The sequence below is a fragment of the Vanellus vanellus genome (assembly GCF_965231255.1).
Source record: "Vanellus vanellus genome assembly, chromosome: 2".
NCBI lineage: Eukaryota > Metazoa > Chordata > Aves > Charadriiformes > Charadriidae > Vanellus > Vanellus vanellus.
Window position 1 is genome coordinate 107,381,536 of NC_138906.1, and position 72,089 is coordinate 107,453,624.

A 72,089-nucleotide genomic window follows, 5' to 3' on the forward strand; every position below is an offset into this window, starting at 1 on the left:
GCGGTGGTGAGGATTGATTATCTAATTCTTTTAGAGTGCTTCAAACACGGCAAGCACTGTGTAAGTGCTAAAAATTAATGACCTTGTCTGTCAGTAAAAGTAATGCTTGCAGTCTTTGAAAGTATACTTGAAAAAAAAAAGGTTGTTACAATTATCAAATCTTTTTGTTTACTTTGGAACTTAATCATTTGCAGAAGCCACTTATGCCTAACCTGCTGTTGTTCCTTACATTATTAATTTATTATAGAAGTTCGTAGGGTCAGCATTTGTAAACGTGATTTCTAAGCCCAGCACTCATAAGCAATAGTTGTATTGAAGGCAGCGTGCGCTGGCCTAGCATTCAAAAGTGCTCAGGTACGTATCAATTATCAGTCAGTCAGTCGTGTGAGTGGAAACAGCAGGCTGAAATCTGATGTGATTTTGATCAGCTAGCTAAAACAGCATTTATCTACTCATGGCAGAAATGCACCAAATTCTGCTGGTTTATCCCAGATAAGGATTAGATTTTATAACACTGAATACACACTGCTTCGCAAGTGGAAAATGTTGCTATTTGTCACTAAATTTCATCTCATGTTTATAATACCAGTTACAGAGTGAATAAGCAGCTGTTGATTTCTTTCAAGAAAGATGAGATTAGGAACCACTTTTTAAAGTCCTTTGCCTCTTAAAAATAGAAAACTAATTGAAAAACCCTAGAAAGACAGGGAAATGAGATGCATCAGTTCTGTAGTATCCTGTGTTGATACTGATGGTTTTAATAGTGATATTATTATTTTGCTATTAATTCAGTACGCTTAGTGTTCCAGGTACTGTAATAAAAAAATATGCACCTTCAGGCATAATATGTAGTGGAGAAAATGAATCAACAATGGGATACCAAGTGAATATAATCCACTGTTCTAGCTCTAAGAAGGCCTGGCAGCATTTGTGCTTGACGAACTCCACATTAATGCAAATTTATAACAACCGAGTTTGCAATTAAGCTTCACTGCTTGTGTGAAGCTCATTATTAATACTGACCACTGAGATGAATATCTGATTGCAGATTAATGTTAATATGGGCCTGATCCGCAATCAGTGGAAAGACTCCTTGTGACATTGTGAAGATGTAAGTGAAATTTGGGGTGCAACATTCAAGAACATGTTTAGTGTGTTCCTGAGCAGATCACCTTATTTTCAGTTCTTGGAGGTCTCAAAAATGTTGTGCATTTCCAAAGTGGCACACAAAGGTCTCATTTTTTTTCACAGAAAACACACTGATTATTCAAATCGGGTAATACAGCACTTCATTGCAGGCCCTGATTATCTTTCATCTTATTAAAAAGCTGTTGAAAAATAATTTATGATTTAGTTGCTAACAGCTGATAAAATATTCATTTGAGATAATGGCACAATCAGATTATATTTTATTGCTCTCTGTTTATTGGTCTTGATAAAAGGACAGTGGATTAATTATGCCTCTTTTACCATCTCAGTAACATGAAGAAATATCACTACTGGGAAAGGAATTGCTTCATTCAGAGAAGAGTCTTTTTGTTTTAATTACATAATTTCAGGTAATAAAAGAAATAGCCATGACTATTCTGTGTCTCATATAACTCATTTTGAAACTGTATCCAAACTGGCTTTGGGAAAACGACTCAGTGAACGAGTATTTAAAGGTGAAAGTAAAGTGTTACTGTGCTAGTCCTTCCTCAGGAATCAGAAAAGCAACAGAAACTTACTGGTTTTTGTCAAGTCGCAACAGTTTGGAGTTCAATCAGCTTTCAGATGTAAATAAGATGACTCTACTGAAGTGCTTCACTTGACTCTGCAAAACTTCTTTTTCTCTTTTTTTCTTCCTGCTCCTTCTTTGCTCTTAACAAAATAAAATACAAAGATCGAGTGAATGTTAGTGCTGATGCAAAACATCAGACTGACAGCCTAAGAAAATGAGGGCCTTAATTACCTCGAGAAGATGGACATCACGGACAGCACCAGTGCAAATTCCCTTTCACAGCATCATTTTACTTTATTCCCTGATCCGGATTGAGCACTTCTAGGGATTAGAAAACAGTTTAATCTCAGCAGCTCTGAGGTCTGCAGCCTCACTGCTGAAACTGCTGAGAAGGGGCCCAAGTAGTGGCAGTTGTGAGGGCTTTATTTTTTAAAATTATAGACGTATCTGTCCACCAGGGACTAGTCTGGGAACATCATCCACCGCACTGTCACAGTGGCTGTGGCAGTGGCAGCTCTCAGTTACACACAGCTGTGTTATGTTGTGCTGATGACCTCCAAGTGAAGGGCACTGTACTCACTCACCTGACACTGGAGCCACATCGTCTCCCCGCTCTGATTTTCTCCTCTGTTGTTGAATTCCGTATTCTTGAATCTTAATCCGAATGACAGCTACGGTCACTTACTTTAAGAAGTAGCTCAGATTTCAGAGCATCAGAAAGAGTTTAGGGTATGCCACAGTGTTAGTATGCTCCTCCTTATATTGATGTTCACTGGTGTAACTACTTTTGCAACTGTTTGGGCAGAGCTCCAGCCACAGTATCTTTAATATTTTTATATATATTGTCTGTGTATTGGGAAACATAGAAACACGTTAGATGCAATAAACCCAAAACACCTTCCAAACCATTGAGCTGGAAGTAAACATGCTGGCTTTTGAGCTAAATTGCATAAAAAAGAGTTATAAAGCACTGCTTAGCGCTTTACAAGGTTGGTCGCTTAAAAGGTATGTTCCTCCTGCTCAAACTGCTGTTTGCGGCAGAGCAAGTGATAGCTCCCACCATGCGCAGAGAAGAGGTGGAATGGGGGCACTGGCACTGTGAAGGGGCTGGAGGCAGAGGCAGTGCTTGCACTTGTGAATGAGCCATATGGATTTTTTTCTCATAGGATGCAGTATTTGCAGGCTGTGAGACTGCTTTCATTTCCAGATCTCTTATGAAATGCAGATGGGAAAAAGTGCCCTGAAGCAAGGGACTGTGACTGAGTGGAAGTAGCCTGGATACTGAAGACTGGTATAACACAAGTGCTTTGCTGTTTTTTCACTACCAAAGAAAAAGGTGGTATATATAACATGACTTTTCTTTTTTGTTTGATTGGTTGATTTTTATTTTTTTTTTTTTTAACTCTGGACTGCATCAGGATCTGTGAACTTCCCTGAGAAAATATTTCAGTCCTCATGCTTGAATTTTTCTTCCCGCTTCTTTCTGTTACCGGTCATTAAAATTTGTGTGTGGGTAGTAGTCTAGAGGTCACTTTTGTGCTGGAGGGCCTGAACCAGCTTTCATACTGTTTACTGGATGCTATTTGATACTTTACGCTGAGGAGAAGTGATAGAAAGCAAGAAGAGGAAGGACAACATAACAAGACTTTGGTACACTGTCTGTGTTACCCTTCTTAAAATAAGAAATATCAAATTATAAAGGCCAAATTGTACAACATAGGCTTCGTACCTGAGAACAGATAGGGAAAACATGAACTGAATTACATGCAAACTTGTTGATAAGCAATTGAGATTGTCTGGAAGAGCAGACTAACTTTGTTGAAATTGCGTGCGTGCTGTGTTAGGGGAAGAAGCTCTTGATTCTATAGGAAAGGTTTACAGGATAATCTGTCTAAGTAACAAAATATGAAAAGATACTATGGAGAAGGGAAATGTAAAAATCTTCTTTTTAATGTTGGAAACTAATTATTACAACTAATAGTTCTGGACCCCTCAACATAAGAAGGACATGGACCTGTTGGAGCGGGTCCAGAGGAGGGCCACGGAGATGATCTGAAGCTTGGAGTGTCTCTCCTGTGAGGGCAGGCTGAGGGAGTTGGGGTTGTTCAGCCTGGAGAAGAGAAGGCTCCAGGGAGACATTATAGCAGCTTTCCAGTATCTGAAGGGGGCCTACAAGAAAGCTGGAGAGGGACTTTTTACAAGGGCATGTAGGGATAGACGAGGGGTAATAGCTTCAAACTGGAAGAAGGTAGATTTAGAATAGATATTAGGAAGAAATTTTTCACACTGAGAGTGGTGAGGCACTGGAACAAATTGCCCAGGGAAGTTGTGGAGGCCCCATCCCGGGAAGTGTTCAAGGCCAGGCTGGATGGGGCTTTGAGCAACCTGGTCTAGGGGGAGGTGTTCCTGCCCATGGCAGGGGCGTTGGGTGATCTTTAAGGTCCCTTCCAACCTAAACCATTCTATGATTCTATAGTTAAATTAATTAATCAGTCAAAACAGATATATTTTGTTAGTTTTTAGAATATTTTGAAAATGCTGGGTCACCTAAAACAGGTTTTAAAAATGAAAAATTTCTACATTCACAGCCGTTTTAACCTTCATTGTTTCAACTGGAAAATGACAACGACTTACAGTTGGGTCATGCTATTTTATTTCTCTGTTTTGTTTTAAATCTCTTATTACTCTCCCAATCTCTTATTGATGCATCAGTGAAAGAGGCGCTGGAAAGACAGTTTCTTTGTTCAGGAGTATATTGGCCTGGCAGCACGGTTTTGAGAAAACACCAGGAGGAGTCACGTGGAGAACATCATACACTTTATGCATCAGTGTCAAACAAAAATGAATAGCACCATACACCCACCCACCCCAAAATGCTGGTGCTAGAGAAAGTCTGACAGATCATGACAAAAGGTTCTTGCTACTAGGTTTTGTTTTTAATTTTTTGTTGTTGTCACTGGTTTTGTTTTTTGTTTGATTTGGGTTTGGGGTTTTTTTGTAACCAAGAAAGCTTAGTTGCTTCGCCTTTGCCATTAAGGGTTTATTGTAGCACTTTGGGAATTACTTGTAATCATTTTTTCTATAGCATATTTAATTTCACTATCATTGTGCTTCATTTGTAAATGTAAATGCAAGTCAGCATGGGAAATCCAAGAAGAAAAACATTGACTTTAATGACAAATTTTAGAAAGGGATAATTGAGTGGAGTTGTCAGAGGAGATATCTGAGCTGTACCTGGGCGAGAAAATTGGTTATGTCTCTCAGAAGATTATACACAGGACTTTTTCTTATTGTCATATCAGTAAGTGTACACGTATGGGGGCTGATGGTGTCATACATTGGAATATATTTGTTGGGGACAGTGGTTAATTTACTCAGCAGACAGAAAGAAGAACTAAAGGTAATGAGAGAAATCAAGTTGTCAATGGTGTTCTTGAATCCTAAAAAATATTATGTAGGGTAAATACACAGAATGTGAAGCTTATGACTGCAAAATAATCCAGTTTTTAAAGGTTCATGTGAATTTACAGGATTAGTGAGTCTTGTTCTCTGATCTGTGTAAGGAAAGACCTGTATATAATTTACTAGCATGTCAACAACTATCTTCTGCAGATTAGATGGAATACCTAGTATCTCTGAATTTGAAGAAGTCTTCATTGAAAAAAAACTGTTGTATCTCTGTAAAACTTTTGAACACCTATGAATTAAATTTTCACTGGATATTTTCTGCTCAACAATAGTCTTAAAGTTCAAACTACATTTGTGTCAGAGAGTCACCTGCAGTGCCTTGAACCGTTAATCTCTCAATTCTAAGTAGGGGTAGTTGTTGGGGTTTTTGTGTGGTTTTGTTGTTAAGTTATGCTGTTCTCCCTCCTGTCAGAAAAGTCCCTGTGCCTGTGAAAATGTAGGCTTTTTGACCAGTGCCAACCAGCTAATTTTTGTCTCGATGGAATTTCCACGTGTGCCGTAGTAGGTTTGTGAGTCTCACAGGACATTAAAATAATGGTTAGGTGTCAACTAAATTGGCCTTTCCCCAGTATTACACTTCAAATAAAAAGTGAGAGAATAGAGTTTGAGTGGTGGTTTATGGAAACATCCTCTGCCTTAGGAAATACTTCCACAGAAAACACGGAACTTACTAATCTTTTAGTAGTGAAACACGGTGTTTCCCTTTCAGGAACTGCAAAGTTAATGCAGTGTCTGAGGAAGAAATACTACATCTCAGTGGTGAAATTCCTATGCTCTCCACATAATAAGAATAAGGAGAATACATTCATAGTTATTGAACATTCATTGTTATTGGCGGGGGAGAAAAAAAATGAGGAAAGCCTATATTTTGTTCAGAAAGCAGAAAGTGTCAGATGGAAGAAAGCAGTGTAGACTTGCAGAGCTGATTTTTCTTTTGTTGTTAGCACGGCGTGTAGTAGGATGTGGGTTCTCAAAAGATTGCCTATATTAATATAGGCAGCTATTAATGTTAATATAGCAATAGGATAAATATTGCTTTGAGTGGTAAACTGCCGCATGATTAGAAAGAAACAGTTTATAATCATGCTTAGCTGGCTGAACATATTTTCCGCTTGATGGTCTTCAAGAAGGCAACTGGTTGAGGTTAAAGAGATTTCAGAGTGTGAATGGGTAATTAAGACGATTTGCCATCTGCCAAGCAGGAAAAAAGAACAATCAAAATAGAATCATATACTCCAATGGGGTAGTATAGTAATAGCTGGCAGCAATTATACCTGTTGTCCCAGTGATTATTATTTCATTAGACTGAAATGATTCCTTTGCTTGCGTAGAGAGGAGTGTGGCTTTTGAGTACAGCAATCTTATGGTACATATGGGCAGCTTCCATCCATTTATCACACGCAAGAAAAAGGATGTTACATAGAAATAAAAATGCGATTTTATTAGTTTCTGTTGGAGAAGCTGGTCTATAACTCTACCTTTAGTTGGCCATTTTATTTATGTAAACATATTCCAAAGCAGTTTTGAAAGCAGTCATAACTGGTAACATATTTAAAATTGAGGTGAGCTTGATTAATATTCAACCCTGATAGATTTGTAGTTTGACCCAGAACCATGTACAATATCCAAAATGTGAAATCATTGAGCACTTAAGTAACTGAGACTTTTACACCAAATATAAGCCAGGCTCTACTGTGCAGCATTAGCAGAGGCAGTTTTTTCTGTCACAATGTAAGTTTTAGATTTATTGAAGGCAGAAGCTCAAAAAGAGACTGCACAGTTCAAACTCATACACGTTGAAACAAAGGGAAAGGCTTTGAGAAATTTACTAAATTCGGCGCTTCTGAGAGATGGGTGGCTTTACAGATCAAACACAATCTGTAATCCCGTTGCACCAGAAAATCACAGCAGCCATTGCTGAAGATAAACAACCACCAATAAATCATCATCTTTCCAGATGAGAGACGTGGGACAAGCTGCAGGTACACCTGAATGTGGGTAGAAGGATAATAACTGCTGCTTATTGCTCTTGCACAGTCCCCCAGGTTGGAAACTATTTCAGTCTCGGATGCAGTAGGAGGGAAGGAAGTGGACACTAACTCTGTGCATTAGTTTTGGTGCTGTGTTTAAATTTCCTCATGGTACACTATGAAAGTCATTATCTATCTTGACACACTGTAATATCATAGATTACATGGAAGGCAATGTAATGCAACATGATACATCATTAATCTGTTATACCAGGTTAAAAATTTAAAATAGAAACAAACTTCTACCTTCACTGAATAAATGATCTTTGGAAAAAAATTTAGCAGATTATTCACAATTTTACCACCTGGATGTCTCTAATACAAAAATTAATGACTGTGGCTATTGACCATCTGTTTTACAAGTACTCTGGCAGGTGCGAATACCTGCTACGCAACACTAAAGGTGGATTGTGGAAAATAACCCTTTTTCAGGCCAATTATTTTCCTATACATCTTAAGAAAAAAGTTTTTTACGAAAACTTAGAACCCTGTTTTTTTTATAGGCACACAGGTAATGAAACAGTACTGCCTAAATACTTATCAAAGCATCTACCATATAAATATTAAATATCGATGAAAATTCTGAAGGAATCATTAAAGTTAAACCTACATTTCATTCTTTGTTGTTATGGCTTTCAGATTCCATTCCAAATCTTGGTTGACAGAACCTACCTTTACTGGTCCTCAATAAGGATAATTTAATGTTGTCATGTAAAATGTCATGGACCGTCTTCTACACCGCAGAAAACCAAAAATTTTTCTGCTTTCAAATAGCAAATCATCTCTTTGCTAGTTTGGAAGTGGAGGGTACATTTAGGCTCCCCCTTTGCCAGGTGTAGAATGTATATGTGTGTGTATATTTTCAGGGGAGAGGAGGGAGGATGTCTATTTACTTTTTAACCTGGAAAAAGTCTATTGAAAATTATGTGTTGCAACTTGCTTCAGTGTGTTATTGAAGACTATCAAATATTTTTATTTCCAAAGGTGTTTTTAAGATTTATATGCTTCTAGTTTCTTAAAGAGGATAGAAAGTTAAAAGGAGGAGAAAGGAATAAAAAAAATTGGGAGCCAAAAGGGAACAACCTGTTTCAACCTGCTGTTTGAACCCACTGATCTTCCTTCTGTTTTATTAGGAAATTCTTTTCTTTCTTACATGATTTTTGAACCAGGTACCATTCAGAGGATGTATCCAATAAAAACTTCTAAGCACTGACTGCTCACTTTTGTGGGTTGTATAAGGTGATCTCAAATTTCCAAAATAACTGTGTTACTATATTAGACTCAGAAACCACTCTCTCACACACATATATCAAGATTAAGTTATTTCAAACTTAGCAGTGTAAAAATATTTGCCCACAAACTTAGTTTACTCATTTTTCCCTTTCACACTTCTTGCATTGTATTTCAATATACTTCGTCTTTTCTGTTCCCTCTGCTGACACTAAGTAATGTATATATTTCTTTGCACAGAATGGATTTAGTGTTGTCAGTCATTCAAGTAATTTGATCATTTATAGCCAAACAGCTTTGCCTGTTTATAAAACTTTTCAAAAAGAAAAAGTAAAGATTCTACATTAGATTAGATACAGTATCTTTTTTTTAAAAAAGTTTTATAGTCAGTGTAGCACTGATCGTGCTAGTCTGTTTTTCCCTGCTTAATTTAACCTGAGTTTGTCCTTTTTTTTTTTTACATTTATTGCTGTTGCATCGTACAGATTAATGACTATTGCTAATTAGTGCAGATTTAATCTCTTTTTTGTTGGTTTATATCTTTTGTTTTTAATGATTATGAATAATTCTTGCAGCCTGTTTTAATAGTTCTGCAATGCAAAAATGTAGTCCTGCTCTACCCTAAAAAGGTTCAGATATCTTTCCCTCAATCATCAAGGAGGCGGGGGGAAATCTGTGGAAACGGTCGTAACTGAAGACAATCCCTTTCTCACTGTTAGTAGTAGTAGGTAAATAGTCTATTCATTTACGTTAACCGCCAAGCGAATGAGAAAAAACTGAAAATCTGTGAGGTTCGTCTTGCAGAGCATCTGCTGAGATGGGCTGGGTTTAGCTGGTTAAAGGATGGGAAGCATACGCCTGCACCGAGGTGTGGGGCACCGCTGCAGCTCCACTTCACGAAGCAACCTCATACAATGATCTTCCAGTCACTACAACTTTGCTGTCCTCTGCTGCCAGCAGTCGTAGGAAGTACTTCATAGCAGTTATGATTGCCTCTGTTTTTTCTCATTTTTTAAATCCTCACATCTATATTGTCAATGCCAGCTTTTGGCAATTGTGATTCTTGGGCACTTGACATCTCATTTTTATCCCATTTCTTTAGCTTGAGCCCTTTTGATGGGATATCTTTTCTACTTAAGAAGATAGAATATCATGAAGAAAACAGTTTGCCAAACAAGATCATAAGAAATATCTGTCACTGTAGCAAATCACTATCAATATTTTTCAGTAATTCACAATGACCAGTGTTTTCTCCTTTTACAACACCCAGATCATCCATACGTGTTTTATACTATATTTGCATATTCAAAATCATGTGTCAAAATCCTTTGCCAAATTATTTCTCCAAGCGATTTCTGTCCTTTCACTTGTTTATAATCAAATCATTATTAAGTGGTCACTGCCTTAACATTCAGCTCTTGACAGGGCATAAATCACATTGTGCACTTCTGCTCTCTAGGAATTGGGCATCATTCATAGAACCAGCAAAATAATACTTGTACATCTAAATATAAACCTTATTTCCAGAAATGTGGGGTTGTGTGCAGGAAATTAGTGTAAGAAAAGTCAATGTGAGCTCTTATGGAAGAGGAAGGTTATTTTATTATACAAAATCTCTAGGAAAGTTGATCATATCCACTAGTACTCCCACACCCACAAACACTGGGACATGTAAATCCGGCTGCAGTAGACAGGATGACTTGTGCGCAACACATGACAAGAGACGTCGGCTGTCAAGCCCTCACTACGCCTCCTGGTTTTCTCTCGATTGGTGAAGGAAAACAGATCTTTGTGCAGATATTACGTACCCTCTAAGACAAAGCTTTCACTACAGTACAGATCTTTGTGCAGATATTACGTACCCTCTAAGACAAAGCTTTCACTACAGTGTGGTCCTTTTGTCTCCGAATTTTGCTTCTCTTGTCTTCCACAGGCTTTTATATCTCTGCTGCCTACTGTAGCTAGGGTAGCTAAGGACAATTTGCACACAGGGAACCTGCTCTCAGAGCTTGTCTGAGGGCTGTCAGCACACACCAAACAAATGTATATATACATGTAAAAACTTTGTAAAAGCATTTGTTAAAGCTCCAGCCTACTGTTGCAGTTCTTCATTTCGCTTGTTCTGATTCCTGCTCCTGTCTCAGTTCTTTAACTCTCTTCCAGTCTGGTATGATAACGGGACTAGATTTACCTCGCACAGATTTGCTAGCATGGGTTTGAATTCAGATAGTGCTCTTGTCTGCCCGCCTTAGAGTAGGTCTGCAAACTCTGTACCATCTAGAGCCTGGCCTGAATTCTGGCTGTGTTATTAGCCTTTCTCATCATTCCCTTGCTTTCTCTGGTTTCTACGTTCAGCTCACATTTACTTAATTCTAGGTTTCAGGCTGAGTCCTACCAAGTCCTGAGGGTTGCTTCCACTTCAATTATAAGAAGTTATCATGTTCTTGTCCTTCTTGCTTGAACTGTTTGATTCTGAAAAGGAAATTAACCAAATATTCCCGAGAGAAGTGAAACGGAGGGAGTGAATACCCATTAGAAAAAGTGAAAACTTAACTAGAATTTGAAGTTCCACTAAAAACATTATTCGTTATATAGAGTTATGATCTTGGTTTCATTTCATGTTTCTTGTTATTATTAGTGGTTTTGATTCTTCTTCTTGCAGGAGGTGGGATTCCTACTAGAAAGCTGCTTATTATGCTTATTTGTCATCACATTACCCCAAAAGCTCACACTTTTTTGAATTTAACCTTTTAAAACCTCTATGAAGTAGCATGAATGTTATTATCTTCACTTAACAGATAAGAAATTGAGACACATAAATCAATTTAGGAATTTGTGAAGATATTAGGAACAGAATTGATATCATTTTAGACACAAGAAGACTCTGTCACCAGAATTTTATTCCCCTTTGCAAAGTAGATTATTGGAGTAATTTGGGTCTGCAGTCTTTCCTGTTTCTAAATACTGATGATGAGCTTGCTTTCAGTATACCCTTATTCGTCAGTCTCCCCACTTATCAATTTTGCCTAAAACATCGTCAGAGTGGGTCAGATGAACTCTTACTAGGGAAGAGTGACTCCCATAATATAGCCTATTTATAGTTCTGTTTCTATGACTAATCCTTTGTTTCTTGTGGCAGCAATAAAAAGCTGATCAATAGAGACAAGTGAGAAACCTATTTGTGATAAACTAACTGCATGGTTAGTGGGATGGGTACACCAGAAAAAGAAGAAAGAAACAGAAGGAAAATAAAGGGTTATATGTAAATAAAGAAACAAAACACTGGCAACTAAGAGTTACTGAAGAAGTAGACAAAGCTTAAATTTTCTGCCTTTAGGAAGAAATATTATAGCTCCATGGGATGACTATGCATGTAAATTGTAGGCTCCTCAAGTATTACAGTAATACAAAATTGTAAACCAAAGAAAATATTTTGTATGTAGCCTCAGTTTTTATGCAGCTCAGAAATCCTCCTGAATCTAATTTGACTTTTTTTCTCTTCTCATTTTGAAAGCATCCTTTTTCTAATGTAGACTGTTCTTTGACACATGGAAAAGCTCTAGTCTAAGTGTCTAGGCATAATTCAGTTTTGCCTTGGCTTATGCTTATCTTAACAATATCACAGTTGACAGTTTTCCTTTCTGTGATTTATATACCACCATGGTGTGGGGTTGGTGACAGAGACAGGCTAAATGAGTTTCACATAGGTTCCATATCTGGAAGCCTATTCTATTTTCTGCTTTTTTCCTTGTTGCCAAGGCCCAGACTTCTTTATTTCTTTTTGTAGATAACGGAATGAACATCTCCAGCATCAGCTCTATATTTCCTTCTCTTCCAGCCTATCAGCCTCCCACCTTTCATCAGATTCTTAGCGTTAGAAGAAAAGAAAAATGAATGCTTGTTTTACCATATTCAATTCACTTACTCTATTTCCATTTTGTATGTGCATGTGTAATTTCCTCACAGGAAAAATACTTAAATGAAATTGCCTTTTAAAACAAATAATAATATTTTTTACATTATGTGAGATTAGAAAGCCTGTACATGCCGTGTTTGAATAGATTACCAGGGTGAAGAAGAATAAGTACGGTGGTAGGTGGGTGCTGGAACATTTGAGTCCTAACCTTGCAGGAGCACTTGCTACAGATGTGTGAGGAAGCCTGCTCTGCCTTCAGGTTTGCAGAAGGACTTGTAGCCAGGTTCCCTGTTTTTCTCATGAAATTGTTGTGATACTCTGGGATCTTCACTAATGCACCTCGTGTCCTTTCATTTTTCTATAAGCTTAAAGTCATCTTTAATTTTCACAAAGTTCTTATTTACTCTTCCTCTTCCCTGTGTGCTGCTTTCTTTCCCTCTGAGTGTCATTTTGTAACATTCCCTTTATTTAGGGTGGTAGGCAGAGCTCTTGTTGGATGTATATCTGCTTTTGAAAAACTTCCTTGGGTGGAATTAACACAAAGCTGAAACTAAATATGTACTCACCATGGATCCCTGACAGGAAAGCAAAACTGTTGGTGTTTTAGCCCACTCTTGTACCCTGGTTTGAAACCTAAATAAAGGTCATTTCAGCTAGGGTTGAAATTGTCCAGTACTTATGGTGCTCCAAGGAGCACCCCACAATCTCACCCTCACTTTACATCTGTACCATACCTGGATTCCAGGATAAGGGGGAGGAAAGGTAACATCCTTGTGCTTAGACTAGCCTGTACAAAAATCATCTTCAAGCAGTGTGACACAGCCATTGTTTAAACAAATGAGGTTATGCCATTTTACACCAGGTTAAAATATGGTAGGTTGTGTCAGATCATCCCACTGAGTCTGAGCTCTGACTGCATTGTACTGTGCACAGTACGTTCACTTTTCTTGTATTTTATATTGCAAGGGACTACCACTTTGTGGGTATAGTCGGTGTAAATCTATTCATTCTAGTACTTAATCTGGTCAGAGCCAATATATTTTGTAGACAGTCTGTGTTAAAGCTTAATTCTTGTAATTATTTAGAGTAGTATAACTCATTGCAGGCAGTGTGTGCAAGTCATGTAGTTAATCTGGTTACAGCTCTCAGTGCAAGTCTATACAAATCACACATCACAAAATTTTAATTACATTGTCAGTCTGCATTTCATAGAGCGTGTGAAAATCTCAAGGTTATTTAACTCTTAGTAGAGATGGTAAAAACCTGTGCCGTTTATGCCTGGACACAAGAAATCCAGTCTCACCTAACAGGTTAGGAAATGCGCTGTTTGTTTGTTTGTTTGTTTGTTTGTTTTTTTACGTGGGCAAATGAAGGAGGATGTTATCACCAGAAAGCGATGTTACCAAACTGTGAATACAAATTTCATAGTTGCAAGGACCAAAGTTCCACGTATCTAAAAACAATTTTGGAAATATATGCTGGCAAAGTGGTTGTTGCTGACTGAAGCTTTTTTGATGCTCTACAGTAGAGGCCAAAATCTCGAGGCTGAATTTGAATGTCATGATCCACATGGTAGTGCTGAGAAGTACACACAGGACTCAGTGTCTGGAAGGTTTATAGAGGATGTTGGAATTTTGTTTTCTGTGCAGGAATGACAAATATGCATGGATAACACACAGCAACACGTAAAAGGTTTTATACTCTTAGGGTTGCTTGCAAAATCAGAGCGCAATTCTGATTGCTTACAGGACAATGCACCAGTAGTGGCAGTCAGCTAGGTTTTACGCAATACCAAAGTGAAACAAAAGTGTTTCTAGCATATTGTTCTTTTAAAGTTTTTGGTTCAGGGAAGTAAACTTGCATATAATCGTGCCAGGGATGGTGTCTACAAGACGGGAACAAAATAGGTTTTGAGTAACCTTGATAGAACAAGGTCCCTAAACTATGCTATCTAGTGCCTATTTGGAACAGTACTGTATATATCAAATAGGTAATATTATTCAGCTTAGTGAAACAAAAATAGATTCTGATTTCTGTTGAAATTTTATTGCTCTGAATGTTGATTTTGCCTTTTAATGTCTGACTGACACTTCAGGGAGATGTGCGGGGGGATCTGCTGTATATAAATTTGTACACTGAGAAGTAAACCAGCAGCTTTTCATATCTTACATTTGTCTGTAGAAAACTATGGTTTGATATGAGGGTATTCCATAAATTAACATTTCTATCCAAGTGTGATTTTGCTTGTCTGGGACATGCAATAGTGAAGTTCACTGCTCAGAAGCCAGCTCTGGATACACAAGGATCCACAAAACATATTGATGGTAGCTGAGGCCTGTAAGCAAAACGATTAAATCAACAAAGCTCTGCCTACCAGCAGGAATGAAATTACCTGCCAGTCCTTTCTAATTCCACAAGAAGCTCAATCACAATGGCTCTTTCACATGCCACTCTTGAGCTTCAGCTTGGAAATGGAAGGGCCAAGGCTCCTCCAGAGTGGCTGCTTAGCTTCTCCACAAGCATGTGAAACTCCTTTATTGGTCTCTCTGTCAAACTCATGTTTTGGCAACTTATGGGAGTGAATCATATTTGCTGTAAAATAGGCATGCTTGCCACCCCCCACCCCCAAAGGGGGTTATAGCTCTCCTTGTGTGTCTCAGGCTCCAATTTCATGGAAAAAAAGATGATGGTGCAGTTGGCTTATCCCTAACAGCTTCAAGTGGTACATGCCATATGTTTGGAGAAGTAAAGAAGGGATTGTAGCTGCTGAGGCAAGTGGAGACCCAAGGAATGGAAGACAGTAAAGTATCCTGGCATTATGAGACTGTAGGTCTCTGTTTTATGATTACACATGCAACATCATGAAAGGACCCTTCTTCTTCAAACTGAATGGTGGCTGTATGAGTGCAGCTGCTGTCATTCTGTTTGGCAGGGTTTTATCAAGTGGTTCGCTGGTTAGTCTTTCAGGCACCAATGTAACAACGTTCCCTTGTAAAAAAAAAAAAAAAAAGTCATTTCTCAAAAGAAAAATAGTGCTATTTTTCAGCCTTGCTGGGACTTCACATTTTTCTACACTGTTTTGTTTTGTTTTGTTTTCTATTTTAAGTAGTCCTGGATTCAGATGCTAGAGAGTGATTAATGAAGAAAAATTAAATTTAGGATATGCAAAACATCACAGAAAACATGAGCCTTTAATGCTCCTCTGCTATATCAGAGAGATGCATAATAGTTTTAGATTTATTTTTTTTAAATCATATAACATCTGTTACCATTCCCCATAAAGCTGACTGAAAGAACTGAGAGATTTATGCTACTTGTACCTGAGATTCATATTTCTATGAGTAAGGACACCTGTTCTGGGATAATTGCTTAGCATTCTATTCATGTTCTGATCCTTTGTTTGTGTGACTTTTGGAATGGTCATATTCTTTTCTGAAGGATGTTTTGTGGAAGCACACAATTCCCTTATATAGTGGAGCACCCCCTGAACAAACACTCATTCAATGAATGGTGTTTTTTTTTGTGAAATATTGCAATTTATATTACTATATGGCTCAAAACATAGACCATAATAATACTGTTTTGACACTGTATGAACACAGCGAAAACATGTTTTTCTCCCATAAAGCTTACAAATATAACATGAAAGGTAGCAGACAGGATATCAACAAGAGGAGTGAAAGGACATAGTAAGAGCATATGGATCTCAGCACATCAAAAGCTATGTTAGCTTTTTCTCAGGTGTCATAGTAAAGCAGTTTACTAAGAGGAAATACAAAAAAATGATGGTGAGTTACTCTGGAGGTTTATAGGGAGTTTCTCTTAAACCACAGGAACATTATGACAAAGCATACAGGGATTTGGAATAAGTGATCAGTAAGGCTAATGTCACAGGCTGATTTAAAAAAAAAAAAAAAAAAAAAGAAAAGGACTCAGCCCAGAAAATGAGGCGTGGACATGAAGTATGGACACCCTGTGTCTGAGAGAGTCTTTGTCCCCAAAGTGCTATCACTGGCGAAGACAGCCATCAGGTAGAGCTGCAGCACCCACACTTACCGCAGAAGGGTTGGGAGGCAAGTGAGAGCACATGGGTAACCCGCACGGCAGAGCGGGAGGGAGGCATGTGCATAACCCTGAGAGCGCGTGTGTGTGCGCCCATGTCTGAGTGCATGGCCAGACCTTTTTGGGATTAGTCATGAAAGGGTGCTAATAAACATTGACAAAGTTTAAACGTTGTAAGACGCTTTGTAAATGGTTTATCTGCGGTTTATCCCTTATATCACTGATACTGTTCCTGTATCTATAGCTCACTGATTGCTGGTTAATTACATATCAATAATAAATCAATAAATCACTTCAATCCTGATTTATTTTAAATCATATGCATAGAGCAGTTTTTCCCTGCACTAGGTGTTAACTAGAAATAGTTCCCTGAGGGAACAGCAAAGATTGAAAACTGAACACAAGAGGGTCTTGGTTAGCTCAGGAGGAAAATTTTGGGTGGTGGTTGGGAAAAGCATGCCTGGCAAAACTTAAAAGAAAAGGAAAATTTGGAGTACTAAGAAGAGTTAAAGATTTGAGGAGGGGATGGTAAAAGAGACAAAGACATAGTAGCACTTTGAGGACAGAAAGGGACATGAGACTGAAAAGCAAAGGAGAATAATACTGAAGCAGATGAGAGATGGTACAAAGGAATTCAGAGGATGCAATGAGACTTCAAGGGCAGATGGATGGTTTATAAAATAACAGTAGATCAATAGATTGTGTCTGTGAAATAATAAAGGGGGGAAATGTGGGATGAGAGGGGAGGGAGAAGCAAGTCACAAAGAAATCAAGGATTTGAGTTTTTCTATGTCTGCCACTGACTAGTGGGATCCTATTCAGAGAAAGATACAGTAACAGGATATTGAGGGGGGGGGGGGGGGGGGAAACAACCCAAAACCAGAAAAAACAACCCAAAAAAACAGTTTCTGAGGGGAGTTGATGCAAAGAAAACTTTGTAACTCAGAAGCCAAGATTTAGTTATATTAGAGAAGAGTACTTATTTGGAAGACAGGCCAAAAAGAGGAGAAAATTTATTTGAAATCCAGAATACTAGGGGAATTTTTGAAGGCACAACGTTACTTTATTAAAAAAAAAAAGAGTTTATGTATATAAATATACTTATTAAAAAAATATTATGTGAAATATGACTTAGACTGCTGTCCAAAGTACTTGACATTTCTTTTTTTCCTGAATATGTAACCATACACTTTCCAGGTTCTTTTGTGGTTCAAAAAAGAAATCCGTTCTGTTTTACGAGCATGCTTCTCAGCTCTTTGTCTCACATTTTTGTTTGTTATTTTATATACTCGATCTCTAAGAAATGGTATCCTGTTTTTCTTTTCTGATAAATTTTAGTTGAATGGCTTATTTATGTCTTTTTTTATATGAGGAATGATATCAAGTTAGAAATAAATACATTCTATAATATGCTTATTGTCAGCTGGGATTTATGGTAAAAATGAAAGAAGGAAGTCTGGGAAGCCACTGTTTTTTCTGAGTCCCACCTCTGACAATTCAGTTCTTCAACAAGAATAGAGATTTAAAGAGTTTATGAAGATCACAGTTGTGGTTAATGTAGTTCATATCATTTTTGAACAGTGACACTGTGGAAAGCTAAACTAATGACTTTAGAGTGGCCTGAAGAGTCATGTGTCAAGGACACGCTGTCGTCCGGGTGCCCCGAGAACTGCTTACTACCTTGTTTGCCATATCAGGTCTCGCTTGCCAAATTTTCCATACCCAAATCCTTAGAATTCTTGAAATCTATGCACTTGATATTAATTTATCTACAGGTGTTTTTCATGATCTGTAGTAATTTTCCATTATATACATGACCTTTCATTGAAAACCATGCCCATATTACAAAATTTTACTATATATATCAGTAGTAATAAAAAGGGAAATGTGGGTGGAAGAAGGCAAGGAGAAAGTAAACATAACAGAAGTAAAAAAGATCTGTTCATCAATTTGCATCGTTTTGGTGTGAAAAATGAGAACATTTGTTTCATTCAAATGGTTGTTGCTTTAAGTCCTGGGGTTCAAATGCCAGCATAAAGCTATAGACTGGGGAAAATTCATATAAACTGAAACTGCAGACAGTATCTGTAGGAGACACTGAAAGCGTGGGAAAGAGTGGGAAATATTTTGCCCAGTGTTATCAGCAATCAAGAAACACTAAAAAAGCGAGTGGTTCATTTAGCTACTTTAAGAGCAACCAGTATGAAAAACTACAGCTGATGAGTACTTTGATTTAATGAGGAGCACTGTAGTGGTAGCAGTGACTGAGTATTCTTGAAAGACTGAGAAGAACCAATCCCTGCTTGAAGGGAAGACATAAATATTTTGGTGTAAGGAAAATGCTTTGATAGATATTTCATGTATTATAATTCAAAAATATTTTCACTCTTGTGGATATAAAATGGGAATCTATCAAATGTTAACACTTCTATTGCCTAGTGTCAGGACAAACGAGTCTCTGTTATCATGTTACCTCTCTGAATGGAGTCCTAGAAAAACAGTCATGTATGTACTTCATACATTCATACAAAATGTCTCTTTGTACACAGAATTTGTGTTTATTGATAGAAATGTGTGAAACTGGAAAAAAATGACTTAAAGGTTGCTCCAAACACACCTCCTGCTTTGCATTACAGTTACGAGCATAAGTTAAGAAATGTAAATGCTTTACAGGGTGGATATCTAAGTATATAGAATGCTTTAACTTTTTATGTTTTAGTGTTAAAATACCTAGAAGATAATTCTAAAACAAAAATATAACAATACAAACACAAAACTAGAGACCACATGAGGTCCCAAGCTGTTGAACTAGTTCTGCAATTGCATAGCCAACTGCTTTGAAAACAAAACAAAACCAAAATTGGGTTTATTGCCACATATTATCCTTTTCAACTTTTCCAAGAGTGAAGTCCGTGCTTTACGGTTTTCTGAAGAACTCTATCTTGTCTGGTCTTGGAAACTCTCCTCTTAAGGCAGTAAATGGAACATTACTTTGATGGCAGGGGTTCAGTATTAAAAAGGATTAATTAAGTTTTTGACAATAAGGATTTAGTGATTTTAGTAGCACCAGAAAGAAAGATTGAAAGTGCACTTTTATCAATCAGTACATACAGCGTGTTAAAATCTGATGGACCAACTCGCGTGAGGGAGTGTTATGCTGAGAGAAACAAAGTCCCTTTCACTCTTTGCACTCAGTCAACTAGTAAGCTATATGAACCATTAGATCTACTGGCTAGTAAAGTCAATAGTCTTACTAGGAGTAGGAGTTTTTGAGGCTATGTATTAGAGACAAATAAAACTCATCTTCAAAGCGTTTGGTCATGTTTTTGTCACGATGATAAAAAGATACACCTGAGCTTACCTTTGCCTCCTAAATTCTTTGAAAGCCCTCTTGCACCCTTCTGTCCTGACATCCTTCCTCAAATTATACACCTTCTTGAAGTAACTCAACACAACAGCTGTGCTTTAAAATAAAAAGTACAACATAACGTGAAGTTGGCAGTTGACATCATCTGCTCAAGACTACCGTACAACTTCATAAATCTTCTCAGATTCACACATTGTAAATGTTGAGCTGTGGGACTGGTAAATTTTATGACTGCACATTTCCAGCTCATGAATTCATAACTAGACATTTGCAACTTGCAAATCTTGTTTAAGAACTGTGACCTTAATGTGTAAAGACTTCATACGCTATTGTGCCAGCAGAAAAACTTAGCTGATTACCGCAGAGTCTAGCCTATTACATTTGGCTCTAAAAATCTTAGAGCGAAGGAGGGCGTTTTACTGTTGAAGTTTCAGTGCAGTTAAATTATTTGTATGGGGTTTGTGTGTAATAAAAATTCAGATGATAGTAGTTTTAAGGTAGTGGTGTCTATTGAATGTAGGCTTAGGTATAAGCATCAGTAGGCTTAGCCTTAGGTATAAGTAAACATCATAAACAGTAGTGATTATGTTAATATTTATCATGATTACCTGGTAAGTATTGCTAAACCATAAGATACAAATTCCTATGTTCAGTTATTTAAAAATTAGGCCTAAGGATATGATAATAATGTTAAGATATTTGCATAAGGTTTATGAAGAACTCTCTGTTTAATCAAAACTTGAATCAGGGATAAGTGTTTTTCTGTTGCTGGTATGTTGATATGTTACAGTTTTACATATTCATGCAGAACATTTCCTATTCTAATTGAGGTGAGACTAGGCGTGCCACCGCCTATGAAACACCATACTGTTTCACCGTATCTAGAAACAGGCTGCTTTGGAAGGCTTTATGAGATACTATCAAAAGTAAAAAACTGAGATAAGCATCAGCTGTAAAGAACTATCTATTAACCATCTTAACCAAAACAAGCAAAAAAAAACCCAACTGAATAAAACAGCCCCCTCCAAGAAGTTCATAAACGTAGATCAATTTCGTGCACAGACCTTTGCATTTATAAGAATCAAGTCATGAGTTCAAGATTTTGTTCATATCTCTGCCAAAGCTTTTACTTTGTCCTTGCAAAAGTTTCCCTTTCCTGCCCAATGTTGCATCGAGCCCAGGCTCTTTCCGAGTTTAGCTGAGGGCGGACTGGAAGCAGTTCGGCCCCTGGATCTGGGCCAAAGGTGAATGCCTGCCCATTTGTTTTCCACTGAATGTGAGTTTTCCTCTCCTTTGACATAAGGAAATGAGTCTGCGCTGACAGCTTATGGAAAGCAGCTTTAGGAGATAGTAATGCCCATTCAACCTATAATATTCTTAGTAAATAAATAAATAAACCAACAAAGGGAAGGACAGAATGAAGACATCTTCTTGCTTTTGTGTTTTCCACAGTACTATTATATATTTGAAGCCGACTGTTAATCACTGTGTCAAAGGCCCGTTTGGTAATTTGTCAGAGAGACTCTTAACTATGGGTTTTCAGGTAAAGTAAAAGATAAGCAAAGGAAGTTTGATAAGCCAAACCTGAATCAAACTCAAGACCTTTCTGGCGTTTAAATAGCCTAGATCATAACGGAATTAGTTATAACCTGAAACTTCACTAGTGTCTTGCACAAAGACAACTTTTTCTGAGGTTAAGTCTTTCTCAAAACAATGCAAAAATTGCCTTTCAGGAAACAAGCTCAAAATGAAAACGTATGATCACTTTTATCAGTAGAGGTAATTGCTTCTAATTCTTGCTTCTAACGCTTCAGATTGACGGGATTTCAGATACATAATATCAATAAGGAAAATAGTATAAGTTGCAAGATGTATATTTGTTAGGCAACAAAATAAAATTTTGATATGGTTATGATTTATGAAAGAAAAAATTGCAAATGCTTAAGAAGTGTGTTAAAATGTTTTTACTTGTATTTATACAATACACTCAATTACGGTTTGAAGATAACTGCTACTGTTGTTGGGCAACACTTGAAATTCATGGATATCTCTTTCGTTTCCTAGACAAAAGGTATAAAAATATCAGCTGCACGCCAAGGTGAATTTCAATGCATTTTTAGATAGGTTGTTTACTGTTATAGATTTTCTCTGGCCAATATAATGCTTAGCATAAATTGAAGCAATTGTGCTGTATTGTACTCATCATCAGAGTTCCCTCAGTCTCTCAGTAGAAATTGGTTTTAGACATGAAAATAATCTTTGAATGAAGTGAATTCTGCTGAGACAATTAAAAAAAGAAAGAGTTTGGGTCAAGAGTTCTGATTGTCTTTTCGTATTAATACAGTATTGCTTACTTTTGAATGAGTTAGTTTGAAAAAAATAATCATTCCATATTTATAGATATAGTTTCTAAAACTTTGTTGCCATCTAACTCACTTAAAAGAATGTCTGAGAAATAAGCGTCTTGAAAGAAAACATTTTCTCTAGGCTACCCTAAAACATACTGAATAATTCATGGGAGCCATTGAAATAAACACAATAAAGAATGAAGCAGTTAAACAAATACACTTCTCAGAGCTCTGAGTTTATATATTTAACTGTTTGTTCTATGTGCAAGATTTGGTCAACAGTGAGAAAGGGAAGTAATGCTAGGGAAAAAAAATACTTAAAGGATTTTTTTTTTTTTAATGTTAGTTTAAAATATAATAAACGATTGAGGACAGACCTTTGGAAAGCTCAGTGAAAATTCTAGAAGACTATCTTGCTGACTGGAAGCTTTTTAAGCAAATCATGACATGGTTTTGATGGCCTTCCTCCTGGTGCTAGTTCTTAGGGACCTTTGTTGTATGCGGTTGGGTGTTCCCAAGTTCTGCAGGACTGGTTAGCCAGGACAGAGCGTGGCTGGGAAACGCAAAGAACAAATGGTATTCTGCGTCTGAGTATCACTCCCTTAACGGTCTATGGACAAAAAGGTGGAGTTGTGGCCTTTACCCAGCTGTCTTTTAGGAGCCCGATTGAAGCAAATAGAGTCCTATAAAAGTCTGCTTGAAAAGAAGGCAAAACGTTCTCTTTAACACATTTATGTGAAGAACATACATACATAATCCAGAACGAATGTCCATCCAACCATATGTCAGTTATCACAAAAGTTCTGACCATAAGGTTTGTTAAGCAATTTCCAAGATGAAATAACTTGCAGGCAACTTTGAAACAAATTTGAATAAAAGATGAACTCCTTTTGAGGAGTAAATAAATTTTGGATTAGATTCCGGGCAGTAGTTGTTGTGTATCGTATTAGCTATGTACAATATGTTTCTTACCTTGTTTGAGAAAAGATATGATCCTCAACAGCTGTTAAAGTCTTCAAGATTCCCGGTAACAACTCTATGTTTGCCGCAATAGGTAAAAAAAAAAACAACAAAAAAGTCAAACCAAAACCCAACACCTTCTCTCCCACCACCAGCCAGTATCTAGGTCTATGAATTTCAGTGTGCATACAAAAATGTGCAAGATTCCCCAATTTTTTTTTTCCTTATTTTCCCCAGTTTCATATTTTAGGAAAGGAAACACTAATAGTCAAACAAAAATCAACAACAAACAACTCCCACAATGTTGGGGTTTTTGTATCCAAAATAGATAAAGTTAAGCTGTTAGATTTTTTCAGAGTAGAAGAGAATGCAAAATTCTCCTTGAAATTGTAATAATATTACAATTTTAACCAGTTCCACAGTTAATTTTAGTGCTAGCATAGTTATCTCTGTGAAATTTTCAGTTCCACTATTCATTGATTTGTGGGTTTTCTTTTATTATTTACTAGCGCAGTGATTTACTAGTGTAGCGGTATTAGGTAATTACATGGATAAATATGTTTAATATCAAAATGCTTTCCATCTTGATTTGTGTTACATGGAGTGTTTAACGAAGTCATGTTTTTGAGATGAGACATGTTAATACTGGGAAAAAGCAAGCCTAAACACTGAAGTAAACCTAAGGTTTAAACCAAATCATCTTCCAAGTAAAAACATTAAAAAATATTTAGGATGGTGTCACATATAGGGATGCTATCCAGTTTTGCAGGTTTTTTTTCTCTAAACACTGCAAATCATCTGTAGTTATTTTGCAATAGGCATACCTTAATTTGAATTAATGAAAGTATGTCCTGCTGACATACATTGTAAAAGGAATAATAATAATAGTCCAACTCATTCGTTTTTTTCTTTCAACGTGCAGAACTCACGATCGGAGCAACAACAAATTAGGCAAAATGCTCAGTGTGTTGATGAGTTAAACATGCACACTATACCATCATTTTCAAATTGCTCTGTTCAGCTACAGACAGAACATATGCTAGTTTTAAAAATAGCATAGTTTTCCTGTGCAAGATCTGCCGCTAAAGTATACGCCTATTTTATTCCTCTGAACCCTATAAATACATAAGCCAGAATTTTCTGTTGTGAGCGTAACCACTCAGTGGAACTGGAGATCATAGATTCCTCGCGCCTCTCTTAGCCTGCTATAAAATAAAATAAAATATTCAGAGGTGAAAGTACCTGAGTGGGAATGGATGCACCAGAGCACAGTCCTCACCTCACCACACACAGAGGCAGACATTATAGGAAATGAGTCGGTTTGGCAGTATGCAAACCATTCAGATTTGGACATTTAACTGTGAGTATGGAGCTTCTGATCCAGCTGCTGTGAAGAGAAGGCTTGGAGCCAGATGTAGATGCAGTGTTGAACTCACCTGCTCTTGATATCCCTGGAAAAGTTTCCTTTCTTACATTTGCAAACATTTAGGTTTTTTACAAGTGATAAACATGGACAAAGAATTAGTCTAACATAAATGTTGCCAAAATCAGTCTTTAATATAAGAGGCTTAATGTGAGATAATGGTCCTTGAAATAAAAGACAGAGCACAGGGAAATAATTTCTTAAGTGTCACTATGATTTTCTGTGATGATCAAAATCTTCCACTGGCTGAAAACTTTTATTAGGAGTACTAAAGAGAGGCGATCCATAAGAATATTTTAATGTACTGCTTCTGTATAATTTCTTCTTTCATTTCCATGGGGAAGAATTTCTACTTCATTATAAGAGTTCATAGCCTTAGTTTTATCATTTGTTGGCTGCATCATAAGCTAACTGGGAATATTGTTGGCAAATTGCAGAGTTTAGGAGTGGTGAACGGCTTCCAGAGTACATTTAGCATAGCTTTGAGTGTTACTTCTTGAACGTCATGATTACAATGTACACAAAATATCCCCACTCAGTCCAGTTTTGCTGCTTTCCTTCTTCCTGAAATTTCTCTGTTGCCTTTGAGAAACACGCAGATGTTGGACTGCAAGCAACCATTTTATAGCATTTGATTTTTATGCTTTATATCTACAAATCCGCTTCAGAGAAGGCTTTACGAAGCTTCACACAGAGGTCCCCACCTTTGTGCAGTATAATTATTTTTTCCTCTCCATTAACGTAACATGTGATCCTTATTTCCTCTAAATAAAAGCACCAGAAACAAACAATACCATAGGTACCTCAGTAAGCTTCATTTCTGTTTAGACCTCTATGTTTTATAATTTCTTTCTGGTTAAAGTCCTTCTGTTATATTATTAGTACAAATCAAGTCTTTATTAGAGTTTTTATCTAGAGATAAATAACATTGAAAAATGTTAGTTCAGAAAGACATTAAAGAGGATGAAGACTATGTATTTAAAATTATTGTCTCTGAATTGCCTTTTAGATCCCAATACAGCCCTTGAAATGACAATAGGTGGCATTCATTTGTTTTGCTCAGCATGTAATTGATGCTTTTTGTATAAAGGTGCCGTATCTGGCTTAGATCTTTGCTGCTGAATGAATACCTTTCATGGCAACCTGTGTTATAAAGAACCATAATTTAAAAGAATTCTTTACAGCATAACTCTAAATTCCTTAATGAGGCTACACATGATGTAGCCTTTGCCCTTTTCCTCCTTCAAGAATTGGAGGCAAATACAAATAATTTTCAAATTATAGCTCCTTTATTTTCAGACAGGCCTAAAAGTTGGTTTTGGGTTGTTTTTTTTTTGTTGTTTTTTTTTTTTTTTTTCAAATTCATAGATTTAATTTTCTGAAAACAGCACAAAAAAAATCCCTCAAGAAAATAAATTCATTATGTAAGATTACATCTGTAATGACACTTGACAGCCAGTTTTATTCAGCAGGGTTATTCTGACTACTCTGCAATGAATGTCAGGATTAAGAAGAGAATTTCCAGACAGATGGCTTTAATCTAGTTTATACCAACTACTGTTCTTTTGCTAGACAATTACCTGAGTAAGTGTAATTAAATACCTCACTGGCATCCTTCTTATTTGTGGCCTGAAATTTTCTGAAGGAGGTGCTACATCAAAAATCCAATGTGAATTTTCTTCTAAGTACAACTAAGACCTTTTGTGGTGGGAAAACACCTATTTGTCCATTTTTTATCATACAAAGCTTTCTTTTTTAATTAGAACCTGGAGATCAGATGACTGAAATTGTCGTACACTGCAGGTGTCTGGAAGTGGCTGCTTGAGAGTAAGAATTCTGCATCAGGCAGATGGTCTGGATCCCACCACCGTCCTCACATTACCCTGTTTTCTGGTCAGCCAGCTTAGCCCTTGTACCTGGCTTCAAGTAGGTAAACAGTGCAGGGTGGGGTTTTGTTTGTTTATTTGCTTGTATACAAACAGTTACTCCATCTGGTTTTAGAAAGCAACATCTCAAAATGTTCGGATGGTCAGATGAGCTCTTGATCTTTTAAAGACCTTTTCTGTTGTGTGTATATACATTAGTACTGAAAGCATATGGTAACTATAATAAGAAAGAAATGTATCCTTATCTCTCCCTTTGCAACATGGACTATACATTTACCTTAATCAGATTTGTCAAGACTTCACTGGTTTTATTGTTTCATTTTCAGTGTGATGAATTTTGAAATAGCTGAGCTGAGTGCAGCACTACTTTGAAATTCTGAAATGATGTATTTGGGTTATAATGAGATTAATTCAAATGTTCCCACTTCAGCAATTTCATTGTATAAATTTCTAGATTGTGAGATAATGTAATTATGACTTTTTAATTTTTTTTGTATATTACCATAACAATTTATAGTATTTTTTGTCATCTTTACTCCTATTTATTAATTATTTGAATCTAAATGCTTTATACTAGCAGGAAAGCAGAGGGTACAGTTTTACTGTTGTGCAGTTCTCAGCAGAACCTCCTACCTGTCCCAGCTCATGTTTTCCTCTGGTGCCCCAGTCTTATGCAGTCCCTGCAGACTGGGAGTCCTAAAGTATTGAAGTTCTGCCATTCAGGTCAAGAAACCAATGGTGTACACAGAGAAGGTCGTTATACATTTTGGATAGGTTGAAGAGGGTGCCTAGCTCCTTTTGTTATGTTATGGCAATGTGGATAGCAACATTGCTCATATATAGATGGCATTTCTGAAAAACAAAACAAAACAAAACAAAACAAAACAAAACAAAACTCTGTTGCTGCAAATCATGGACCCCAGTTTGAGTCAGAAATAGATATATTCTGTAAATGTAACTGACTTTCTGGGAAATTTCTGGGAAAGTTTCTGGCAGTAAGAAGAGAATTGTGAGTTTTCTGTAGAACGCTAGAGCAAATGTGAATAACTGTATATATTGGCGATATAATGCCCAAATTTTCTAAGACTCTGGGATAGGTACCGACACAAAATTGCTTCTGGGGAGGAAAAATACGACTTAGGATATCTGCATGGTGATAATAAAGGGCTCTCATCAGAGAAGAAAAGAGAAGGATTTCAGACAAATACAGGTCCACAGAAGGAAAAAAAAACGTCAAAAGCAAGAAACTACTATCCCTCCAGAAAAAGGGAAATTTTCACGATTATGAGTTTTCTCTCCTCTGTTTAGCTTGAAAAAGAAAAGAGACTAGGTGTCCAGGTACTGAGTCCTTTGTCAATTATTTGATTCATTTGGTTGTTATTTACAGCAAAAAAAAGACTGAGAAGCTCAGAGGAGTAGTTGGATCTCTGACAGTACAGTTAGACACAAGAACATGAGAAGATTTTGGCTTGGAAACACTATGATGTTTGACCAGAAACTTACATTTTCATGTTTTCTGAGTCAAATTTAGCTTCAGTGACTCTTCATTGATTTCTGTGGTTTTTTTTTCTTATAATGTTTGCTCCTGTTCTTGGGATTTTGCTTTGGTTTTTTTTTTTTTTTGTTGTAGTTGTTGTTGTTGTTGTTTGTTTGCTTTTGGTTTTGTTTTTTCTTTGACCTGACTCAATTGCTTTTAAATGCTCTTTCTTGAAGTAGAAATACTTCAGTAAATCCAAAGAAATCACACTTTGGTTTTCAAACTGTATTCATCTTTTCCCCCCTTTTAGACTTTGATGGAGGCTTGCTGGTCCATACTTTCTGAACGTGATTAACCTGTAAAAGAGTATTGGGATCAAAGTTTTGTGAATCAGATAGCTTTTTTTTTTTTTTAATTCTGCTTACATCTATTCATTTGATGAAAGTTCAAAATCAGCAATGTTTTTAACATTTCAGTTTTCACGTGGAACATTTCATCCAATGGTCTTTATAAATATTAATTTCTCAAAAAGCTCAAAATTCATATGAAATATGCATTATGCTACCCAGATGCTTGCTGGTTTTATGCATTTATGTCATAAAAATCTAGTAAAAAGCATCCTCATGGAAACAGTAGCGAGACAGATTAGCAGGGCATTATGGAGTTGTTAGGAAGGAAAGAGTTATCTAGGAAAGAAAAGATTTTGGTTCCAGTACCTACTGTAGTCTGTACATAAAAGCTTTATTTCCTGTGTGGGAATACAAGATGGGAAGTGATTTCTAACACATTTGTAGCCATTACAGCAAAGGAACAGTCACTTCCTAACTGTAAACCTCGTGCTCGCCACAATAGCTGTCGGAATAGGATGTACAAAGGAAAGTCCGCATTAAAAAATCATTAATGTCAAGATATGGATAAATTAAAACACAGTAGGGTATAACAGTCTTCCCAGAGTCTTGCAGCAAATCAGTGATGAGAATAGGGCACTAGACAGAACAGGAATGATACAAAAGCATGCTTTTATTATCTCAGAAATCTCAGAAAATGCAAACGTAGCCACAGGTTTCCTAATTTTTTTGTCTCTGTGCCTGAATCTTGTAATAAGAAGTGTGTCTACCAGGCTTTCAAAGCCAAGCTAATGCAAATCAGCATTTTGGAGAAAATCTAATAGCCAGAGGTGTCAATTATTTTATTAAAACGGTAAAACGTGAGTTGCGGTTAGTATATGTTGTTAAAAGAGCGCAAAGCCTGGGAGGTATTTTTGTTTCCCTTCTTGTTGTTTTATAGACCTAGCAGTTGTGCAGCTGTCCAATTGTTCTATTAATAACCATTTGAAAACAGCAACAGGAAATGCTGCTGGTAGAGTTGCATTGGTATAATAATGTGGGTCATATCATTTACATAATTAAGTCCTTCAGGTGCGTTAGTAAAAGGTATTCTGATTACTCTTATGTTCATCTCCTGGAAGATCTGGGCTCTAGTGCTGGATCTAACTCTATGTGTGCACAAACAATTGATGAGGAAATACTGAGTCCCGTGTTTAAGTAACATCAGATTGGGGACTCAAAAGTTAGAGAATTCACATTCGGAGCTACTACTACATGTTTAATTCAAACTGATAAGAGGTGTGGAGCCTTCGCTGTAGCTACAAAGTAGACCTGAAAGGAAACTGTCAGATTTGTATCGTCAAAACAAATCATTAATAGCAGATTTCTGATAAATAACCTTATTAGTTACAGAAACCTAAAACAATATACAGATTCTAGAAAATGAGTTCTAAAGATGCAACCAAACATTGGACTTGTAACTTTGAGCAGTACTGTAAGGTAATGAATTATTTGAAGTGATAAATGTACTAATCTGGCCCAAAGTCAATCTGATTCTACCTAAGATAAGGGTGGGATCTGGTTGAAAGAATCCCAGTATAGGAAAAAAGTTCAATCTCGGGACAACATGAAAACTGGATTTGGATTCTTTTTTCCCCCTTTCTCATCCAGCACTCTTCTAGGACACAGTGTTTGCTTTGGAATTAAATCTATATGTTATACGGCAGTATTAGGAGGGATGAACTTTTACAAAGCAGGTGTGAAAATTAACTCGGTTCCTCTGTCTTCAAATGACCATCTGTTTCTCCACTAAGTGCAGAAAAAATTGTGCAAGAATCATCTGTTAGGCAGTGGTGGAGTGAGACTAGCAAATACTTTTGCATGCAAATTCTTCACACTTTTTGTAGTTAAAAGAAAGAAAAGAAATAGTAATTAAAATGAAATGTCAATAAACCAAAACTTTTCTGTTCCTGTGTCTAGTTACCTATTTTCAGCCTTCTACAGACAGGCTTGTTCTGGTGTTTCCATCAAAAAAAATTCCGCTTCCTCAAAGAGATGAGAGCTATGTTTATCTGCTTGCTTCTTAATTATTCTTTATTATCAAAATACTTCACTTTTAATAACTTACTTTCCTTTGTAATTAGATTATCTCTTGGATTACACTGGAGCTTTCCTTTGAGGATTTATTTTTATTTAATTTCCCTGTATAATTAAAGATGTCTATGTTGTATTACACAACGCCAGTCTTTACCGGAGGTAGCTGGTACCTAGGATGCAGGAATGGTAAGAGATGAGAAAGTTTTGGTCACATTTTTGTGATTTTAATTTGCGATTCCAACACATTCATCTTATTAAATGTCTATTATTGCATCAGAAACATATTCTTGTGTATTTATTCTAAAAAGCAATATTCTTATTATTGATGCTCTCTGTCTAACAAACATAAAGGCAATAAATAGGAAGTCATTTTTTAAGAAGCAAAGAAATAAAGGCAGTAATTTGTCCTTGTAAATAAAACAGAGAACTATATTTTCTACAAACTAATGACAGTCACAGCTCATACATGAAAAATGAAAAGAAAATGTAATTAAATATTCTGGATAAAACCAATATCAATTTATTGTGCTTTTTTGTGTAAATTTAAGATAAATGGGTTCTATATTGGTTAAATCAACGAAATTTTCAGGCCACTCAGCTAAATGAAAGGTGTGGTAGGTAGTGTTTGATTTTTTTCAAGGTCATTAGCAGCAGTCATCTAAAAATTTTTATTTTAAATTTAAAGGTTTGATAAAGGTTGTAGTGTTGCTATTTTTGTGATAATATTTTAAGATCCTTCATTTTAAATAGACAAGGCATTACCTGAGTCGAGTATTTGCTTAATTGAATATTTTTGAATGAAAAAAATGGAGAAATAAGGAAATACTTTTGAAAGGAAATGATTAGTTGAAATTATCAGTACCAAAATGAGATAGTGTTAAATGGCTGGGACTTTTGGTGTGTATCTGTTCTTGCGTATTTATTTATTTATTTATTTATTTAAATATGGGATCTGTTACCAGAAACAGTATGCTGTTACAGTAATATGGCACACTATTTTTAGAGATCTGTGCAAAGTGAGATGATGGGAATTTCTTTCTACCTCAGTTAGGGAGCGTTAATATCCCAGTGACTGATTTTTTATGTATTCTCAGTACAGACTAGAGACTTACATGTCATTAGGGTTGTTTCCTTAATATTAAAGTAAGATGCTGCGACAGTACCAAAAAAAAACAATTCAAACCAAACCAAACCAAAAACTAGAAAGAAAAAAGAGTTCTATTGCCTGATACTGGTGAATTCAGTGTTTGTCACACATACAAAATTGAACAAAAAAGGAAAGTCGTTCCACCCCAAAAAACCCCCCAGAAATACAGTATTTTTTTTTCTAGAAAGAATCTCCACGACAGCAGATTCAATTGAAAATATTTTAGAGATATTACTGAGAATTACTGCCCTGAAATCTAAATATTAATTACCAGGATCATTACTCTTGTTTCATATCTTCACAACTTTCACAGTCATGTGACACATGTGCAGATGAAAATGAATGTAGCTTTTATTTGCGTTCCCATGGTCAAATGACTTCTGAGAGCATGAAACAAACTAAGATCATGTGTTTTCTTATTGGACTAACAGAATATATTTAGAAAATCTACAAAACTTGCAAGTTTGCATTCAATTTCTCATGAATCCAGAACTATATATGCACCATCGTCACTAATCTTGAAAACCATAGATTATTTTTTTTTTTTCTCCCAGATATGCAACATTAATGTTGATAAAGATGAAATGAGATGAGATGAAATAGCTGCCAGGAAAGACCTAGTTCTAGAAAGTCCCACTGAGCTGATTTATCTATGCTGAGTAATAGTTTAAATATGACTGTTCACAGGAAAAAACAAACAAACAAACAAACAAACAAACAAACAAACAAAAACAAACAAACAAACAAACAAACAAACAAAAACAAACAAACAAACAAAACAAAAAAATCCTGAAATCTTAGTTTCCTCTATGAATATAGGTGAGTGTGCTGTAGGGTTTGTTGTTGATGTTGTGTTTGTTTTTTTAATAGCATGGAAGACCATAGCTTTTCTTTATTCAAACACTACGTGTAGCATCATTTGTGGCTCCTATTCCACAATGACACAGAAGTATAAGCAAAAAATAAATATGAAGGAAATGAATAAAAGTGAAAGCCAGTTTTATTTATAGCTTTTGGGCCATTTAGACACTAATACTCCTCATGTCTGCAGACTTTTTTAGTAATGGCGTATTTGAGTTTTAGAGCAGAGTCTTAATTTCTCTCCCTATCTTTCATCTGTAACTCTTTCTATATAGCTCAAGACATCTTTGACTGGTCATATTCATCACTTCTATCCCAGTGTTGGGGTTTTCTAAGATTGTGAAGAAAAGGAAGTTTTAACTATTCTAAAATTTCTAGGAGATGCTGCTAGTTAATTAATTTTTTTTTGTAATGTGGCATGGAAAGAAGAATTATGAAATAGAAAAAAGCGTAACTTCTCATTTCTGTGGTGTTATTGCCTCTACTTTAGACATATTAGACACCAATCTAATTTTATTCCCATTTCCAAATTTGCACCAACAATGACATCAACATTTTTTTTCCTGTAATGATATGTGTGGAATACTTCAAACTCTTACAGTTTATTTTGCTAAATACAAAATAGGATCATTTTCTTGCCTTGTGGCAGAGATGAAGGGTCAGGGTGATGAGGACAGCTCTAGCACCCCTGGCTCATGAAATGCAACGCTCGCAAGTTGCTGCTCACTGGGGGAAAAATGCCACTATTTGCTGGCCCTGGGCTTTCGCTCTTCCCTTGCTGTCTGCCATAGGCCTCTCCCAGAAATGGGATACCAGACGAAATGCGTCATTGTCTGAGCCAGTAGCATCGTTCACATTTACACACTCAATATAAGTAACATTTGAATCCTTAATAGGTTTCTTTTAGGACAATCTGTGTATAATGGCACAAAGTATTTAAACCAATGCACTGAATACTCAAACTTGGTATGAAGGGAGTGTAAAAAGTTAGTGTCTGATCTTTCTGCTTTAATCAATGGACCCAGGTGATCTCATCTCAGTCTGTATGGTGAAGGTTTGTGTCTGGAATGTTTACAGAGACAGATCCTCGGGCTTTTCGTGGAGAGAGGCTGTGGGAGAAACTCCCACCTCAGCAACAACCTTGACCTACCTTGTTATTCTGTTAGAAGTCAGGTTACAATATGGGTGTTTTTGTAAAATACAGGTTGAGGGTCTCAATGGTGTGGCAGAAACATTTGGTAAGCTTTTAAAGTTGCATCTTGTTAAAATTGATTTGTTTATCCATTACTGTTTGCATCAAATACAGCAGCTGCCCCAAAATCTGTGCCATTGCTCTTCTTTTATCTGTGTTTCACACTGGCTACAGGCCTGCTTGTTCTTAAGGGAGGCCTGTACCCCATGTATGAAAGCCATCTGGTTCTCATTTAGTTTTTTTCGCTGCAAAACATAGCTTACTTCTATTGATTAGATCTTGCAGAAGTCTTTCTACTTCACGCTTTTACAAAAAGCTTCTGTGAACCCCTCCCTTAAGCAGAAGACCTCCAGAGGTCTCTTCCAACCTCAGCCATTCCATGCGTCTGTAAAAGAACAAGGATTTTTCTACTGTGCTAACGAATATGCAATCACACATATGACCTCAATCTGCACTAAATGAGTAGTCTGTATAAATCCCAGGGGCAAGTTCCAGCCTTTTGATCTACAATGGTATTGTTTGTTCCAGCCTAAAGCATTGTGGCTTAGGTGCAGCTTCCTCGAAAGAGTGGTTTTGTGCAACCCAGGATGAGTTACAGCACTTCCCTATTTTTATTAATAATCTAAACATATTAAACCCAGTGGTGGAGATGAAGGAATGTTAATTAAAGTTTGCACCTTTTGCTACATAGCACACATTTCCTGTACACGGTGATGACAGGGACGTGAAGATCTGAAACAATGGACAAAGATTAATAATAGTCATTTCTGAAGGAAGTAAGCACATATTTCTGACCATTAATGACCATAAACGCTGTTTCTTAACAGAGAAAAGGTATTAGTGATGATAGAAAATGATATAGGAGCTAGAAATATAATACCAACGTTTTCTGAGTAAAAACCCCAACGTGATAGTTTACATACACTTCTGGATGACACTTTACACAATATTGGATACAGATGAAAATCTTAGTAAGAGGAGGAAGGATGCTAATAATTATTAATTGTACTTCCCAACTTAAACATGTCTTTTCTTCTGCTTTTGTTCTGGATTTTTCTAAGCGCGTATCCCTTCCCATCTTTCAGATATATCCTTAAACTTGTCTCAGTGCTTCCAGAAAATGAGCAAAAAGATTTTCTTACCTCTCATATTGTTCGCATTCCTTTTTGTCTGTGTTCATGATAGACAGCTTTAGCCTCAATCAGGCCTTTCTTTTCCTGCATTGATGCGTCCCCACTTTTTCTCATTATTTCTTCTGTATTTCTGAAGTATCTTCTTACAAAAGTAAGTAAATACTTCTGAAGTATCTTCTTACAAAACATCCTGTTTCTCAAGAGCTGCTGTAACATTTTCCTTTTCTTTCACTATGACTTCCAGTAGCTAAAAACATATATAGGAACCTTGTTCCTATATGTATATATAGTATAGGAACCTTGTTCCTATATGTTGCGAAACAAGGTGTGGGGAAATGCCTTGTACATAAAACGATGTTAATGCACCTGTAATACAGGCAACAGTGACAAGAAGACCTGTACATTGCTCAGGTGAATGAACAGAATGAGATGCAAGGGCTGTTTTTCTACTTATCAAGTTTGCAATACAGCTTGAGGCTCTCACGGTTCTCGAGGTAACTTCAGAAAACCATATGTTTTAAGTGAAGCCCTTTGGTAATCTACCTATCTCAATTTCTGTTTTAAAATAAACTGTGCAGTCGCATTGTAGCTACTCCTGAGAACATATGTCTGACTAATCGTATCTTTGAGAAAGAAGCTAGTCTGCATTTGAAAAGCTCAGGAAATCTAATGTCCACCACTTTTTCTTGGTAACTTGTTCAAGTAGATTTCATAGAATCCATTTTACTTACAACTGCTTATCAAAAGGAAGACTGAGACATGTATCCTAGCGAAACAGCTGATTAACAAAAAAAGTGATAGTAGAATGCTTTTCTCTTCAGCAGATACGCTGTATTTTCTATCCTGCAACTTTCAGTTCAAACTGCTACCTGTTTGTGCTGCTCTGCATTAGCGTACATCCACAGATCCCGGAGATGTGAGAATACACACCGGTGCCGTGTAGCCGGGGCAGTGAGGGAATCTGCCCAAGCCAGTCTTGTCTTCTCCACAGACCTAACTAACCTGGGCACGTGGCCAGTAATGCATCATTCTGCTTGCCCACTATATTGCATTCCGCTATGTAACATCCTTATCTGCTAAAAATATTTTTATTTCTGCCTGCAAAGGCATTTTGCACTCGACAACAAATAATTTTTAAATTTGTTGTGGTTGCTAAAGGAAAGAAAAAGAGTGAGAAGACTGAAAGACTGGCATTTTGAAGTCTCTGACTGTAAGAAGTGTTTGTACCCCTCAGATAATTTCTGTGACTGTACTCCGTACAGTCCCTCGTTGTCATTCTTATTTGAGGTATGTGGAGAACCCAACGGCATATAGTGTTTCCAGACTGACCCCAATGAAGATGCGGAGGGAGGTAACATCACTTCACTTCCCACACAAAATCATAAAATGTAATCTGTAACACACACAGATCTTGCTTGGTTTAACTCGTTAATCCTGCTGCAGTCCACCGCACTAGTTAGCATGGGCACAACACGTTGTCGCATGATCTGTTATGGTGCTGGCTCCCTCTGCACCCTATGGCCCGGTCTGACAAGGAATGGGGCAGGGCTGCCTGCTGGGGTTTGTTCCATGTGGAGACACATTTACGTTATTACTCATTTATAATCTTTTCCCTGCCATACCACGTGCTCTGTTGACTTACGTTATGCTAATTGACATTTTCTCATCTTTTGCAGTAACTATACCTTAAAACTATCGGAACAACGCTCGGGACTATTTGAAACATTAATTCAGCATTAAAGGCTGCTCTTTTTTTTTTTTTTTTTATATTAATACTTGAGTGAAATGGAAAATCTGATTAATTGAAAGATGAAAAGACTGTGGGCTAGTATGACCTGTCTGAGGTCACACAGAGAGCTAGTAGTAGTTTCCATCCTGTACTCACTGGCAACTACTGTTTTTCAGAAGAAAACGAGAACTGGTTTGTATTTCAGCCAACCCGTTTGAAGGTCTTGAAGTCAATTAAATTGATTAAGTTTCCTGCCACAGCAATAATTTGGTTTTGGATATTTCTCTTTACTTGTAAAAGCACTTCTGTGGTTTTGTCCTGTAGTTGCACACCTAACTTTTGGCTGTCTGTCCCCTTGAATCTTTTTCAAAACTCTCACTGGGGAGTTGCGCAAAACCAGCATACTCCACTGAGGGAAAAATATATCTATAGGTTGTCTGACCATAGAGACACATAGACAAAGGAACTGTTTTAAAACCTGTCTCTTCAGACTTCAGATGCCCTCCTTAGGCAGTCTAATGCTATTTTCCCCCACACCCAGAATCTTCTATTGTGAAATATTTTTCAATCCAGAAAGAGAGAATTCCTCTTTCGGCTGAATAGCTTTCCTGCTACTCTATTCCTCTCTCCAGAAAGTGCTATCAGACATCTGTCTTTGCATCCTCTCCTGTTGAAAATAATTATTTTTTAATAGAGGAAAGAAATCAAGATCAGGGCCAAAGTGACTGATTGTTATCAGATGCCTCCAGAAACAAGGGGCAAAAGTGCAACAGTTTTGAAGATCTAAATTTAGCTCAGGTGCCTATATTTCCAGTAAATCACATATGCTATTTTTTAATTGGTAAATTAGGGATAATGGTACTACTAACCCTGCAGAGGAACTATGTGATAAAATCATTAAGTATTATGAAATGTTCAAATGTAATGAAAAGCCATAAATGTAACTAAGGTATTTAGGTTAAAGGCTGGAGTTTTGAGTTTTCATTTTATTACTAGGAAAATTTCATATTTCCTCTGGAATTCTAGGCTTGTCAATTAAATTATTCAGGGCTTCATTTTTTCTTTTTCAAAAAGGAAATATTCAAAAAGGAAATGTTGCCTGTTCAGAGGAGTAGTAATTTTTTTTTTTTATGTCTTGAAAATTGCATTGAAATTCTTAAATGGAAAATAACACTAGTAAATACGGTACATATTTAGGTAGATATGTATATACTGGGTGTTCCAAAAGACTCAAACCACTGGAGGAATGTGTATTGAACACCCAATGCTATAGATAACAGGATGGACCAAAGCACCTGTCCTGGAAATAAGGTTCCCTGCAGCTAGAGACATGTAAACCTGAAACTGCAGGTTTAGAGTATTGTTATGGCAGTGTTTTGATCCAAATAAGGATTTGATTTAAATCCTCTCATTTCACTTCCTAGATTGCAACCCTAGACAATTCCCTGTCCTTACTGCTATATTTTTTTTTTTAGAAGTTTATCTCTTTGAAAGAAAAATTGCAGAACACCAGGGAAAATGACAGGAGAAATATAAGTCCTCATATTCCACAACATTTACAAAAAAGAAGAAAAATCTTGTTATAAAGAAGTCCGCAAAACACCGTGGGTGGAAGTTAAATATAAAAAGAGTAATCCCCTGGCATTTTAAATATTTTATAAAGAAATACAATTTGTGTTCTGGCACATAAAGCTATATCATCAGAGCAAAACTACAGACCACATGAATGTTTATCAAAACAATCATATCAGAAACCAGTGTGATTATCCATAACAGGGTGCAATATAACTAGCTGTCTCATCATCTAGGAAAAGCTTCCACGTTTTCATTAATAGAAAAATCTTCTTTCTTTGAATGGGACAATAAAAAGCTCTCACATTATCGTCATCGTAATAATAAAGTCCTTAAATAACCTTAATTTTGCAGAAAACAAAAAAGAGAAGTTTGAAAGCGTGGTAAGCACAACTCAGGATGATATAATCTTCTTTCTGCAAAACAGTCCACTCTTCATAGGGCCCGGATCATAACAAACCAATGGGGACAAGTAACTTCCTGGCACTTCTGTGGGCTGCAAGTGTGCAGTGGACAGGTAGCTAAATGGCACCCCTCCTTCAAAGAGATTGATGGACTTATCTGCTTGCTTGTTTTTACCATTACTCCTTGAGATCAAGTTGTGGAACTGGATGGAGTTGGCTTCTAGCTCTCAGGAGAAGGGGCAACAAATCACGGAATCACGGAGTTTCAGAGTTGGAAGGGACCTCTAGAGATCATCTAGTCCAACTCCCCTGCTAAAGCAGGATTGCCTAGAGCACATCACTCAGGACTGTATCCAGGCGGGTCTTGAAAATCTCCAGAGAAGGGGACTCCACAACCTCCCTGGGCAGCCTGTGCCAGTGCTCTGTCACCCTCACCGTAAAGAAGTGTTTCCGTGTATTTGAACGGAACTTCCTGTGTTCTAACTTGCGCCCGTTACCCCTTGTCCTGTCACTGGGAACCATTGAAAAGAGCCTGGTTCCATCCTCCTTCAACCCACCCTTGAGATACTTGTACGCCATAATAAGGTCTCCCCTCAGCCTTCTCTTCTCCAAGCTAAAGAGTCCCAGCTCTCTCAGCCTTTCCTCATAAGGGAGATGCTCCAATCCCTTAATCATCTTAGTTGCCCTTTGCTGGACTCGCTCCAGCAGTTCCCTGTCCCTCTTGAACTGGGCAGCCCAAAACTGGACACAGTATTCCAGTTGTGGCCTCACCAGTGCAGCCCAGGATTCCATTGGCCTTTTTGGCAACAAGGGCACATTGCTTGCTCATGGATAATTTACTATCTAGTAGGACCCCCAGATCCTTCTCCTCAGAGCTACTTCCCAGCAGGTCCGCCCCTAACCTATACTGGTGCTTTGCGTTCTTCCTCCCCAGGTGCAGGACCTTGCACTTGCTTTTGTTGAACCTCATTAGGTTCTTCTCTGCCCAGCTCTCCAGCCTGTCCAGGTCACGCTGGATGGCAGCACGGCCCTCTGGGGTGTCAGCCACCCCACCCAGTTTGGTATCATCAGCAAACTTGCTGAGGATACACTCTGTCCCCTCATCCAGGTCATTAATGAATATATTGAACAAAATTGGACCGAGTATTGACCCCTGGGGGACACCACTGGTTACAGGCCTCCAACTAGACCCTGTGTCACTGATCACAACCCTCTGAGTTCTGTCACGCAGCCAACTCTCAATCCACCTTGCTGTCACCTCATCTAGCCCATACTTCCTCAGCTTCCTAATGAGGATGTTATGGGAGACAGTGTCAAAAGCCTTGCTAAAGTCAAGGTAGATGACATCCACGACTCTCCCCTCATCCAGCCAACCAGTTATAACATCATAGAAAGCTATCAGATTGGTCAAGCATGATTTACCCTCGGTAAATCCATGTTGACCACTTCCAATAAATTCCTGTTCCTCCACATGTCTGGAGATGACATCCAGAATGAGTCGCTCCATTACCTTCCCAGGGACAGAGGTGAGACTAACTGGTCTGTAGTTCCCTGGGTCCTCCTTCTAGCCTTTTTTGAAGATTGGAGTGATGTCGGCCTTCCTCCAGTCCTCAGGTATCTCTCCTGTTCTCCATGACCTTTCAAAGATGATGGAGAGTGGTCTAGCAATAACATCTGCCAGCTGGTGCTGGCATCAGGGCCCATGGACTTATGAATGTCCAGCTTGGCCAAGTGGTCTCTGACCCGGTCCTCCTCAACTAAGGGAAATCTTCCTCTCTCCAGACCTTCCTCCTTGCCTCCAGGGTATGGGATTCGTGAGGGACAGCTTTAGCAGTGAAGACCGAAGAAAAGAAGGCATTCAGTAACTCTGCCTTCTCTGCGTCTTCTACCACTAGGGATCCCGTCTCATTCACCAGTGGGCCTACATTTTTCCTAGTCTTCCTTTTTCTATTGATATACTGAAAATATCTCTTCTTATTGTCTTTAACTGCAGTGGCCAAGCTGAGTTCTGATTGAGCTTTGGCCCTTCTAATTTTCCCCCTACATAGCTTTGTTATATGTAACAAGTAACATTTTATATGTTACTTTGATAGTCCTCATAAGTTGCCAACCCCCTTTTCCAGAGAATGTAAACTTTCCTTTTTTTCCTGAGGTCCAGCCAAAGTTCTCTGTTTAGCCAGGCTGGTTGTCTTCCCCGTTTGCTCATTTTTCGAGACACGGGGATGGCCTTCTCCTGTGCTTCTAAGAGCACCTGCTTGAAGTATGCCCAGCCTTCCTGGGAACCTTTGCTCTTCAAAACTGCCTCCCAAGGGACGCTCCTGACCATGCTTCTACACAGGCTAAAGTCTGCCCTTCGGAAATCCAAGGTGGCAGTTCTGCTGGCTCCCCACCTTGCTTCATCAAGAATTGAAATTTTTATCATTTCATGATCACTCTGCCCAAGACGACCTCCAACCTTTACATCCCCCACAAGACCTTCTCTGTTAACAAACAGTAGGTCCAGTAGGGCACTTCCCCTAGTTGGTTCCTTTACCAGATGTGTTAGGAAGTTGTCTTTCACTCACTCCAGGAACCTCCGGGACTGTTCCCTCTCTGCTGCGTAGTATTTCCAGCAGACATCTGGGAAGTTGAAGTCCCCCACAAGAACAAGGGCAAATGATCGTGAGACCTCTGCCAGCTGCTTATAGAATACTTCATTGGTTTCTACGTCCTGATTAGGAGGTCTATAACAAACTCCCATCACGATGTCTGCCTTATTGGCCTTCCCCTTAATTCTTATCCATACACACTCAACACTGTCATTCACACTGTTAAGTTCCAGACATTCAAAACTGCCCCTAACATAGAGGGCCGCCCCAACACCTCTCCTTCCTTGCCTATCCTTTTTGAAGAGTTGGTAGCCATCGATTACAGCACTCCACTTGTGTGTGTCCTCCCACCACGTTTCTGTGATGGCAACTATATCATAGTTTCCTTGCTGTAAAATGGCCTCCAGCTCCTCCTGCTTATTCCCCATGCTGTGTGCATTAGTGTAGGTGCGCTTCAGCTGGGCTAATTGCCCTGCCACTTTCTTGGTGGGACAAGCCCTAATTTGCACCTGATCATGCTCGGACACTACTGTAGCTACCAAATTATCACTACCCGTCATGTCTTTGCTGCCACACAGTTCACCATCCCCCACCATTTTACCCAGAAGCACTGGTACGCTGCTCCCAGGCACCACTTTTGTAATCCTGGTTTCATCCCCATCCCCCTTCAAACCTAGTTTAAAGCCTTATGAATGAGCCCTGCTAATTCTTGTCCCAGGATTTTTCTTCCCCTTCGGGTTAGGCTTCCCCCACCTGTTGTCAGCGTGCCTGGTTTCCTGTAGATCAGCCCATGATCAAAAAAGCCGAAGTCCTGCCGGACGCACCAGTCTCAGAGCCAGGAGTTAATTTCCTGGCTCCTCCTTTTTATCGTCATCAACCCCTGCAAATGGTGGGATAGAGGAGAACACTGTTTGTGTTCCCGATCCCTTGACCAGCCGTCCCAGGGCCCTAAAGTCATTCTTCATTGCCCTTAGACTTCTGGTACCTACCTCATCACCACCTACCTGAAATATCAGTAGCGGGTAGTAATCTGATGTCTTAACCAGGGAAGGGAGTTTTCTCCGTCTATCCTTAATTCTGGCCCGAGGGAGGCAGCTGACTTCCCTGTGGGATGGGTCCAGTCTACAGATAGGGCCCTCTGCTCCCCTCAGAAGGGAGTCACCTACTACAATTACCTTCCTTTCTTTCTTGGTTGAGGAAGTCCTGAGGCGTGGGGGTGAGTGCCCAGCACTAGGCATCTCACTGGATGGATCATCCTCTCCATCCTCAATCGCCTGGTCCTCGATTTCCAAAGCCCCATACCTATTATGCAAGGACAATTGGGATGGTGAGGGGGACTGTGAGGGGTTTCGCTTGCCTCTCCAAGGAGGGATCTGACTCCACTCCCCCTTATCGCTTGAGTCCTCTCCTTCTGCCTGGTGACAGGAGAGAAGGGGATCATCCACTTCTGACAGAGCTTCTTCCTGCTGCCTTGGCCTCAGGGTATGGCTCCACCAAACTATTTCATTTTCACAGTCTCTAATACTTCCTAACCTTTCTGCCTCTTCCTTCAGTTCAACCACCTGCCTGAGCAGATCATTTACTTGATCACACCATACACAGGCAGTGTCTCTGGCTCCCTCTGAGAGCAGTGCCAGGCTCAAGCATTCGTTGCAGCCCAAGACCTGCACAGCCACATGCTTGCACGGGAGCCCACTCTGAGTTCCCACATTCCTTCGTGCAGCGGCTTTTTCTGTGGGCTGCAAGTGTGCCGTGGACGGGTAGCTAAATGGCACCCCCCCTTCAAAGAGATTGATGGACTTGTCTGCTTGCTTGCTTTTACCATTACTCCTTGAGATCAAGTTGTGGAACTGGATGGAGTTGGCTTCTAGCTCTCAGGAGAAGGAGCAACAAATGAACCTCTAACCTAATACGGAGTCTCAAACCGGGAGTAACACTGGGAGTTTGGTTAGTGCAGACCGATATTATACACCCCTGGTACGACCTCTGTGCCTCACTTTACTAAGGCTGCTTTGACATCAGTGGCAATGAAGATCCGGGTCCTGGCATTTAGATCCCTATGCTTGTCTTTGTCTCAGGGCGTATCACTCAACCTTTTGTCAATAAATTTATATTTGAATTTGAAATAGTCTATCACCGTAATTACCTCGGTGTTTGCGTAACACCCTGCATGACTAGAGCAGAATTCTCAACAAGATGTGGGGGTTAACAAAATATAAATAATAAATGCATATCAGAAAGATCAGTATTAAGTTCAAACCTAAAAACGGGCTCTTCTTTCCTATGAATAGTTTTCCATTTCCTGTTTGTTCAGAGAAGATACTAAGCTTATATTTTAGTCTGGCTGAAGGATTCAAACTGATTTAGAAGAGATTTGCTTTAAAGCAAGCAGACAGTGTCTATATTATGAGTTCTGTATTTTTTTCTAGCTCCTTTCCTGCACGGCACATACTCATCAATCATATTGGGAAGCTGACTTATATTCTCCACACTTTACCACTAACTGGATTACAGAGCTGAAAATCTTACTCAAAGTTTAAAATGTGATAAAAGTAATCAAATTGTTCTAGTCAAATTCTAACTGTGGTGAATAGATGGCACTAATTACCTTTTCTTATTATGCTACAAATGTAGTTTACTCCATCTTTATTCATGAAGTAGTATCATATAGCCCACCAAGGGGACTGCAGCGGTATGTAATAGTGGCATATTTGTTTTCTCATTCTTATTTTTCCTCTTCATCTGTATTCTGGAGGTGCGGTTTTAGACTGAAATGTATTTCTCATGTCTTGGTGTAATTACTGCACCCTGCAGATTTCTGAAGTTGAACTTATAGAGAAGAACTCAAAGAACTCCAATAATAAAATTGAGTGGCAGATTTACAGGGGGCAATTAGTTGTCTTTTTTTCCTTTAAGTACCATTTTTAGAAAAGGGCAAGTGTACACAAGCAACATTCATAATGTGGAGGTAATTGATCTGAATTTGGGCTTAGGATGCTGTAGACATTGTGAAAGGATACTAACCTTAACAAGGTTAAATTTTCTTTATGTAGGAGTTATCAACCTAGTAACAATGAAATCTACTAGTTCACAGCTGACAGTGTATCTCTGGCTCAGATGCCATTCTGTGAAGAAATTCTGTCAACAGTCTATTTTTTGCATAGTCTAGGGCTGAAATTTTTGTTTTGGTGGTGTTTTGGTTTTCAACTACAAAAAAGACAAGGAAAAAACATTCTAATTTTTTCCTTCCCTCTTCTGTTTGGAGAATCTTGCTTTCTTAGGAACAAGATTCCAGATGGAAATGTCTTGAAAAATCATGTCTTTCTGCATCTGAAGTATTTTTTTTAAAGAAAGCTGACAAAGGATGAGGCCTCTGTGCCATTTCTGCACCAGCTTTGTTCCAGACATGCATTTTATCTGATCTTTATGCAGTATTCAGAGACATCAAGTGCCCATATTTTGAATGTACTACTGCCACAGTTTTTCTAGATTTAGGGAGAAAATGGGAGAGGATGACAGGAAGAATTGTGCCACCTCTCCTCTCTGCAGGAAAGCAGACAGAATTCCTACTTATGGCCCCTGAGGGTATTGCCCATACTGTCAGGATAATCCCTCAGCTAAAAAGGTTAGGTAACACAACTCTGTGTAAAGGAAGCTTAATCTAAGCATGTTTCCCCTATAATTTCACTGGCACTGGAGCACAAAGGATGCGTGATTCAGAGAATTTGCACTATGACCTTTCTCCCATGCTTATATGGAAAGCAGACAGCTTTAGCGGGAAAAAGTCATAAAATTTGCAAATAAAATAATACCCACCATTAATGAAAAAGTCATAAAATTTGCAAGATCAGACTATTGGATTCATTGAGAGCTTGATTTTCAGATAATAGACAACTACTGGCAAGAGGATAATAACGCCCAGTGTTCCCCATTTTTATCTTTAAAAATAAAAACTACTAAACTCTAGTATTTTATGCATAAATGCAGAAATTGCCATACTGAGGGCTTCCAGCTCGTTACCATTAGCCATTTCAAGGTGACTGCTCATCTCAGGTTTTACCTGACTGTCGTTTATCCTTGCACTGCCTAATGAACAAGGGAAAAAAAAAAGAAACAAATTTAGCTTTCAGATGAAATCTCACCTTTATATCTAAGCAATCAAGCCAGCAAACAAATTAGCATTTTAAAGTAACTAACTACAACATTCAAAAAGAAAAGCAAAATTACCCAATACTATATGATTTGTGCCAACTTTTGAGTACTATTATCCAAGATGCTCTTTTTGTGCTTTTAAATTTTGTAAGGAAATGGCACTTAAGGAAGAAAACATATGTGGCAGTCAATTCTTATCTGATTAACAACTATCCGCTTGTTACATACGGGCTTCGGGTCCAGTTAGCACTATAGCAGGAACAAGGCACAGAATTTATTGATTTGTCTGGAGATTTCTCTCAAGACCTGGTTGCCTACACATGGAAAAGTCCAACCATTAGCAGATTTTGCTGTGGTGCTGATGTATTTCAAGGTTGCAGATCCTGGTGACAATACCGAGAAGAGAAAAAAAGGTTCCTTGCAGCTTGGAGAATACGTGGATGCGAGTTTTATGGCAAAGTTGTGATGGAAAACACTTTCATTAAATCTGAGGTCTCACTTCCCTCCAATACTACCTTCTTTGACCTGAAGACAAGAACCTGGCCAGGCTGACACAGCTGGACTGGAAAGTACTTTCTCATTCCCCCGAAGGATTCTGACTGTTGCATTTTGAGCTACCTTTGTTAATAATTGCTCCATGACAATCAACAATATTTAAAACAAAACTGTCTTGAATTTCTCAATGTAGAAACTGCTTCAGCCATCACTGAAATGCAAAATAGTACATTTTAAATATATTTCCAGAATAGCTGAAAACGAACTTGAATAATCCTATGCAGTCATTGTTTTGGTTTCTAATGAGAATTCTCTTTCATGTGTTTTTCACGGGTTATATTCTAGCTGCATGAGGCACAATATCTAGGTTTTATTGGTCTAATACAAAGCAACACAGAACAAGCAGAATGATCACCATCTAAGGGTCAATCTACCCACCATTAATACTAATGTAATGTTAGAAATGGTCGGAAAGTGAATCGTGACTCTGCCAGTGAACATTTCATCAAGAAAGGCATGCAGTGCACTAGAAGAAGACTTTGCAATTGACAAGCTCAGTGGAAATGCTATTTTGCCCGGAGTGGTAAAGATAGTGATAACTGAAATCAAACTTACTGTCGTACGTGCAGAAGTAGTTTTTAATTGCTTAAAAAATGTTTGCGATTTTGGGTCTGCGTAATAACAGAGTATTATTTGAAATAATTCTAGTATAGCTTCTCAGCATGAAGAACCTCTTGAAACTGCTGTTGTTGCTAATATCTGTGAAAATATCAAAAAATGACAGAGAAACAGCCATTGAAACAACAAATGTCTTGCAGAGTGTTAGGCATAGTACTTCAAAGATATTGTCTAACTGCTAGATCAAGGCAGTGTTGTTTTCTAAGACTGAGTAATCATTAAATATACGGATCTTCAGTTGAAAAAACCCACAAGTTCTGACATTAACCCAAATATTTTTGTTTCTCTTGGGGAAACCATTTAAGATTCTCTTAAGATGGCATATTCTTTTCTGTGGCTTGCTGCTTCCGAGAGAATGTCAACATTTCTAATAGCTGTTGACTGCTATGCAACTGGAGTACTTGATTACCTTCAAGACAAGAACAAATCTGCATTTTGATTATCTGTGCATAATATTAAAACTATACCACAATGGCTTTTTTTGTACTGTGGCAATATATCGCCCTTTGTACCTGATAGCATAAAACTTCAGTTTTGGGAAATATCACTGAATCTACAAACTAATGGGGAAGAAAGGAATATGTTCCAAATTCTAGGTAATTGCTCAGCTTGTATGGTACACAATACTCCACATTAAGAAAATCAGAGTTGTTGCCAGTTGATCTTTAAGTTTTGTGAATAAAAGGTTGTTATCTTTTTTTTTTCCTCATCTGTAGAAGAATCTCAACATTACCAGATTTATTTCATTTTGTGAATGTATATGGCAACACTGAAGATAATGTCAGGATGATTAGCTTCATATTACACAGTTCAAAGGATCTTGAAATATTTTCCATGCTTTAAAACCTTTGTTTTTAATGGGACGAGGGGGTACATTAGAAGAGTATTATATAGTTGGGTGTTATTACTTAAGTTCTTTTCAGATTGTTAAGGTAGGTTGAAGTATTTTGTCTCTTCAGTAGTATTTCAGTGAATGAACATTATTTGTATTTGTTAGCTTCCTAAATATTGTAGACTTTTTTGGTATTGTCTTAGAAATTAGATATACCTCGTCTTCTATTTTCTGAATTTTATTACATGCTGCATTTCTTTGAAGAGAAATTACAGCAAAGACTAGATATCATTAGTTGATCATAAATGACAACTAAGCTAAAAGCACATCAAGACAGAAAAAATGGGCAGTGTTCAACTCAGTGGTAAACAGCAGTTTCCAAATATGACTTCTTGGTTTGATTTCTACAAACCTAATTAATAATGCCAAACTAGACCCCTTCCTCTTAAAAAAAAAAAAAAAAAAAATTGACCTTATAGAAAACCATAAGGATTGCTGGAGGTTTGAAGATCTGATAAAAAGCTAGATAAGGAAAGTTTGTGTGAAAAATATTTTGTACTAAGAGATTCAAAGAATAATGTCTACAAGTCTCATAGCTTTATATTAGATTGTGGGCTAATGTCCATTTTAACTCATACTTACATAAATTTCTTAAAACATTTAATATTCTCTATGTTCATGATTATGCAAATGCAGCAGAAAAATTAATATTTTTTCCTAAGGTAAATGGAGTTGCAGAAATGTTGTTACTGTCATAACAGAGCTTAAAATGAAAAACAGTTTCACTGTAAGGGACTTCATAAATGATGAAATTACATATAATGTACTATATTAATTCTACTATGTGTTATTCTTATGTAAACTATTTTATGTTAATATTTATAAAATAAACACCACTTGAATGATACAAATGCAGCTCATCATAATACAATTAGGTGTATGTTACAGAAATTTGTATTTTCGAAAAGGAACCTAACAAATTAAACTGTTCAGGTGATTCTCACTTAATTTGATTCAGGGAATATTGTCTCTCTGCCGATACCATATAATTCAAATGGAAAAATTTGAACGTCCTGTAACATTTTGAATTTTGAATAGTAGGAAGCCAGAGTGGAAACTTATAACAAGAATCTGGGCAATGTAAGGAGAAGAAAGGGATTTGCGTCTCTCTCTCAGGCAGGTCGCTCACCAGCTGAAAGCTCTCCTCTGTCACAGTGCTCTGCTGGGTGCTACATTTGAACCCCATACTTCTAAAGGGTCACGAACAAGTAAGATCAGCTGTGCTGTCTACTAAAGTAAGTACTAAACCTGTATCTGTAGTCTGAAATGTTAGCAAAAATCATGTGACAACATAGCTTCTGGCAGATGATGTCATTTATTTACAAGAATGCAGCAAAAATCATCAAATCTCATAAGAGATCTCTCCCCTCTGCTTTAAATCTCTTCTCTGCAAAAATTAGCTGATAAAAAATTACAAAGATTGTTGTCGGAAGAGGTGATATGTTGAAACTTAAAACTACATCCACCAGTGTGGCTCTACTTTTCATATTGTTTCCAAATATATATTCATTTTTTTCATATACTTCAGTATCTGCAAGGAAAAGTTTTTTTAAAAATATTCTTCCTTGAGGATGCCTCTTTGTTTTGTGCCTCTTTCTATGCAGGGAGCTTTCCACGTTTTTTCTTTCATTTCTTTCTTTTCATTTCAGCGAGAGCTATATCATGCTTGTCAAAATTGAGATTTCGCAGCCAACACGAGATTTTAGACAGTCTGTGTTCACAACTTTAATTCAGTTGGCCTCTCCCATTGTAAGAAATACTGTTGTGGTGGTTTGTGGTTTTGTGTTTTTTTTTTTGTTTGTTTGTTTTGTTTTTGTTTTTGTTTTTTTTTTGTTTTGTTTTGTTTTGTTTTTTCTCTCAGCTGTGGCTGTCTTCCATTTTCTTGTATCTCTGTGCTCCTGTGTGCAGTATCTGTGGTCCTGCGTGAACGACTGGCCTAAAGGGCTGAGCCCCCTTTGGCTTTACCCTGTGTTACACGGTTGCATGCAGACCTTTTCAGACTAGAAACAAACTAAAATGATCTAGAGGGAACATTGCTCCCTTAAAGAATATCTCTAAACAGTAAATAAATCTTTTATAAGATGCCTCTAGGCAGAGCAAACTGTGGTAGGGAGGTTCAGTTTATGTGACCATTTGGGACATTGAGCCCTTAAAAATAAATGTTGTGACTTCACCATTGCCAGTATTTCCCGGGTCTTTTTGGGTTTCTTTCCTAAGATAAATCAGAGAATGCAGTGAAGCAAATCCTCCAGTGCTGGGGAAAGCCTGCAGGAAAACTTAACATACGTTTCCTTAAGTGACAATACTTGACAGACCTTGTTACCTACAAGGTGCCTCTTCTGTGTCTTTTGTTCTGCTGCGCAGCTCAGCCAATACCAAGGAAAAATGTCTGTTACAATAGAAATGAGAACTCTGCTTTTTGGATGCTTGCAGGCATCCTTTGTTTTGCCCTTCTGCTCAACCTACACAGACCTCTCAACAATTTCCTTACTTCTACTAGCAAGACTAAAGCATTTGTTACCCACTGCTGCTTCTATTGCCCTCAATGAAGTTAAAGATCACCATTTGATCTTTAGGTGCAGCATACAACGTAATTTTTGTCATCTTTTTATAACATTCACTAGTCATTAAGTAGATGGCCTACAGGCTGAAATATGTAAATTAGCTAATTATCTGAACACTGACATAAAATTTAGTATTAACTCTTGTCTTCTCTGTGGAAGCTGTACGGCATTGTTAGCTCCAGACTTTCAGCGCCTTCAGTTCAACATTATTTCCACGAACACAAACTGTATAGGACCCGTACGTTTTCTGTCTATCCTTCCTGTCATTCTTGGCAGCTTTTCTCATCTAGGTCTTTTCAAGTGCTGCTGTTGGTATTAGCCATAAGTTATTTGTGGTGTTTTTAATGCCCTCTAGTGGTGCTCCTAACTTTTATTATGGTGGTACTCAACTACGCTCTGCTGAGACCTTAACATCAAGATGGATACACATGGGGCTTTCAGAAGAGGTAAACACTAGGGAGCAGCCTCTGCCACCACCACCAGTTACCACACTGACTGTGACAGAGCTGCCACAGCTGCTTATTAAGTTTGTGCTTAAGTATGTGCCTGAAAACTTCCCAATCAGAAACTCACCCCCCTGCTGCCACCCTCCTGCAGGTTCCTTCCACATAACCTTTCCAGGCTGGTATCCCCCATCTTTCAGCGAGTCCTGTCCACTTACCTAGGTGGTCTGCATAGTGTGCCATGTCCTCTGGCAGGTGCTCCTCACCCCCATGAACAGAAGAGCAATTTTGCCACAATCTTCATGTGGTGGCTGTGCTCACTTCAGGCCACGTTCCCGAATCTACTTGTGTCCAGGCTCTTAGAGAAGCCAGGTGTCATGCAAGAGACAGGACCACTTACAGCTTTTTTTGTGCTTGCACCAGTGTATATCATTAATTGTATGACTGCTGCTGTCTAATACACTGGATGTCTCTGGGTACGTCTCAGGAGCTCAGTGTTTGCATTTCTTGTGATAGCTGCTGCTTTTGTTACAGATGTAGTGTCTGGAGCGAAATGTAAAAATGTGAATCCAGAGCCGAGTTCCTATATATGAACAGAAGTATTCTGAGAAATACTAAAATTACCATGTATGGAGGAATAAAAGAAGCAGACTGGAAGAAAGAAAAGGTTACGAACTCAGAATGACTTGAGCTTTATTCCTGACCCTGCTGGTATGCCTGTGCCAAAGTATAAGCATCAGTTCCTTATTATATTCTATATTTCTGGGCTTCAGTGATTTGTGGTTTATGAAAGTTCAGTCCTGGAGGTAGGGATTATGTATACACATTTTCTTTATATTTTGACTTCATTAAAAATGAAATATTTATACACTTAATGTGTATACACCTTATTTTTTTCAGTTTTTAAATAAAATTATGATCTAGCTGAGAAGAAAAAGTAAAAAAAATAAAATTTTAAACTTTTTTTCCTCAAAAGGAGAGGTAAAGCTTCAGTCTTTAAAATTTTGCTCTGATTTATCAAATGTTTCATAGTGAGTGAAACAAACAGTTCCTGTTTAAATTCTAAATTCTTGTGTAATGCTATGGCCTGTGAGATGGTGACCTGCAAGATTAGAAAAAAAGGGACAGAAGGAGGATGGACAAGAAAAAATGTTAGTGCGTAAGGTGGACACACACTCACACAAAATGAACAGTTAGATGCTTTTGTATGAAATATAAATGCATTAAGTGCTGCTTAAAAGAGACATCAAAGGAAAATTCTGATGCTAAAATTGAGTAGGCAAATGATGAAATTTCTTTTTTATTAAGATGTGAATTGAAGCTTAAGCAGGGCTAAAAGGGGAGATCCTGGAGTGATAAGAGGTCATTTGCAATTAAATAATCTATCAGTGAATTAAAACATGAAAGGGATACCAGGGTGTGGAATTCAACAGTTGAAGTTGAGAAAAGGATTAAATTACTGTTGTGATACATTTTAGTATGTAATGAAACATGTTGGTGAACTTCAGCTGATGAATAGTTGTTAGAGGAAATTATATGTTAAATATTAGAGTAACTGTTAAAATGTCAGCTTATGGAGGAATGAAATGTCTCTGACAATATAATTTTTTTTCTTTTATTCCAAAAGTTTTTTCAGACCGAAAACTGAAGTATTAAAGAACTATGGCTTTGTCAAGCAGTAAAATAATCTTTCTAAGCAATTTCTGTTAAAAGTATCTTTTTCACTAAAAGTACTGAAGTGTTAATCACATTGTTAATAGTTGTAGTTTTTAGACCTTTACTGTAACATTACTTTCTAATTTGCAAATACTTTTCTAGTGTTTATTGCTTTCTTTAATGTCTGTAGTGTTTCCTATGCAACAGTCTTATAGTTTCTCTTATAACTTCTTTATATAGAAATCTAATCATAGACTGACAGCATAATTGCCAAGTATATGGATGATCTACATTTTACAACTTTATTAGCTTTTTAACCTCCTGAGTAAATTTTGACTGTGTTTTTTGGGGGTGAATTTCACCTAGACACCACCATCTTTCCAGAGCATAGTTACAAAATGCTAAATGAAAGACTATATACAGATAGCAAACAGCTAAACACCATTATATGTGCAGGTGAGTAAGTGTAGCTAAGCAAAAATAACACAAGACATTCTCGTAGCAAAACCAGATAAAATAATGGATACAGGAAATGAAGACTACTGTTTAAGTATCATGACCTGTAACATGACAAATTAATACTTCAGCTTCAGACTTCCTGTACGTTTAAAATTTTCACAGGAAGAACAAACCTGAAGTATGAACTAAGTATAATTGGTAATGTTTTATTTCCTTACGTCTACAGATTAATGAAAACAGCAACCTTCAGTTTGAATAAACTATCCTAAGCAGTTACAGATGTTCAACCTGCTCATGTGAAAGTCATGTCAATAGTAACTTAGCAGATATTTGTGTCTTTGAAGAAAAAATAAGCTTTTCATAATGTGAAAATAGACCTTAATTTCTGGAACAAATGAATTCTAAAGAGAGCTTCAACATGCACTGGCACTAGAAACCAAGCAAAAAAAGTAAGGAGGAATTGTCAAACTACTCCTCTGAAAGGTAGGCTCCAAAGTAAACGTACAGCTCAGTGATACATTGGATTCGCCCTTTAGTTTCAGGTTGCAATAACAGTAGAAGAGATTATAGACACGTAGTCATGAACAGCAATAAATCAGCAGAATCAAAAGGTTTTCAACCAGGAGTTCCAGAAGAAAAAAAAAAAAAATGACATCGATGAACAATTAACTGTGATTTGTAGGTGCCCATTTTAATTAGCTTTGGTACCTGGCCAATGGGGAGTTACAACCTTTAAAAAGAGATCTAAGGGAACTCACAGAACTACAGACAACTAACTGTGTCTTTCATGTTGAATAAATCTTTTGAAATGCTAGAAAATTGTCACGTTAATAAATATATGGATAAACGTAATACAATAGGGAGCAGATAATGTGGCTTTTGTAAAGGGGATTCATATTTCACATTCATTTGTTGTATGAAGAGCACGGACACATTTGATATGGTTGATGAGATCATAGACAAATTTTATGGTTGGTACAATATGCCTGCATTTGCAAAAATCTGTTGAAAAAAAACGTCATCAAGGTTGTTAGAGACTAAGCTGCCATGAGATTACAAGGAAAATACCTTTGTGAAATCGCTAGCGTCCAAAAGAGGAAATACAGAAGACTGGTGTTAATGAACAAATGTAATCAGAGTGTTGTGAAGTCCCTGGTGTTGCACATGTTGTTTACTGTGCATTGTTCCACGATAAAATTACAGAAGAGTAAAACTCACTGTTCTACTGAGCTATGATCATCAGAATTAAAAATGGTACCGGCAAGGGTAAATTTGATAACGAACTGTAGAAAATGGCTTCTATACAAGGAGAGATTTTATAAGCAAGGTTATTCAAATTTGGAAAAGGGATAACTAAGGACAGTATAATTGAAATATATGAAGTCGTGAATGGCAGGGATAAAGTGATTTAGGAGCTGTTATTCACCATACATAACACGAAACCCAGCAAGCACCCAAGTAAATTATCAGGAAGAAGTGTAAATTGCCTTTCATATAATACATAATTAAATTATGTAACTCATTGCTGCAGGATGTTTTGGATGCCAAAATATAAATCATTTCAAAAAGCAATTAGCTGAACGAATGGAAGAAGTTCCATTAAGGGCTATTAAATACAACAATGTGGGTACAACTCTAAAACCTCATATTTCCAAAAGGAGTCTTCATTGAGAGAAGTGCCTAAATAGGCTTTTTCTTTACCTAGATGCCCCTGCAAAAATCCAGTCCTGACCAGTATAGGAGATGAGATTCTGGGCACTATGACCTCTGTTCTGACCTAGCATGGATAGTCTTGTCATAATCCCTCATGCTTACCCCTGAGGAATATTCAGGGCCGTGAATGCAAAAACAGGTATATGCAAAGCAGTCCCATGAGAGGACAAGGGATTGCCTGCAACTGTTGCATGGGAAAATAAATAAAAGAGGCAGTACAAGGTAAGGATATTTTACCCAGATCTATGTCCCTATCCTGTGCACAATATAGATATAATTAGCTCAAAGCTTAGATTAGATTTCAAATTCTATAACATTCAATTAAAATTTGTAATAAAGTTTAAGCACAATGAAATAAATTGGTTTTCATAACTCTTTTTATGGTATCACACCTGTACATGCTTAATTCCAATTGGGAAATCAAGCACATTACAGAAATTCTCCAAGGAGGGCTATTGTTCTATTTTTCATATGCTATTTCCCTACTCACATGTGACACCTCCTGGCCAAATCCACTGACTCTAATTAGAATCATAGAATCATAGAATCCTTTACATTGGAAAAGACCTTTAAGATCATCAGGTCCAACTGTTAATCTAGCACTGCCAAGTCCACCACCAAACCATGTCCCTAAGTACCACATATAGCCGTCTTTTAAATACCTCCAGCAATGGTGACTCAACCACTTCCCTGGGCAGCCTGTTCCAATGCTTCACAAATTTTTTGGTAAAGAAATTTTTCTTAATATCCATTCTAAACCTCCGCTGGCGCAGCTTGAGGGTGTTTCCTCTTGTCCTATTGTGTGCTGCTTGGGAAAAGAGACTGACCCCCACCTCACTACAACCTCCTTTCAGGTAGTTGTACAGAGTGATAAGGTCTCCTCTCAGCCTCCTTTTCTCCAGACTAAACAACCCCAGTTGCCTCAGATGCTCCTCATAAGACTTGTGCTCTAAACCCTTCACCAGCTTTGTTGCCCTTCTCTGGACACTCTCCACTACCTCAGTGTTCCTCCTGTACTGAGGGGCCCAAAACTGAACACAGTATTAGAGATGTGGCCTCACCAGTGCTGAGAAAAGGGGGACAATCACTTCCATAGTCCTCCTGGCCACACTATTTCTGATACAAGCCATGATGCTATTGGCCTTCTTGGCCACCTGCAAACACTGGTGGCTCATTCAGCCAGCTGTTGACCAACATCCTCAGGTGCTTTTCCACCAGGCAGCTTTGCAGCCACTCTTCCCCAAGCCTATAGGGCTGTATGGGGTTGTGACTCAAGTGCAGGACACAGCACTCAGCCTTGTTGAACCTCATACCATGGGCCTTGGCCCATCGATCCAGCCTGTCCAGATCCCTCTGGAGAGCCTTCCTATCCTCAAGCAGACCAACACTCCTGCCCAACTTGGTGTTGTCTGCAAGCTCACTGAGGGTGCACTCAATCCCTTCGTCCAGATCATTGATAAAGATATTTAACAGAACTGGCCCCAATACTGAGCCCTGGGGAACACCAGTTGCAACCAGCTGCCAACTGGATTTAACTCCATTCACCAGAACTCTTTGGATCCAGCCATCCAGCCATTTTTTTACCTAGTGAAGAGTACACCCATCCAAGCCATGAGCTGCCAGTTTCTCCAGGAGAATGATGTGGGGAAACAGTGTCAAAGCTTTACCAAAGCGTAGGTAGACAGCACCCACAGCCTTTGCCTCATCCACTAAGTGGGTCACCTTGTCATAGAAGGAGATCAGGTTAGTCAAGAAGGACCCATAAACCCATTTCACAAACACATGCTGTCTCAGCCTGATCACTTGGTTGTCTTGCACATGCCATGTGATGGCACTCAAGATGATCTGCTCCATAACCTTCTCCGAGACAGAGGCCAGACTGACAGGCCTGTAGTTCCCCAGATCCTCCTTCCAGCCCTTCTTGTAGACGGGCATCACATTTGCTAGCTTCCAGTCAACTGGGAGCTCCCCGGTTAGCCAGGACTGCAGATAAATGATGAAAAGTGGCTTGGTGAGCACTTCTGCCAGCTCCCTCAGTACACTTGGGTGGATCCCATCCAGCTGCATAGACTTGTGTGTGTCTAAGTGGTGTAGCAGGTCACTAACAATTTCCCCTTGTATTATGGGGGCTTCATTCTGCTCCCTGTCCCTGTCTCCCAGCTCAGTGAGCTGGGTATCTGGAGAAGAAGTGGTCTTACTATTAAAGATTGAGGCAAAGAAGGCATTAAGTACCTCAGCCTTTTCCTCATCCTTTCTTGCTATGTTTGCCCTGCATCCAATAAAGGATGGCGATTCTCCTTAGCCCTCCTTTTGGTGCGAATGTATTTATAGAAACATTTTTTGTTGTCTTTTATGCCAGTAGCCAGATAAATTTCTAGTTGGGCTTTGGCCCTTCTCATTTTCTCCCTGCCTGACCTCACAATGTCTTTGTAGTCCTCCTGAGTGGCCTGCCCTTTCTTCCAAAGGTTGTAAACTCTCTTTTTTCCCCTGACTTCCAGCCAAAATTCTCTGTTCAGCCAGGCCAGTCTTCTTCCCCACCAGCTTGTCTTTCAGTAAATGGGGACTGCCTGCTCCTGTGCCTTTACGATTTCCTTCTTGAAGAATGTCTCTGCCTTCCTGGATTCCTTTGCCTTTTAGGACTGCCTCTCAAGGGACTCTGTCAACCAGGCTCCTAAACAGGCCAAAGTCTGCTCTACGTAAGTCCAAGGTAGCAGTTCTGCTGATCCCGCTTCTTACTTCTCCAAGAATCAAAAACTCTATCATTTTGTGATAGATGCCCAAACCAGCCTCCAACCATCACATCACCCACAAGTCCTTCTCTGTTCACATCCAACAGCTGCAGCAGGGCACCTTCCCTAGTTGGCTCACTCACCAGCTGTGTCAGGAAGTTATCTTCGACAGACTCCAGGAACCTCCTAGACTGTTTCCTCTCTGCTGTGTTGTATTTCCAGCATTCCAGCAGATATCTGGTAAGACATATCCTTTTTTTTTTTTTTTTTTTTTGTGGGGGTGGCAGGTAGGGGGATGGGGTGGGAGCCCTTTCTTTTTCTGTGTTATTTTATTTCCATTTAAAAGAAAGGTCTTTGAATAGATTCCTTGTAATCAGGTATTTTTAAGGGCTTCAGCTAGCACTGAGAAAGTGAAGCTTTGGAGTAGTCTTCTCGTTATGTTTTCTTTCCCTTTTCAACACTGTGTAGAAAGAAACCCTTCTCTTTCAGTCATTTCTTTAATGACCTTTGTCACCAGCCTTCGAACTGAGCTGAAGATTTTCTGTGAGGGTTTCTGCCATTCTTGCACAGAAGTCTCTGATGTAAACACTAAGGAGAAGCTTTAATTGATATGCTTAAAATAATTAGAAAGCAACAGAGCTCAGCAGGGCTGTTTAGGACTAAAGGCTAACAAGGAACCAAATCCCCAGACAACGATGTGATCATTAGGAAAACTCAGAGATAAAACATGACATTTTGGAGAGCTAGGATGTGTGATTCAAAGTATTCCAAAGAAAATAAAGAAAAATAACCCCAAAACTTGCAGAAACAGTACTGTGGAAATGAAACAGAATTTTTCCCTCTCTGAGCATATATGTCCTCTATTTAAAGTACAATATTTTAATATTGCTTATGGCTGTGACAGTCTTTATAGATAGTTATTTGAGACACTGTTGTGAAGCTTTTATGTGTAGTATTTAAAGAGCAATACTCTTTTTCTAATACCTGATTTTTCAATTTAATTTTATTTTTTCAATGCAGAGATGTATTTCCATTTATTCACCATGACAGAATAATAGTAATTTATTCAGCTGTTAACATCAGAGTGATAGGGGCAAGTTTCCTAACTCCTTGGAATAGCTGAAAAATCCTTTAGGGAAAAACTGTGTGTAAGTTGCCCATGAGTCTTCTCCTTAGAACATGGATATTACTACAGTATGTCCAGTTTAAGTCACTCATGTTATGAAAGAGGATCAGGACTTCTTTCCCTTCAGCCTTCCAAATTATACCTAAAATGTTTTGTTTGCTCCAGAGTTTAGAATAAGCAGCATTAAATTTGTAAATAAATTAATATAAGTTTTAGGAAATGCATGTGTGTATTAAATACTGAACTGTCTGCAACTACAGCTGTTTTGTCCTGCTTGACTCTAGTTGTTTTCATTATTTCCTCACCCTAGGTAGAAGCATAATATTTCTGCACACAGTTTGTCTTACTTGCCATATTACTATACGTTCTATGTAATAGGTCGCAAATAGCTTTATATTCAGCATCCCACTGTTATTAATTAGAGCAGTGTATTTCCAGTGTAGTAAATTACTAACGAGTCTCACTAAAGACTTAAGATAACAATGATTACATGACTAGACGATATGTTTCATTGGCTTTTGTGTTTTTTTTTTTTTCTGTACCAATACAGTGTACATACCCATGCTAATGACATTAACTGGATTGTGCGTCATGACTCTACCAGTGCACGCATGTGGAGGACAGTGCTGTTTCTGTGGCACAACTGTGGTGGGCGAGACACATCCAGCACCCAAATCACTGAACATCAGCTGTGGAGCCAGGGCAGAGGCAAAACAGAACTGGTGGGTAAAGGTGTGAGGAAAGGTAAAACTGGGACGTAGGAAAAGGAGCAGGCTGTTTGATTTCCACATAACAATGCTTCCTTAACTGATGCTGGAACTCATATTCCTATAATGAATAATGGTGTGTCTTCCTTAGTAACATTCCCCTTTGCTTAGTGAAAGGTAGTACAGGCATTCACTTCTCTCATCTGCTTTTTGCAGCAGCAGCAGTGGTAGCCTTGATTAACCCATACTTTTAAGGATGTTCTTTCTGACTTTCTAAAATACTCTGAAAAGTTATAATTCAATAACCTGGTATTGTAAAAGCAGGTGAAACAAGACTTAATGTGATTTTCAGCAGTATTAACTGATATTATTGTGTTCCTCTATAGAATAGGGAACAAAAGAAAATTTATTTTATAAGAACTTAATAAATATTATGTTTATATATAAATCTATGGTTAGAAAAAAACCCAAACACTTATTATTTACTTATTTGTTAAATAGGTATTATTATTACTACAATTATTATTTGTGTGGATCAGCTATTCATAAGAAGAAGGAGTTGAGAGAGATACGTAAAGTTTTGGAGATTAAAAGAGCGAAATTAAAGACTGAAATATATAAAAAAACAGATGTTGAGTGAAGCATGTGAATGAGGATGTGGGGAACTGTAGAAATATGGACATTTTAAATCTAGGCCATATGAAGTTGAAATAGAAAATAAAAAGTGAAAAAAACCCTTGGGAAGAAGAAAGCTGCTCCTAGAATTTATTTGGAAAAAGTGAATACAAGTGTCCTGGTAAAATGTGTGAGTTCTCATTTGGTTGGAAATACTTTTCTAGAGTTTAAGAAGGTTATGGAGAAAATAATTGCAGAACAGAATCTCAACAAATAAGATATGAAATGCTTAGAAGACAACAAAGAGATGAGTAGTATTCTGACTTGAGTAGTATCTGACATGTCAACAGGTGACATCAAACAATGGAAAGTTCTTTCTGCAAAACAGTAACAGTAACTTGGTAGATAAAAGAAGCATAGGATGTCATGCCATCTAGATATTAAGCCTAACAATATTATCTTCCATGATATTGTTCTAAATAAGTACGAAGAAACTATTTTGTATGTGTTTGAGGAGCACAATTCTAATACTCGCTTTTATCGGTACTTCGCAGCTAGAAAGGAAGGAGATCCTGGACAGGATACCAGAGGGATCTGTCCTACCTTCAGTCCTGCTCAGTGTTTTATCAGCCAGTATGATGGAGTGGAAAACCTGCTTATTAAATTGGTAGGATGGATTGTAAGGATGCTGGGAGGACAGAACAGGTATTCAAAATGTTCTTAAACCAGAGAAATTAATCTTAAATAGTTGGATGAGACCCAATAAGGTCAACACTCAGAAATATGAAGTGCACAAATGCAGACTTGTGAGCAACTGGTCAGTTTTGTACAAAGGATTAAAGGATTGTGATGAACGTAATCAATCATATAGTTGCAAAACACAGAGGCAACTCTGCAAGACAGGTGTGATAATCCTCTCCTCCATTCCCGTAAAATTTCAGAGCAATATTGTGTCCAGTTTTTGTCACTGCACTTTGAAAGAGGTGTGGTTCAACTGCAGTTAGTCCAGAGTAGGATACTGAAAAAAATAAGTAGATGAAAAATCAAGTCCTGTTAAGAGGCACTGAGCACCCGGGGTCAATAAGGGGAATCCCTAGGGGAAAGGACGACCGGGGACGAAGTCTTCAGGTACCTAAGGATACAAGAAGGTGCCTAAAGGGTTGTTGCAAACAGAAGAGGGAGAACTTGTCCATTTTCTATGTCCATAAAGCTACAAGAATACTGAAATTCTGGACTACAGTGGTGGGAAGGTTACTGTGCGTTCACTAAGGGATGCAGCCATGGCAGGGCAGACAAAACTTTATGAGGAATAATATAGATGTTACAGATCCTGTTTTTGAACATGCATATGGGCCTTTCAAGATCTTCAAACGTGTATTGCAGTAATCCTATGATATAAGCTGCTGAATTTTACTAATTAATTGCATCTGTTCTTTAGTCACTTTCTGGGATAAGGTATGTGTATATTTTGAGGGAGTGCATGGAAGAAGGGGGTTATTCATATGAAGACAGGATTAGAGGGTGGAGCTTTCACAGTGTGATGAAAAATACCAGTTGTAGGAGAGGCATCAGCAACAAATGTTTCATGCACATTGAAGGCTATGGTCTCATCACAGTGTTTTGGAAAGTCTTTGAATGGTGTTGAAGGGAAAAATAAAAGGAAAAAGTTTGACAGGTTTAAAGTGATGTACTTTAAGTGATGATAGGTCAGATCATGTGAAAGATATATACAGCTGTCCTCTAGATGTGCGTCTTCAACTTTTTTTTTCTTCTTTATTTAAAACATATTCTTTTACTTGGGTAATGGCAAAAAGGTAGTTATGTTAAAAAACAATAATAATGATTTACCTGTTATGTGCTAGATGTCCCTTTTTTAAAAGTAGGTCTGGGTTGTAATTTCTACCTGAATTACATGGAGCACACCTTTCTTTTATAAATCTTTTTCCAGACTATTTTACTGCAAGATACTCTCTTTCATCTGTTTATAGTGTAAACGTTTCAGAGATTACCGTAGATTTATTCTGACTTAGATTCATTCTATTTAATTTAAACACTTGAAGGAAATGCTTAAGTTCAGAGCTTGGTCACTTTAGGATTCCTCTGTAGTCAAAGAGAAGGAAATACCTCCACATTTGAAGGGTAAATCTATACTCCATGTCCCTGCCAAAATGGGATCTTGTTCTAACTTTAAGAATTCCAGACTACTATTTGAAACTATTGTAATATAAGTCACTAAGTATTTGGCACTTGTTAGTGATAATGCGACACTTCTTTATCAAGTAAGTTATGGTAAAATATGCTTTTCTATCATAGAGGAATATAAGAACATTTTCAAGAAATCACTTGTAACCCAATATACTGGAAAGAAGGAAGGAAGGAAAGAAATGAAAGTATTTTCAAAGAACAAGCTAATTGAAAAAAAAAGTGATTAATATTACAGCGGGAGACTCTTTAGAACACTCCAAAATATTATGCTCAGTGCTGCTCATACCATTTAATGTTGAAATTATTATATTTAAGTCAACTTCAAACATCTCCTCTCTTAAAAGAAAATGAGTCATTAACAATGCCAACAGATTTCTACTGTCATATTCAACTACATTAGGGTGCTAAGAAGATAACATACATATTTATGAGACTGGTTTACACACAGAAAGATGCTGTGATAAAAAGAAAGAACACAAAATTTTTATGAGGTATTGAATAAAGAGTTAAATTTAAGATAGTGAAAATAGGTAGATAAACCTATATAAAAAACATACAAAACACCCTTTCTTTCTTAATTCATTTATAAAAAAGCCATTCATATCACCATCTATTTATTCCAACCTGCTTCCTTACCAGGCAGCTAAGATGCGTATAAGAAATATATGTTCCAAGTTTTATCTCAAATGCCTTACTGTCATAATATTAGGAGATTTCCAACCTCTTTTGTTTACATCTGTTACAGCTGTGTTAATAAAGATTATTTCAGCACACTGGAGAGCTTAAAACTAAGCCAAAACCTAAAAATATGTGGGAAGGTAATTTAGTACACTGACTGGTAGAATTATGCAAAGGAGAATCTGTGAATCTACTAAACGAAATGAATAAGGAAGGTGAAGATTCATGTGAACAATTCAATACTTTAAAACTGCAAAGGATAGCATATCACTTTTATAAATAAAAGCAAGTTACCTTGCCCACATATAAAACATTGAAAGATTGAAGGATTGTGGAGGAAAAAATAAATGAATATATCTTACCAGGTGATGTGCTTAAATTTTAATAACAGCATCTAAACTCCAGTTATATTAGTATGCTTCTATATTAGGGAAGAAAAAAATGTTGAAGTAAACTCCTACACAATTTTCTAGTCATAATCTTCCCAATTCATTCTACAGATCGAATAATTCAGTATGAAATGTACTGATTAATAGAGATTATGTAATAATAGAGGAGGCACTTGTAGATTATCAGCCTAAGTAATGTGGTAACAAGCTTCATTAGAATATAGTCATAATTAGAGCATTAAGGTGAATGTGATTTAAAAAAGATAGATGAGAAAAATAGAAAGATATTTTATTTTTTTTAAGCTAAATTTATAGACCTTACAATTCTAGAATAGCTAGTGACTCCTGAATGTGTTTTCAATGTTTTACCAAGAAACAATTAAAAGTTATGTTTGCTCTGTCTTTTTAAAAAATACCTCATTACTGTACTAACTACCCTGTGCAAAAATGTATCTATATGTAGACAGATGCTTTTCTTTCTATTTTTAAACAAGTCTGTGGAAAGAACTACAATATTTTAAACCATTTGGATTCCTAATTGCTGATACGTAATGGCACTTAGTACATGATTTAGAGAAAACATGGTGTTGATTAAAAGCATATATATCCCTATGAGAAGAAAACCAGAGTATTTTGGAAAAAGCAATACTTAGAAAATTACAGCTGGCAAATTATGAGCCCATTCCAACTCTCATTAAACTAAATGGCCATGGATTGGGCCCAGAATGAAGCTAATCAAAATGAAAGGAAAGTTGATTACAAAGGACTATAATGATATTTTGGTATTAATTTGGGGGGACATTGTAGACAATTAGACAATAATACTCTGGGCAAAATTAAAAATGTTACAGATTTTGAATATGCGATTTTAAGACTCAAAGCCACAGAAACCTAATTTATATTCCTTGCAGACTAGACTGTACTGAAATACATTCTCCTTTATTGTCTGTACAACCCCTTGAATATTTGCTGCAGCAGAAAATGCCTTTTTCATAAAAATCAAATATAAGGGTTTTCTGTTATTATTGTGGGTTTTATTTTCTTTTGGCTAAACCACCTAAGAGGCTCAAGTTAGCAATACTTGACATTTCCAACCAAGATTTAATTACATTTAATAGAGCAGTTCTTTCTTTTGGCCAAATCCCAGGTTTTGTTGGAGGGACATGATGTACATATCTAGCATGAAGCTGAGTTATCCATTTCTCTGTCCCTGTAGTTGCTCTGCACAGGCCTGTCCTCTTCAGGCACCTGGACTTTCCCATGTGGCTGATACTCTACGTGGCAGCCGGAAATATGCTTGAGGGTCAGCCTTATAGCTAGATTTTCTAGTTATGCCTCTTTTTGACTGTTCCTTTTACAGCAACAAAAAGAAGTGCTGCGAGAGACTTTAAAGCCAGTTACATACTCTCAGTTCCTTCTTCCACTGGTTTGAGTGGTGAACTAGTAGCTGCACTGATTAACACTCGGGTGCTGTGTGGCAAAGCAGCCACGTCAGAGGGAAAACTAGCCTATGATTAGGTGTAAACTTTATCAAAGTATAAAACCCATATCTCATTGCCTGCAGCTGTATTAAATAGAGGATTAAATGTATAGCTAAGATGCTCCTGGTGCACAAAATAGCTAAGGAATTTGGGAGGACATGAATTGTGTGTGACAAGACAATGGAAACAAGATTTGGGATTTGTTTTCACTTTGTCATGCTTTGGGTCGGACTGGCCACCGAAATGTATGACGGATGCCCTCCCCTACCTCTCACTCCAAGGAGAGGAGGGAGACAGAGAAACGGACTTATGACTTTAGAAAAAACTGAACTACTTTAATGAAAATATTAATAAAATAATAAGAAGAAAATAATGAAATATATGCAATATATACAAAACTGTATCAAACTGCCAGGATGATAATCACGTCACAGGCAGACACCAGGAAAGTCCCAGACTGGACTCAACAATGGATGGGAGCTGGATTCCAGATCTGAATTCAGGAATGCACGGACTGGGCTCAAAGGCAGACGAACAGAGTCCTCTTCATATGTCAGCCATTGAAGAAAGAGATGACCTTTTGATTCCTCAGCTTTTACACTGAGTGTGAGGCAGATGGGAAGGAATACCCTGTTGGTCAGCTTTGGATCACCTGTCACGTCCACTTCTTCCCACAGGTGCGACCCCTCTATGGTCTTACGCTTCTGACTCCGCAATGGGGCAAATAACAAAGTTAGCTGCCCTTGAGTGTTATAGGAGTAAGTATGAGCGAGAGCCTCTCTGCATACCATTCCTTGTTATAATTATAAATAATCAAGTCTCATTTCTCTGAGAGCAAACAGTGTCTGGACAATAAGCTGTTAATTTCAGTTAGAAGAGGCTTAGCTGCAAAGTAAAATTACTGAACAGAAAATTGGTTCTGTTTTACCTCAAACCAGGACACCTTCTTCATGTAAAACAATGCATTCTCCTTTACTTCTTTCATTTATCCCATCCAGGCAAGAATGAAGTTTGTCCTTGCTCCAGCATAAAATTCAAAGTCAGCTGATAAAATTAAATTAAAACTTAAAAGAGAAAATATAAGTCTGAAAAGTTTTATTCCCTCATGAAAGTCAGAAACAACAATCTGAACTTCCACCTGAGTAGAAGTTCCATCTCTTCAAAGACATCTGCATCTTACAGGTTGTCCGTTTTAGCCCTTTAGTTTTCTTACATGTCAGAAGAGACTTTATGGTTTTGGAAGGCATTAGGACAGGCTGTGCCATAAACATTCAATCTTCTGGACAAGATACATAAAGTTCAGACTTCATGATGAAAAGAAGTTGAAACTACGGTTATTTCTATCAGTCACAGATGGTTTTGAGTAAGGATAATTAAAGGAGAGTCATTTGAAACTGTGAATGTACGGGAATATACTTTGTCACTAACAGCTAAACATGAAATAGAAGGGTGACAGGGTAAATGTTTTCTCAGAATACTTTGAGTTCTTGACAGTTGCTATTAAACTAATTGGGAGCAGGTGAGACACTTTCCAAGGGCAACGGTTTCCACCTTGATTCATCAAAACAAGTTAAGCACATATTTAAGGGAAAGCAGAGATGTAATTCCAACCTTATTCAATAAACCAGGCAAACTCACTCCTTTATGTGCTTCCTCCATGCTGAATGTATATCTTAAGTCATAGCTGTGTACTGGTCCAGGCAACAAACTCTTATCTAACAGAGAAAAGCTCCTTTAATCTAGACATTATTTTTTTTTTAAGTATGTGATATTTCATTTTCGATACATCTACCAAGCACAATACAGAATATCTGTACTCATACAGGATTTTAGGTGAGGAAGGGTTTTTTTTTTCGTTTTGAGACATTGTAGCTTACAACTTAAACAAATGAAAATCCCTTTTAAAAGAACCATATAAAGTCTGTGGAAGAATTACTGTTCGATGAGTTTCCAGTAGTTTACTGAGTTCAATAAGAAAATTGAAATTATTTTCATGACTTTCAAAAAGGAATTTCTTTAATTTTTATGAGAACATTTGATCCTATAAAGCTTTTCTTAATTAGTCCAATAAAATATATAATCTACTTTTTTCGTTATTTACTGAACTAACATGCATATTAACATTTTTATTACAAGTGTTTATTGATTTTTTTCATAAAAGCAGCTTACTGCAAGTTCCTTGCATGTTAATTTATTTTATCAAATTCACCTAGAAATTACAGTTGTCCATTTTGCACTTTCAATTTCATGTATCCACTTGTGCTTCCAATACTAATGAACATGTAAGCATAAGCAGTCATCATTTAAGTGGCTCCAACAAATAAATAACTTGAGGTTACATGAACTGAGACCATGATCAGACATAAAGCAAGTAAATTGTGAATAATGCATAGCAAGACTTAATGTGCTTTAACCACGTAGTAAATGTACCTACTATAGCTTTCTAATGTTGTGTACTTTTCCATCTTTCCCATAGATTGTATTCACACAGCATTATTTTGAAACAGTAGGTTATTACCTGTTCTATAGCATCCTACATGTGTAAAATCATATTGCATAGACCACAGTGTTGAATATACCATATCACTATATGTGAATAACTCTTTGGTTCTGAAATACATAAATCAAAACAGGGAAACTTGATAAGCAACTTGGTCTACTGAACAAACACTGATTGTCATTCAGCTATCTCAAGGTCACCCTTCACAATATTCTGGAAAATTGAGTTAATACATACAGTAGAATAACATTCACCTCGCTCTCCCTTGTGAAGGAGTTTTGTCTTTGTGTAAACTTCAGTCCTGACTACAGACAGATTGCTTTTACAAACAGTATGGAAAAGACAGAGCATCCTTATGTAAAAATGGTAATAAAGAGGAAAATATTTAGAAAGGAGGAAACATTCTGATCAGATGTCGAAATAAAGTTAAAAATAACATTTGACCATTGCAAGTCCTTATTGTTATAATTTGAACTCTCTTTCTGAGTTATAGTACTCTGTTTTCTTGAAAAGATATTTAAAAGCAACTAATGCAGCTAAGTCAGCTTTCCCTGTTTGACTATACCTGTAACATCCTATGAGAGGAAAATAGAAATGTAAATAAACCGTCCAAATTTGTGTGCAAATCAAAATCCTCTTTGTAAACTTACCTTTTAAAAGGCTGCAAAATGTTTCTGATTTGCAGTGAACATCAGATCAATAACTGAAAATGAAAAAGTTTTCACATAAAATTCTGAGAATTACAAAGGCCAGGAGATGGAAAAATGTAAATATTTTTAGCCATTTTAAAGATTTTTTTTGCCTGTAGCTTTTTTTTTTTTTTTTTTAATTTGGTGTAGAAATTAGAATCTTTTGAATTTTCCATAAAATAAAATAAGTTTTTCTTGCCCAGGTCTTCTGTGTACTTTTCACAAGCAAAGTCTACCCAATAAGTTGTTCTTTCACTTAGTACCTGTGAGCACAGGCATCAGGACTTCTGCAGTGTGTCCTGGAAGCACTGGGGCTCATGGGAGACCAAGGAGGCACATAGGTGGAAGTGAATTTGTGCTTTTAAATTCTAAGGATTTAGAAGAATGTTTTTAACTTTTCTTCCTAAAGCTTAGAAACAGCAGTGTCTGGAAATTCAAGATTTCAGACAGTTCAAACTGAACATTTAGTTTTCAGATGCTTAAAATTTTCTTTTCCGGTAAAGAATTTATTAACAAGTCATTTTATAAATTAGGACTCCCTTTGTTCCTTTAGGCCTAATTGACACAAAGACTATTATGTGCTTATTGAAAGATGCTCTTGAATCAAGGGCTGACGGTTTCCCAGATGCTAATTTCTCTGGTGACACTGCTGACGTGTGAGGAAAGCCCACCTAAATATAAAGACCCAGGCAGATCTCTCAGTTACATGTACTTTCAGTGTGTTTCAACCAGCATTCCTGAGAGTTAGACAGCAGATGTTTCACTGATGTCCAGATCTTTTAGCCTGAGGGAACTGGAGTAATCCCCTTCTTACTTTTTCCAATTTCTGTCTTCTGGTGGTGGCAGGTGGGGTATTTTTTCATCTTCTTCAGAGGTAAATGTACTTTCTATTCATGATTTCAGTTTTTCTATTTGGAGTGTGCTCCTTTTCACCAAACCATTGTTACTACACAAACATTTGGTTTCACTACAGAATTTTTTTTTTCACTTTAACTGCTGCTGCTATTGGCCTATGCAAAGTTGTCTTTCCATTCTGCGTAATTTTTGTTAACAGCTTCTTAAAATGTGCCCAATATGTAATGCTCATAGACACACTTTTTACTGGATTTTTTACTGTATTTAGACCAAAGATGTTCTATTTCATAGCATCATAGAATAGTTTGGGTTGCAAGGGACCTTTAAAGGTCGTCTAGTCCAACCTCTCCTGCAATGAGCAGGGACATCTTCAACTAGGTCGGGCTGCTCAGAACCCTGTCCAAATTGACCTTGAATATTTCCAAGGATGGGACATCTACCACCTCTCTGGGCAACCTTTTCCGGTGTTTCACCACCCTCATTGTAAAAAATTTCTTCCTTCCATTACCCCTCATCCTATTACTACACTGCTTGATAAAAACTCCCTCCCCATCTTTCCTGTAGGACCCCTTTAAGTACTGAAAGGCTGCAATAAGGTTTCTCCAGAACTCTGTCTTCACCAGGCTGAATAACCCAAACTCTCTCAGCCTGTCTTCACAGGAAACATGTTCCCTCCTTCTGATCATTTTTGTGGCCCTACTCTGGACCCACTCCAACAGGTCCATGTCTTTCATGTGCTGAGGGCTCCAGAGCTGGACATGGTACTCCAGGTGGGCTCTCACCAGAGCAGAGTAGAGGGGCAGAATGACCTTCCTTGACCTGCTGGCCACGCTTCTTTTGATGCAACACAGGATACAATTGGCTTTGTGGACTGTCAGCACTTGTTGGCTCATGGCCAGTTTTTCATCCGCCAGTAACCCCAAGTCCTTCTCAGCAGGGCTGCTCTAAATCCTTTCATCCCCATGTCTGTATTGATACTGGGATTGCCCCGACCCAGGTGCAGGACCCTGCACTTGGCCTTGTTGGACCTCATAAGGTTCACACAGGCACGCTTCTTGAGCTTGTCCAGGCCCCTCTAGATGGCATCTTATCCCTCAAGTGTGTCAACTGCACCACTCAGCTTGGTGTCATCCACAAACTTGTTGAAGATGCACTTGATCCCGCTGTCAATGTCATTGATGAAGATACTGAACAATACTGGTCACAGTGTGGACCCCCGAGGGACACCACTTATCTCTGATCTCCATCTGGACATTGAGCTGTTGACCACTACTCTCTGGATGTGACAACACAGCCAATTCCTCATCCACTGAGCAGTCTACACATCAAATCCATCTCTCCAATTTAGAGAGAATGATGTTGTGTGGGACCATGTCAAAGGCCTAACAGAAGTCAAGTTAGATGACATCTAGCTTTTCCCTTGTCTGCTGATATAATCACTCCATCACAGAAGGCCACTGAGTTTGTCAGGCAAGTCTTGCACCTGGTGAAGCCATGCTTATTTTGAATCACCTCCCTGTCCTCCATATGACGTAGTGTAGCTTCAATGAGGATCTGTTCCACGATCTTCCCAGGCACAGAGGCGAGTCTGACAGGTCGGTAGTTCCCAGGGTCCTCCTTTCCACCTCTTTTAAAAATGGGTGCAATATTTCCCCTTTTCCAGTCACCGGGGACTTCCCCTGACTGCCGTGACTCTTCAAATATCATGGAGAGTGGCTTGGCAACTGCCCCAACCAATTCCCTCAGGGCATCTTATCAGCTCCCATAGACTTCTGTATGTTCAGGTTCCTCAGGTGGTCATGAACCTGATCATCTCTTACAGTGGGAGGGATTTCGCTCCCACAGTCCCTACCTTGCGGTCCATCCACCCAAGAGGTGTGGGGAGAGAGGTTGCCATTGAAGACTGAGGCAAAATATTTGTTGAGTACTTCAACCTTCTCCTTGTCCATTGTTGCCAGTTTGCCAGTCTTGCTCATCAAGGGTGGCACACTTTCTTTGACCTTCCTTTTCTGGCTGACAGGTCTAAAGATTTCCTGCATTGTGATCTTTAGTAAGCCAGATGAGGTTGGTTGTTAAAAGTGCTGCCCAAATGTAAACTTAGTTCTCCAAAAATGCATTGCTTAACCTCTGCCAGGGTTCCGCCTGTATGAAAAATGTGGAAGATGATACCTTTAGAAGAAGTAATTTGAGGATTAAATACTGCACATAAAATGCTTCGATGATTAGGTATTGTGTAAGTGCAAAATATTATTATGTTATTTTGTAGCATTAATTCCAACTGTATTTATTTGCATGTGTATACTCCATTTTCTGCTCTCACTGTAAGAAAATACGCTTGCTGATATAAATGGAGACTTGAACTCCAGCTGGGTTGTTCCTGGATTTTAGCTGTTCAGACAGAGTTTCCCTCCACAATCATTCTCTGTGAGCCTGTGGCAGTGAGGTGAGGGACTGTAGAGCAAGCAGAATTTTAATGGCTATTTGGAATTAAAGCTTAGTAACATCAAGCAGGCAGGAGCTGCCAGGTCAGCCACATTTCTAAAACAGAACTTGAAAAAGATAAATTCAAAGCAGTGGAATTTAAGCATAGATGTATGTGCTGCAATTTGGAAATAACTCAGGAACTGCCATACAACCCAGGAACTCAGATGTCCAATTAACTACTGCTGCAAAAATGATTTAGGATTCAGTGTAAGCATTCTATAATGGGGTCTTTTTTTGGATGCTTATCTGAAACATCTCTGAAGTATCTAGCTCTTTGTACTTTTCTCAACTGTGATGTGAGGTTTTTATATATGCTTTATCACAAACTTTGGTATTTTTTTTCCCTGTTCATGTATAGGTATGTTTATATGAAAGTATGATTGGAGTTAGTGTTCAGCAGCAGTTTGTCACCTTTATGCCCAGGTCAGAAATGTGTCATATATTCACACTCCACTATAGCAAAGGTATATATGTTTTGCTACCTGACATTCATTCATTGCACTTTTGTAACCTTCTGTTTGAGCTTTGTGTTATTTGTTTGGAACTTTTATTCATCATATTTATTTTTAATTTATTGGGAACTATCTCATAGTCCCTACGTAGAGCAACCCTAAAGATAGGCTCTGACTTAACACCTGCAAGGTGTTAAGGAAATTGTAGGGCAGAACATGTTAAAGAATGCCCTTGCAAGAGGACGGAAGCACCAAAGACATAATTCTTCAGAGTGTATGTGGTAAAAGATGCTACAGTCACAAAGGTGCTGAAAATACCACGGAGCAGTGCTGCCCTCTGGTTTGTGGTTTGTTCACGGTTCGCTAGGGCAGTGATGCTGGCTATTTAGTTCTCCTTTAGTAGCAGCCCCTCTAGTCATCTCTGTCTAATCAAAATCTAATTGAAATTTAATTCAGCCAGGTAGGTGTCATTAAAATAGATTAGATTAATCTCTTTGAATGCCAGGAAATCAAAATAAATTACTATATTGTTCTTGTTTATTAATAAAAATGATTTGATCCAGAGTAAGTTTGTGTGACGCAACTGCAGTCAAAACCAGCTACGATATACATATGTGTGTGTGTATTTATATACACATACAATGCATGCACACATACACACACACACTCAGAACTGGAAGCAATAACGAATGAATTTTCCTGCAAATGGAAGCGTCTGTCTAATGTATGGATATGTAAAGGTGACAATTGAGAAACATTATTTGTTTGCTTGCTCCTATACATTTTCTTTCTGTGTTACATTCATTGGTCTTAAGAATGTAGGAATACTGGATGATGGAAAAGGTCCATTCAACCCAGTATCCTGTATCTGACATAGACAGAAAGCAGATTCTTGGGAAAAAGCTTACACTGGAGGAGTCATCTGATCATAGTTTCTCCAAGTCTCTCCCAGCAATAATTTCTGACTGAAGGACTTCCTAGGCCAGCATTTCCTCAGTTGATTCTTATGCAAAACCTGTTGTAGGCATTTGATTATCCTTGTCTACTTTCTCTGAACTTTTTCTGCTTCTGTAATTTCCTTCCTTTTTGAGACTTAGCTCTGAAAAAGGATGCGCCTTGAAACATTCCCTTTTCCTTTCAATGTTAATTTGAGCTCCTTGTGTTAGTTCAATGAATTAACAGTACAGTGTG